General features: G+C 36.0%; 2 protein-coding genes across 5 annotated transcripts; both read right to left on the bottom strand.

Moving 5' to 3' along the window:
• Positions 1–31,071: 31,071 nt before the first annotated feature.
• LOC114406281 (protein DEFECTIVE IN EXINE FORMATION 1-like) lies at positions 31,072–40,405 on the bottom strand. Of its 2 annotated transcripts, XM_028368950.1 has the most exons (14): positions 40,024–40,405; positions 38,539–38,649; positions 38,374–38,456; positions 37,371–37,488; positions 37,106–37,266; positions 36,768–36,901; positions 36,276–36,707; positions 36,084–36,154; positions 34,881–35,137; positions 34,017–34,198; positions 32,284–32,567; positions 32,086–32,203; positions 31,829–32,011; positions 31,072–31,730 (listed from the first exon to the last, which is right to left on the bottom strand). In XM_028368950.1, the coding sequence occupies exons 1-14, from the start codon at positions 40,173–40,175 to the stop codon at positions 31,416–31,418; spliced, it is 2,601 nt and encodes an 866-aa protein (XP_028224751.1). In that variant the 5' UTR covers positions 40,176–40,405; the 3' UTR covers positions 31,072–31,415. The 2 variants fall into 2 exon arrangements, with proteins under 2 accessions (XP_028224751.1, XP_028224750.1); XM_028368949.1 differs by having other exon boundaries at positions 36,276–36,901.
• A 4,450-nt stretch (positions 40,406–44,855) lies between these two features.
• On the bottom strand, positions 44,856–57,986 carry LOC114406279 (mRNA-capping enzyme-like). 3 transcript variants are annotated; one of them, XM_028368948.1, is made up of 19 exons: positions 57,660–57,986; positions 57,518–57,565; positions 57,048–57,231; positions 54,921–55,059; positions 53,386–53,537; positions 52,985–53,068; positions 52,811–52,873; positions 52,343–52,474; positions 52,039–52,245; positions 50,985–51,104; positions 50,603–50,652; positions 49,252–49,414; positions 48,442–48,579; positions 47,256–47,378; positions 47,059–47,157; positions 46,639–46,728; positions 46,439–46,520; positions 45,895–46,025; positions 44,856–45,814 (listed from the first exon to the last, which is right to left on the bottom strand). In XM_028368948.1, the coding sequence occupies exons 3-19, from the start codon at positions 57,180–57,182 to the stop codon at positions 45,671–45,673; spliced, it is 2,052 nt and encodes a 683-aa protein (XP_028224749.1). In that variant the 5' UTR covers positions 57,183–57,231; positions 57,518–57,565; positions 57,660–57,986; the 3' UTR covers positions 44,856–45,670. The 3 variants fall into 3 exon arrangements, with proteins under 3 accessions (XP_028224749.1, XP_028224748.1, XP_028224747.1); XM_028368947.1 differs by lacking the exon at positions 57,518–57,565 and having other exon boundaries at positions 57,048–57,278; XM_028368946.1 differs by lacking the exon at positions 57,518–57,565 and having other exon boundaries at positions 57,660–57,985.
• Between the last annotated feature and the right edge of the window lie 14,103 nt (positions 57,987–72,089).

The following is a 72,089-nucleotide window of genomic DNA, read 5'->3' as shown; positions in this document are numbered from 1 at the left end:
TACTGCCTTCCTAAGGCAATATCACTATAATTCCGATATGGCTCCCGATCGCACTCAGCTGCAGAATATGTTCAAGAAAGAGGGCGAAACCTTTAAAGAATACGCACAGCGGTGGAGAGACCTGGCAGCACAAGTGGCTCCTCCCATGGTCGAGCGAGAGATGATCACTATGATGGTAGACACGTTGCCAGTGTTCTACTATGAGAAGCTAGTAGGTTACATGCCGTCCAGCTTCGCGGACCTAGTGTTCGCCGGGGAAAGAATCGAGGTAGGATTGAAAAGAGGAAAGTTCGATTACGTTTCCTCCACGAGTGCGAATGCCAAAAGAATCGGGACAACGGGGGCAAAAAGGAAGGAAGGAGATACCCATGCTGTCTCTTCAACGCCCGCATGGGTCAAACCCCCGCAGACACCTCATGGTACCCATCAGTATGCGCAACATCACCCAAGCTTCTCGGCTCACACCGGGAACGCCTCTAGTTCAGCACATGTGCAGCCTAAGGCACCCACCCAGAGGGAAGCTCCCCAAGTTCCAACTCCAAACACAACTCGCCCGGCCGGCAATTCCAACACAATGAGGAACTTCCCTCCGAGGCCATTTCAAGAATTCACCCCACTCCCAATGACGTATGAAGACCTCTTGCCGTCCCTCATCGCCAACCAATTGGCCGTGGTAACTCCCGGAAAGGTCTTCCAACCCCCTTTCCCAAAGTGGTATGACCCTAACGCGACTTGCAAGTACCATGGGGGCGCCCCGGGGCATTCCATTGAAAAATGCTTGGCCTTTAAACACAAGGTCCAACATTTGATAGATGCTGGATGGCTGACTTTCCAAGAGGATCGGCCCAATGTGAAAACCAACCCGCTCGCCAATCATGGAGGGGGAGCGGTTAATGCCGTTGAGTCTGGTAGGCCGCGCAGGTCTAAACCTTTAAGGGATGTGGCAACCCCTAGGAGGTTTATCTTTGAGGCCCTACAAAAGGGAGGTGTGATTCCCCATAGTGGGCGTAAGGAGGATTCCTGTTTGCTGCATTCCGGCGAGCTGCATGACATGGAAACATGTTTGGGAGTAGAGGAATTGTTACAGCGGATGATAGATCAAGGTCGACTGGAAGTTGGCAGTGAAGGAAGAGAGGAGCAGCACATATGCATGCAGTCCACGGATGGGAGCACTGTTGTAAAGCCCAAACCCTTGGTGATATACTTCACCAAGGGCACAGCTTCGCAAAAGCCCGGACACCCCTTGGCAGCTAAACCTATCCCTTTCCCGTACCAAAATAGCCACGCAGTCCCATGGAGATATACACCTCCGAGGGGGAAGGAAGAAGAATTCACCGATGTCAGCTCGTTGTCGGCTAATGTAACAAATATCACGGGACCGAGTGGTGTGACCCGTAGCAGTCGTGTGTTTGCACCCCCGGACCTACCAGTCCAACCCGCGAACGTCAAGGGGAAAGCAAAGGTGGTGGAGGAACAAGATGACGAAGCACCCCTCACTTCGAATAAAGATATTCCGGCGAAAGGTCTTCCGGAGAGAAAAGATGGTAAAAAGGAGGTGTCACTAGAGGAAGCCAGCGAGTTCCTCCCTATAATTTAGCAGAGCGAATTCAAGGTTATCGAACAGCTCAACAAAACCCCGGCCAGGGTCTCGCTGTTAGAGTTACTCATGAGCTCCGAGCCTCATCGGGCTCTGCTAGTGAAGGTTTTGAATGAGGCCCATGTGGCCCAAGACATCTCGGTAGAAGGTTTCGGAGGGCTGGTCAATAATATCACTGCCAACAACTATCTCGCCTTTGCCGAAGAAGAAATCCCCGCCGAGGGGAGAGGGCATAACAAAGCTTTGCACGTATCAGTCAAGTGTATGGACCATATCGTAGCCAAGGTGCTCATCGATAATGGTTCCAGTTTAAACGTGATGCCTAAGAGCACTTTGGAGAAATTACCATTCAATGCCTCCCACTTAAAGCCGAGTTCAATGGTGGTTCGTGCCTTCGACGGCACCCGCCGAGAGGTTAGGGGAGAGATCGATCTCTCAGTACAGATAGGCCCTCACACAGGCCAAGTTACCTTCCAAATAATGGACATTAACCCCCCCTACAGTTGTCTGTTGGGGCATTCGTGGATCCACTCAGTGGGAGTTGTTCCCTCTACACTCCACCAAAAGTTGAAGTTCGTAGTGGAAGGGCATCTGGTCATCGTATCAGGCGAGGAAGACATCTTGGTGAGTTGCCCATCCTCTATGCCTTATGTGGAGGCCGCAGAGGAGTCATTAGAAACCGCTTTCCAGTCTTTCGAGGTGGTAAGCATTTCCTCCGTGGATTCCTTCTCTGGGCAAGCTTGCCTATCCGATGCAGCAGTAATGATGGCCCGAGTTATGTTGGGGAACAGTTACGAACCCGGAATGGGTTTAGGCAAAGACAATGGCGGCATAACTAGCCTGATAAATGCCAAAGGAAATCGTGGGAAATATGGGTTAGGCTATAAGCCCACTCAGGCAGATATAAAGAGAAGCATCGCGGGAAGGAAGAGCGGTAGTCAGAGCTCGCGGTTGAGACAAGAAGGTGAAGGAAGCCCACCCTGCCACATAAGCAGGAGCTTTATAAGCGCGGGTCTGGGGGACGAAGGTCAAGTGGTCGCGATATACGAAGATGGTATTCCGAGTACATTGGATTTGGTACGACCATGCCCTCCTGATTTCCAGCTGGGAAATTGGCGAGTGGAAGAACGCCTCGGCATTTACGCGACGAGCATAATGTAAACCTTTACGGTTTTAAAAGCTCTATAGTTGGGCCTAGGCTTTAGAGTTTTTCTTTTGTTAAGGCTTTGTGTCTTTTGTTTTTGAATTTATAATACAAGGATCTTTCTTCATCTGTTCCTACGTCTCTACCCATTCTCATCCATTTGCATGTTTACTTCTTTATTTCTGAAACGGCAGATCCGATGACGAGTCCCCCGAAGGTACTAATACCTGGGACCCGCCTATCAACTTCGAGCAAGAAACGAATCAAACGGAAGATGAAGGGAACGAGGATGTGAGACTTCCCCCAGAATTAGAAAGGATAGTCGCCCATGAGGACCAAGAAATGGGGCCTCATCAAGAAGAAACAGAACTAGTAGACTTGGGAATTGGCAGTGGAAAAAGGGAAGTAAAGATAGGCACAGGTATTACCGCACCTATCCGTGGAGAATTAATAACCCTGCTGAGAGACTACCAAGACATCTTCGCTTGATCGTACCAAGATATGCCCGGTTTGAGTTCTGACATTGTACAACACCGATTACCTCTAAATCCCGAGTGTTCCCCGGTAAAGCAGAAACTGAGAAGGATGAAGCCCAAAACATCTTTGAAGATAAAAGAAGAAGTGAAGAAGCAATTTGACGCTGGTTTTCTGGCCGTCGCTCGGTACCCAGAATGGGTCGCCAACATTGTACCGGTCCCTAAGAAGGATGGGAAAGTACGAATGTGTGTGGATTATCGGGACCTGAATCGGGCCAGTCCCAAGGACAATTTTCCTTTACCCCACATCGACATCCTCATAGATAATACGGCCAATTTCGCTCTATTTTCCTTCATGGATGGTTTCTCCGGTTACAATCAGATAAAGATGGCGCCAGAGGATATGGAAAAGACTACCTTCGTCACCCTGTGGGGAACATTCTGTTACAAGGTGATGTCCTTTGGACTCAAGAATGCTGGGGCAACTTATCAACGGGCCATGGTAGCTTTGTTCCATGATATGATGCACCAAGAGATCGAGGTCTACGTGGACGACATAATTGCCAAGTCTAAATCCAAGGAAGAACACCTTGTCAACCTGCGGAGGTTGTTTGAAAGGCTTAAGAAATATCAATTAAGGTTGAACCCCGCCAAGTGTACCTTTGGGGTCAAATAAGGGAAATTGCTTGGATTCATTGTAAGCCAGAAAGGGATCCTGGAGGCTATCCTTGAGATGCCGGAACCCCGTACAGAGAGGCAAGTCCGAGGTTTCCTGGGACGCTTGAATTATATTGCCAGATTCATATCACAGCTCACCGCCATTTGTGAGCCATTGTTCAAACTCTTACGCAAAAACCAAACTGACCGCTGGAATGAGGGTTGCCAAGAGGCTTTCGGAAGGATCAAGAAGTGCCTCATGAATCCCCATGTGCTTATGCCCCCAGTACCTGGAAGGCCTCTCATCTTGTACATGACAATCTTGGACGAGTCAATGGGGTGTATGCTGGGACAACATGACGAATCTGGAAAGAAAGAACGTGTTGTCTACTACCTGAGTAAGAAGTTCACGGCCTGTGAAATGAATTACTCTTTGCTCGAAAGAACGTGTTGTGCTTTAGTATGGGCATCCCATCGCCTAAGGCAGTACATGTTGAGCCATACTACCTGGTTGATATCCAAGATGGACTCGGTCAAGTATATCTTTGAAAAGCCAGCTCTCACAGGACGAATCGCCCGGTGGCAAGTCCTGCTATCCGAGTTTGATACAGTTTACGTCACCCAAAAGGCGATAAAAGGAAGCGCCTTGGCAGATTATTTGGCTCAGCAGCCTCTTAACGACTATCAGCCCATGCATCCCGAATTCCCGGATGAGGACATCATGGCCTTGTTTGAGGAAAAATTGGACGAAGATCGGGACAAGTGGACCGTATGGTTTGACGAAGCGTCGAATATTCTAGGCCATGGCGTTGGAGCAGTATTGGTCTCTCCGGACAATCAATGCGTACCATTCACAGCTAGGTTAGGATTCGACTGCACCAACAACATGGCTGAATATGAAGCATGTGCCCTGGCCGTCCAGGCAGCGATTGACTCCAATGTCAAACTACTCAAGGTGTACGGCGACTCAGCGTTGGTAATCCATCAGCTGAGAGGGGAATGGGAAACTAGAGATCCCAAGCTGATACCCTACAAAGCCTATATCAAGGAATTGGCTAAGACCTTTGATGAGATCTCCTTCCATCATGTCCCCCGCGAGGAAAATCAAATGGCGGATGCGCTTGCTACTTTGGCGTCCATGTTCCAGCTAACGCCGCACGGGGACCTACCATACATTGAATTTTGGTGTCGTGGCAAACCCGCGCATTGTTGCCAAGTAGAAGAGGAATGGGACGGTAAGCCTTGGTATTTCGACATCAAGCAATATGTCGTAAGCAAAGAATACCCACCAGAGATTGCCGACAATGATAAAAGGACATTGAGAAGATTGGCGGCCGGTTTCTACATGAGCAGAAGCATACTATATAAGAGAAACCACGACATGACACTCCTGCGGTGCGTGGATGGCAAAGAGGCGAACCACATGATCGAGGAAGTCCATGAGGGCTCATTTGGAACGCACGCCAACGGGCATGCTATGGCCAGAAAGATCCTAAGGGCAGGTTATTACTGGCTTACCATGGAAAGTGATTGTTGTGTCCATGTAAGGAAATGCCACAAATGTCAAGCATTCGCGGACAATGTCAACGCCCCACCGCATCCTCTGAATGTCATGTCCGCCCCTTGGCCTTTCTCCATGTGGGGAATAGATGTCATCGGGGCCATTGAGCCCAAGGCCTCGAATGGTCATCGCTTCATCCTCGTAGCAATAGATTATTTCACCAAGTGGGTCGAGGCGGCTTCCTACACCAATGTCACGAGGGGTGTAGTGGTCAGGTTCATTAAGAGGTAGATCATTTGTCGGTATGGTTTGCCAAGGAAGATTACCACGGACAATGGCACCAACCTGAATAACAAGATGATGGGGGAAATGTGTGAGGAGTTTAAAATCCAGCATCACAATTCCACGCCCTACCGACCAAAGATGAATGGAGCCGTGGAAGCGGCCAATAAAAATATCAAAAAGATTATCCAAAAGATGACCGTGTTGTACAAAGATTGGCACGAGATGCTCCCATTCGCGTTACACGGTTACCGAACTTCAGTACGAACGTCAACTGGGGCAACGCCGTTCTCATTGGTATATGGAATGGAGGTTGTGCTACCGTTTGAGGTAGAAGTCCCGTCATTAAGGATCTTGGCGGAATCTGGATTAAAGGAATCAGAGTTGGCTCAAACCCGCTATGACCAGCTCAACCTCATTGAAGGAAAGCGCTTAACGGCCATGAGTCATGGGCGCTTGTACCAGCAAAGAATGAAGAATGCATTCGACAAGAAGGTACGCTTGCGCAAGTTCCATGAGGGAGACCTTGTGTTAAAGAAAATGTCCCATGCTGTCAAGGACAATCGAGGAAAATGGGCCCCAAACTACGAAGGGCCTTTTGTTGTGAAGAGGGCTTTTTCCGGAGGAGCCCTGGTGCTTACCAACATGGATGGCGAAGAGCTACCTTCACCCGTGAACTCTGATGTCGTCAAGCGATATTATGCTTAGAATCTGGGGCAATTAAAGATGTCGCTGCATGTTCTTTATCTTTATGTGTTTTCTGGGTATCCCCCAGGGATTTCCCGTCTACTGTATCTCTCGTTACAATCTTTCAAAGAAGTAAACGTGGGTTCGAGGCTTTAGTCCTCACGTTGGTTTTAAACTTTGCGTTAATTTGTGATCACCTAAGCCCTTCCGCTCAATTCATGGGATGCCCCAAGCGCTTAATTAAATTTGAACCTAAACCAACTTTCACTAAAATTTGTTGCGTTTGAAAACATTCATGCATACGCATACGCATGCATATTGTTGTGGTGAAACAGGGGCAGGATCATCTCGAGCTACCTTTTGGGGTAGAGACAAAGTTAAAGCAGCAAAAAACCAATCAAGGTAAGACAATAACCCGGTCATGATTGGCCGCACATTGTTTGTTTCCTACTTGTAGGTACTTAGGAACGGACGCAAATGGAGGATAGGGTCATGACTGACCGATCGTCGTCTCTTCTCGGCACTGGACAAGCGGAGAACGTCGCTGCAAGGCAGCCCAGTATCCTTTGAATTCATAATGATTACTACTATTTTTTTGTTTTAAAACGATGCCTAATTCTAACTTAAGTAAGTTCGAGTAGGCGAACGTTAACCTGTAAAGAGAGGGGGGCCATGGTCATGTTTCCCCAAAAAAAAAAAAGTGCAGGTTAGCTTGCCTGGGCGAGCAACCCTTGCACCAAAATATAAAAAACGACGAAAGGGGGACGTTTTTGCATTCAAAAACTTCTTTTCCCCCCATTCAAAAGCCATACCCACGGAATTTACGAGTTTGCAGCCCTAGGATCTCTACTTTTCGCATTTTTCGATTCCGTTTTGCGCTTTTATTTATCACCAGCAAGTAAGTACTCCATCTTTAAGCTTTCTAGCTTTTCATTGGGGTATATTGATCTCCTTTTGGTGCTCTAAATTGTGGGGATGTGCTCAAATATGTGGGGCAATTTTGGTTTGTTTTCTTGCTTGGTTGGGTTGAATTGGGGGTTTGTATAAGATGGCCCTAGGCCTATAATGTATTTTGAAGTAATGGGCATGCCACATTGTCCCCGTTCTCTTGCTATTGATGCCTAAACGCGCGCCCACCAAGTGTTTGGTGAAATGCCTTAATGGCATTAGCGCGTGATTTTTGTAGGGAAACAACCCATGGGGCAATTTGGTTTGCATATATTTTCTATTTTTTGGGACATGCATTCAGTTTCGAAAGGGCTAGAGTAATTGCCCCACATATATCTTAGGCCTAGGAACCAAAGTTTTTATGCAAGAGAACACAAGAGTGGGTGCATATTGGGTGAAGCTACCCTTTCTTTTTTTTTGGCCAGCAATCGGCTATGAGCCACGCTACAATAGTTTCCCTACGCCTAGATGTATAGGAATTTTGTTCATCATAAACGTGTAGGTGTGGAATAAGTAGCAAAGTACCTTTGGCAATTTACACTTTGGGTATGATAGCAAAATACTTGGATATATGTACATGTAATTTTTGGTAGTCAAAATGTCTCACAAAAAATATATATATGTTGCATGTTATGTAAAGAAGATACCTTACAAAGATACCCTTTAATTTGAATGCAATTTTAGTCAGCAAAAGAAAAAATACTTGAATTTGCATGCGGCTTTAGGTAGCAAAAACACTTGAATAAAGCATGAAATGTAGCACCTTATTGTGTAGATAGCCAAGATTCATCACAAAGTTTGTATATGTATAGGTATTAGAAATACCAGCATGTGCATGTATGCCATTTTTGGTAGCCAAAATGCTTTGAGTATGCATGTATGTAAATTTAGCAAAGGAAGTGCATGTGATGTAGGTAGCAAATACACCTTGGAAGGACATATAAGTGATCTAGGTAACGAAGGTGCCTTGATTGTGCCTCGGTGCATTTTTCTTAGTTAGAAGAATATCTTGTGCGAGTGAATGTTCGAAAGGAAGTATGTGCATGAGTTCGCTCTAAATTTACATTGATGTTTGTGTATTGGGGGAGGTTGTATGCCATCTTCGTTTTAAGAATAGCATTTCTTGGTAAAACTAACTCTCCAAATGTTTGCCTTCGCAGGAAATGGCCCCGAGGAAGCTTGCCTCAAAGAGGTCCAGGAAGGATAAAGCGGCCGAAGGAACCAGTTCCGCTCCCGAATATGACAGCCACCGCTTTAGGAGTGCTGAACACCAGCAGCGCTTCGAGGCCATCAGGGGTTGGTCATTTCTCCAGGAGCGACGCGTCCAGCTCAGGGACGATGAGTATGCCGATTTCCAGGGGGAGATAGTTCACCGGCGGTGGGCATCACTGGTTACCCCCATGGCTAAATTCGACCCAGACATAGTCCTCGAATTTTATGCCAATGCTTGGCCTACGGAGGAGGGCGTGCGAGATATGAGATCCTGGGTGAGGGGTCAGTGGATCCCGTTCGATGCGGATGCTATCAGCCAGTTCCTAGGATATCCTTTAGTGCTGGAAGAGGGCCAGGAGTGCGAGTATGACCAGAGGAGGAACCGGTCCGATGGTTTTGATGAAGAGGCCATCGCCCAATTGCTGTGTATACCGGGGCAGGATTTTGCCCGGACTGCTGCAGGGAGGCGAGTGCGAATTATGCGCACCAACATGACCACCTTGACCCAGATATGGATGATGTTGCTGCTCAGTAACATCCTGCCCAACGATCATAATTCCGACCTCCCTCTGCCGAAGTGTCAGCTGGTGTACGCCATCCTGACACGGATGAGTATTCACATGGCTCAGTTGATCGCTGATGCCATTTATCTATTTGCATGTATGGCGCCGACCAGGCACCCTATGGACCCAGATAAGTCCAACCGGGCCCTGGGATTTCCCGCACTGATCACAGGACTCTGCCAGTCGTTCGGAGTCCCCGTGGCACCTACCAAGGTGATTCGGCCGCCCATCACCCGGGCTTTTATTGAGAAGTACTGCACCCAGAGACAGGCTCAGGGTGATGCTCCACAGGCCGCAGGCGCACCACCACCACCTCATCGGGCTGGCCCGGCTGGGTCATTTGATATGGAACAGTATTTACGGCATTTAGTTCGCCAGCAGGCGGCCAACCACCGGGCACATGTACAGACCCATGATTGTCTGTACCAGCTGAGCCTCAGCATGCAGAGCCAGGGCTTCGCTTCTTTTTCATGCCCTACTCCAGACCAGTTCAGGGCAGGGGTCGCATGGCCCGGGGATTGGCCCGAGGCCCAAGCAGGAGAGGCATCCCCAGAGGTTCCCGACGATGGAGAAGAGGCCCACGAGGACGAGGAGATGGCCGATTTGCTTGACTTCTTGGGAGGGAGTGGAGCTACATGACCGAGAGATCCCCAGATTCATATTTTCCTTCATATTTCTTTTATCATTTTTTTATGTTATGTTATTTTTTTGACTTGAGAGACTAATGTTTGTTCTTGTTGTTTCGATTGTCTTTTGTACAGCGCATACATTTTTGTTTGGATTGTTGCGTTAATGCTTATATCATTATTATCGATGATGTTTATTTAAAATTCGGGAACCGTGTAGAGTTCTTCGTTTAGGAACGTCGTCCAAAAAATAAAACAAACAAAAATCATGATAAAAATAAAAATAAAAAAATAAAAAAGAGAGCAAGTAAGAAAAAAAGAGAGCAAGTAAGGGAAAAAGAGAGCAAGTAAGAAAAAAAGAGAGGAAAAAGAAAAGAATAATAAGTTGTCTAGCTGAAAAACCAACATGCTTTCGAAAAGAGGTGACTTCCAACTCTTCTTTGAAAAAAAATTCACTGATCATAGCCTGTTGTTGAAAAAATGTGTGTACACCTGAAGGGTGAATGCTGTGAAATTTTCCCGAGTACCCAAAATGGACTCGGATGAATGCACAAATTGATAAAAGAACATATTTTGGAAACATTGGGTTGACTAAAATAGAGGAAATGAATCATGAGCCCTAGCATCACATGACCATAAAAGTTTGACACTTGAGTGTCCGCGTAGGTGCGTGCATGACCAGTTTTGCATAAAATTTCCAAATCATTATTTTTGCATTTGTGTCATGGAAATAATGTGGGGCATCCCTTTTATCCTTGAACCAAACCAAACCCCGCCATGTATTATGTCTAGCCATTCTACAAGCTTTGAGCCAAAATCCTGATTCACCATAAACCTTGACCCAGGGTGAGAATGTCAATCCTTACCCTCGGAAGCAAAAAAGAAAAGAAGGAAAATTTCCAATCAAAGAGAAAGCGAAAAGGAAAGAAAGGAAATTCCCAATCAAAGAGTGGGAGAAAGCAAAAAGAAAAGAAAGGAAATTCCCAATCAAAGAGTGGGAGAAAGCAAAAAGAAAAGAAAGAAAATTCCCAATCAAAGAATGAGAGAAAGTAAAAAAAAAAAAAAAAAGGAAGAAGAAGAAGAAGGAAAGAAAGCTCCTGATCTAGGATCGAAAGAAAACAGAAGAAATGTGCGGAAAGGTCTTTGGATCGGACAATATCTGAACAATACAGAATTGTCACCAAATGAACAAAAGGAAGGAAAGGAAACCATGACCTAAAGTGGTCTTCTCCCTTTGATTACCAACCAAAATCCTGTGCGCCGGTGACTTGTTCGCCTCGTGTCAAACAAGAACAGAAAAGGAAAAAGCAAAAAAAATCAAAAGCCGAAAAACCCACCAAAAGAACCTATTTCCAAGGGAAGTCCTATTGATCCATGATCACGCATGTAATCTTTGATTTGATAGGAAATGATTTGTAAAATCAAGTCATGACATATCTATGGTTCGGAATTAGGATAAAACACTTACCTATGCGAGATTGATACACTTTGAGTGGATTTCTTCTATTTTTGTCGAACCCAGTGTTTCCTCTAAATGGTCATTTAGAAACGAAATGCTAAACATCCAAAATCTCATTTATGGTTATGAGAAAATTTCATCACCATACTCTCCTTCCCCGGTAGACGCATTGTTTTTCACTCAAAAAAGCATATGCTGCTCTAATCAGTTGGAATATTTGTCTCTTTGCTAAAGCATGTTTGCATTTTAGTGGAGAAAACACCGAGACTTTTTCGAGTCTCACAAGTTATCCAGAACTACGTAGGTCTGAGTTCCTCATTTGAGGATACGTAGGAGCAAAAGCCTTGCTTTTGTCAACCACACCGCTTTTTGTTACCATGACCCAAGAGCTGGTAGCCCGCGGAGACACCTTACGGTTATCTGCACCTCGTCATTCAGTGACCCTAAGTGTGATTGATGAGCAGAGGCCAATGTGGTCATCTGCGCCCTTTCCGGAGATGTCAGCATCTTCCGGTGGAGACTTTTTCAAGTCTCATAAGTTATCAAGAACTACGTAGGTCTGAGTTCCTCATTGAAGGATACGTAGGAGCAAGAGCCTCGCTTTTGTCGGCCACCTTCACAAGTTCTGTCATACTGACTTTTGAGTCACGCTGACGGGCGAAAATACCCGAGTGGTTATCCGTATAAACATTCTTTTTTGCTATCTGTAAGACGAAAAGCCTGATAGCACGCAGAGACTAACGTCGTCTTCTGCGCCCTTCTTCAATCGCGGCCGACAAGCCCGTTGACACGCGGAGATTTACGTCATCTTCCGCGCTCACAAGATTTGTCATACTGACTTTTGAGTCACGCTGACAGGCGGAAATACCCGAGTGGTTATCCGTATAAACATTCTTTTTTGCTATCTGTAAGACGAAAAGCCTGATAGCACGCAGAGACTAACGTCGTCTTCTGCACCCTTCGTCAATCGCGGCCGACAAGCCCGTTGACACGCGGAGATTTACGTCATCTTCCACGCTCACAAGATCTGTCATACTGACATTTGAGTCACGCTGACGGGCGGAAATACCCGAGTGGTTATCCGCATAAACATTCTTTTTTGTTATCTGTAAGACGAAAAGCCTGATAGCACGCAGAGACTAACGTCGTCTTCTGTGCCCTTCGTCAATCGCGGCCGACAAGCCCGTTGACACGCGGAGATTTACGTCATCTTCCGCGCTCACAAGATCTGTCATACTGACTTTTGAGTCACGCTGAAAGGCGGAAATACCCGAGTGGTTATCCGTACAAACATTCTTTTTTGCTATCTGTAAGACGAAAAGTCTGATAGCACGCAGAGACTAACGTCGTTTTCTGCGCCCTTCGTCAATCGCGGCCGACAAGCCCGTTGACACGCGGAGATTTACGTCATCTTCCGCGCTCACAAGATCTGTCATACTGACATTTGAGTCACGCTGACGGGCGGAAATACCCGAGTGGTTATCCGTATAAACATTCTTTTTTGCTGTCTGTAAGACGAAAAGCCTGATGGCATGCAGAGACTGACATCGTCTTCTGCACCCTTTGTTCCCCCGGGGACAACAAGTCATTTGCATACGGAGATTTTATGGTCACCCGCGACTCTCGTCAACCGAGAGGAACGAAATTAGTGTCTTATCTTTACTTCCCTTTTATCTCCAATAAAAGACAAGTAAAGAGGGGCAACTGTCATACCCTAATTTCGTCCGGGGACCTTTGCTTGGTGGCATGCAACTTTTGTTTGGTCCTTGTGAGGTGCTTGGCACCCATCATTAGACAATTTGTGAAGTTTCGGGACATGCCGGAAATCAAAAGAAGGTATTGATGCACAATCCGTAAGGTTTCGTGACACACCGGAAATCAAAAGGAAGCATCGTTGCACAATTAATGAGGTTCCGTAACATTCCGTAAGTCAAAAAAGGGGATGATTATGTAATCCACAAGGTTCCGTGACGTTACGGAAAGAAAACAAGTATCGTTGTGAAATCCGTAAGTTTCCGTAACTTTACGAAAAAAGAATCACCAAAAAAGGGCAAGGGGGTGTATTTAGTAAAAATGGGGGTGCAAATAGCAACCAGGCCCACTTGGGCCCTACAGAAGGTTGTTGCTTCTGGAGGAAGCAACCTTGCTCGCCTGGGCGAGCTGGGTGGCAAGCTTCTCCCCCAATTTTCTATAAATAGGGGGAGAAGTGAAGTAGAAAAGGGTTCAGCCCCTTAGGCACTTCTCTCTCTTTCGAATTTGCTTAGGAAAATTGTTTCCGTGAAGAAAATTCAAGCCAAGGCGCTTCCGTAACGTTTCCGTGAGTGATTTCGCAAAGGTTTTCGACCGTTCTTCGACGTTCTTCAGTCTTCAACGGGTAAGTACCTCAAACCAAGCTTTTCAATTCATTCTATGTACCCGTGGTGGTCCACATTTGGTTTCATGTATTTTTATTCTCGTTTTCATTTACTTTTTATACCCCATTTTGACGTGCTTAAGCCATTTAGTTAAGTCATTTCTCGCTTAACCTAAAAATAAAATAAATTTCCACCGATCGTTTGAATTGTACCATCCGTTAACTTTGGTTGAAATGAATTCCGACCGATCGGTCGTGCCGCAACCACGTTGGAAATAAAAAAAAAAGGGTAAATAATAATATAATAATACTAAAAAATACCTTTTAGTAAAATAAAGCGAAAAATCAATCGGACGTTTTCTCTTTGGGATTTCTCATTCTTAATTGAATTGACTAAATAATTAAAGTGAAACTAAGGCTAAAATCGACTCGCCTAGTCAAGCTCGTCCACAAAAATAGGATTTTGAAAGTTTATCATTTTTTGTTTCTTACTAAGTAAAATGGATCATTTTCAAGGTCCAACGCCTTAAAATGATCACCTTTTAAGTAAAAAAGAATCACTTGATTCACGCATAAGCAAGAACTACGTAGGTCTGATTTCCCCATCATAATTGAGGAATACGTAGGAGCAAAGGGAAACACCCTTGTCGACCACAAAAATAGAAAAAATATATAAAGGGTATAAAGGATATAAGGACATAAAAGGGAACATAAAAATCAAAGTCATGTTTGCACATTCGATTAAAGGCTGTCGTCCCTTGTGACGGACATGTGGGGTGCTAATACCTTCCCCGTGCGTAAATACAACTCCCGAGCCTTTCACTTAAAAGTTCGTAGATCACGTCTTTTCCGGTTTTTCCAACGTTTTCCTCAAATAAACGTTGGTGGCGACTCCGCGCGTATTCCTTTCGTGGAACACGCATCCCACGAGTCACGCGTCGCCTTCACGCCGAAGGGTAGGTTGCGACAACATGTCTATCTGTATCCACTATTAGACTTCTTTCTCGCACTTGCACTCCAAGAACACTCGATCAAACTTTATTACTTTAAAAAACTTGGTGCACCTAATGAATTTTCTCTTGTAGTCAATAATCCTAACTTTTGTACAAATATTATTTCAATTTTTTTTATAAATGTAATTTCTTATGCGATTATTTTATGATAAGCGTAGAAGCACATATTGGAATTCTAATTTTGATTCAAATTTATACAAATGCAAATTATTAATAGCCTTAAATTTGACATTTTAGATAAATAAATAAGCTAAAACGATTTGAGATAGAAAAGTATTCAACAATGTTGATGGAAATTACAATGGGAAACAAGCACTAAGAAAACTAATTAGGCAAGAATGATAATGGGTGAATTAGTCAATAATGTTAATGGAAGACAAATGTAAGATTAATAGTGAAAGATCACTACTAGAAATTATAGTTTATTAATTGACAATAATTTTAAAATATTTAAGTTTAATTTAATGTAATAATGTTATGTTTTGCATAAGTATAGATAATGATTTGTCGTTTATTTGTCAATTTTATATTTCTCAAGTCTTTTCTTAATAGTATAATAATTGAAATATCAAATATCACACTAGAAGGGGGTTGAATAGTGTGTTAGACTAAAATGTGAACCTTTTTTGAAATGGATGTTGTTTTGACAAAGATATTTGAATATGAAGTTAAAAACAAAACAGCTGATGGATCGTCTAGTGAATATAAGCTAAATAACAAAGGAGCAAAGTAAAAACACTTCATTTATAAAGGTTCACTCAACCTGAGCTACATCCAACAGTGTATAACAGATTGTTAGATTTTAACTTAAAACCAATTGGCACTGAGTGTATAACAGATTGTTAGATTTCAACTTAAAACCAACTGCATAGGATAACTTTGCAAAGCAAAGGATAACAAATTAAGCTTGTATAGACTTAGTCTAATGAATTATATATAGCAACAACACTTCAGAGAATATGATAGCTTGTAATGTTTCGCCATGCTTTATTCTCGGGATTAAGGGTCTTTATATAGGCTTCAAAATAGTATTTGTTGTGGGATTAGAGTCTTCCACAAAAAAATTTCATTATCACACAAATGTTTTTCCTACTACATGGCAGCTTGTAAGAGAAGAGAGAGGCAACAATAGACCATGCATTTGCAGCTCCTCTGCTCCATTACTTGTACTATTTGATTCTTTGTTTGTTGTGATATTCTTCTATTTTGTATTTGTCTTAGTACACTTGAAATTCAACTGTTACCCATTCAAATTATAAGAGGCAAAATGAAATCATCAAGGTACAAATAAGAATATTTTTCCTCATGTAGGCTAACATGAGTTCAGTATAAAGATGGATGTCATTTTTGCTTTATATAAAACACTTGTAAAAGTAAATATGTCCTTTGGACATGCAAAGCATAACATAGTGTGTTGACACTGGTCTTCACAAAGGGTTTGACATTTGTTTTATAACAACGCTTGGATACTAAATTTAGTTATTAATAAAAACAAGTTCTAGTTACCTTTGGATGGTTATTTGTTAAGGCATAAGAGTAGGAATATATTGCTATGAGCTTTGAACCAAGTATGTCTTGTTTCACTTAACATAACTCATTAGTTCAATCAATAATTTATATCTTTATCATCATCAAAACATTGGGTAATTCTTGGGTCGTCCAAGTATAGCATATTGGATCATCCATATCTAACAATACTCCCTCTGTCCCATAATAATCATTGTTTAAGAAGAAGAAAATTGTTCCTAAATAATTGTCAATTTAGTTTTTTAATATAACTTTAATTACTTTTTTTACTTATATTCCTTATTATATTAGTTATAAGTCCTACAAAAAATAAAAATGAATTAGTGATCATAAGGTTAATTTTGTAAAATGTTTATTCTCTTTCATCCCTTTATTAATTTCTCTTGGTTTGTGTAAAACAACCTATGCCAATGATTATAATGGAATGGAGGGAATAAATCATTGTTTTTTCTATTCGTTAAATTAGTTAAGCTTAGGATTTTTTTTATTAGTATGTAGGTAAGCTTAAGCTTAATGTCCTTGAAGAAAGCTATACATAATTTCTTAATATAAATGTAGTTTTCACAATTAATGTTGCATAAAACAATATGATACAATTTTTTTTGTATGTACAATGGTCACACTAGGGTTTGAACTTATGACTTCATGCATTCTACTCCAACTCCCCACCATAAGGCCAACCCTAGTGGGTTTGATGCGGATATACTTTGTTTATAATAAAATCTCATCAATTATTTTTTTTGGAATATTATTTTTATTTATGTTATATTGTTTTTAATTTTCTAAACAAAATTTCATATTGCACTAAATGGATGAATGATTGGGGAAAAAGGATTTGTAGGAATTTCCAAGACCAAATTGATGCTTGTAGAAGAGACTTGGAAGCTACTCATGTTTCTATTGATGATCAAGATAGTGGATCCTATTTGGAGTTGAAAAATAAATTGGGTAGTCTCATTTCCCAAGAATAATCTTACTGGTACCAGAGATCCAAAATATTATGGCTAAAGGATGGTGATGTCAATTCCAAAAAAAAATCACTTTTATGCTTCTTCCAGGAAGAAAAATAATTTTATTTCTTCTTTCTCGTGATGATGGCACTGTTGTTCATGAGCACAGTCAGAAATGTGATGTAGCCATCTATTATTTAAATAATATTTTTAGTGCTAAATTTAATTGTACTGATTTCATGCCAATGATTAATAATATACTAGATCCCTTTACAATTAAGGAGATTCAAATAGTTATTTTCTAGACAAATTCAGGCAAATCTTCACGACTCGATGGCTTAAAATTTGCTTTCTAAATAAATGTGGAACCTCTATGGCCCTAAAATTTCCATAGTGGCACATCCTAGTTAGAAATAGGAAATCTTCCCCCTTAGGTAAATAACACCACCATTGTCCTTATCCCAAAAAATAATAACCTTTCTACCATGTGGGATTTTTGTCCTATATCTCACTACAATGTTCTTTAAAAAGTTATTTCAAAAGTTATTGCTAACCAGTTAAAGCCTTTTCTCTCTAAATGTATCTTTGTTGAACAATCAATTTTTGTTGAAGATTGTTCTATTTTAGACAATGTTATCCTGACCTCAGAGATTATCCACCATATGAGATGAAAATCAAAAGGAAAACCTGAACAAGTCACTTTGAAGGTTGATGTCAACAAAGCCTTTCATATAGTTGTGTGGAATTATCTCTTTTGCCTTTTTGGAGAAGATATGAACTATGGTAATTTTGTTGGGCTATTACCCCTAAAAGAGGACTAAGGAATGGTGATCCATTGTCACCTTACCTTTTTATCTTATGCACTGAAGGTCATTTATCCCTTTAGAAAATATGATAGCGGAATGAAGATCTGTAACATCCCAAAAATAATCTAATAATTATTTAGATAAAGATATCTAAATATATCTTTTAGTAAAGGAAAAGATAGATTAAATTATTTTAATATATTAGATTGTTATTTTTATTTTGAAAATATGTTAGTATTATAATATATAAGACTAATTAAAGATAATTATGATTAAAGATAATAGATAAAGAAAAATCAGTTAAACAAATTTCAAATTGCGTATAATTCTTATATAAAGGTAGAACAGTTCCTTCTCTTAGAATCCCACACGTAAACAATCTTTCTTGATATTAGCGGATTGCTTAAGGACTAAGAAAAAGAAAGAAAGTGGGAAAATTATTTCAACGAAATTGGTAGAGGAGAAGAAGAATAATGAAGAGCACAAATTTCTTGCTTCAAGAGGTAAGTAAAACAACTTTTTCTAAACCTTCATCGTATGAATTATTGAGAATTTGTTTTCTTTATATATATATATATATATATATATATATATATATATATATATATATATATATATATATATATATATATATATATATATATATATACTAACATTATCTAAAGGGTCTTATCATTGAATTAATGAATATATAATTTAACCTTTAGGATTAGGATCAATCTGTACGTATGTGTGTTATGTTCTAGCCATTGTAAATATTATATGCCTTAGTTATTATATTACGTATATAATTGTTGTTATGTATTTGGTTTCATATTATTAATTAATTATATTATTGTTGTGATGTAATTTTGAGAATTATTATTGGATGCACGAAATTAGGGAATTTGATGGTAGTTTCTTTTTAGAATGATATTCTTGTAATTTTGTGAGTTAATCATCACCTTCTAGGAGGGGATGATGATGTACATTTTATTATGAGATCACAATGTTAAATACCTCCATCTACGATGGGGAAGATAGTGGGACGCCATTGCATGGAATATGAACTCATAGACCTTTTGAAGAATATGAGATCTACATTGGTTTTGAGAACCAAAGAATTGAGTCTTGATTCTGAGAATCACTAAGTTGGGTCTGATATATTTGTTTGGATGCAATGAGGTGTTCTCATTTATTTAAATATTTTATTTATTCAGAATGTTATGAATTGTGATTGTTTTAATATGTTTATATATATATATATATATATATATATATATATATATATATATATATATATATATAATCTTATTTTAAATTCATTGTAGATATCATGGTTGATTTTCCAGATTACCGCACTAGCTGAAAACAACACTATTTGCAAACTCCTTTTATTTTTTTTATTCGTTGGGATTATCATTTCATTACAAGTCTTGTTTTCAGAGCACGAGAAAGAAGTTGTTGAGTTTAAGGAGACTTAGAGACATAGTTTTCTTAGTTACATATATTTCAGCATGGTTAGTACGTTAGAATAAGACACTAGATGCGGCTACTTTCGTTATATTTTAAGCGTTAATTTACTTTAGATGCCCAAGTTTTGAGGATAATGTTTTCTTTTTGTAAAGACTCGTTTATTTGACTTATTTTACTATACATGAGATATTTTCATACTATTATAATTTTGGGATTTCATATTCTTTTTGATATATTTTATTACGGGTTGTTATTGTAACAAAACGCGTTACGAATGGTATCAGAGTAGACCTCTCTCCCAATATGGTGTGGTTCAAGGACGAACCAAGAAGAAGTTGGTAGGCAAGTAACACGCCCATCAAATCACACCAGAATGAGAGGGATCAAGAGGTTGTATAGGTATGGAACTGTGCAGTTGAGATTACTTAAAGGAATTAATTGGTACTACCTATACCAACAAGATGCATCTACTTTTCGGTAGCTCATGACTTAAGAACTCCACGGTTAAGCAGACTTGGCTTGGAGTAGTTACGGGATGGGTGACCTTCTGGGAAGTTCCCTAAAAAGCGAGTGAGTGAGGACAAAGCATGCTGAAATGTCTTGTGTTAGTTTGTGGGGTCAGTCATTGATCCTAGAAGCAAGCAGAGTGTTTGTCGTCTTTTACGACTAATTTTTTTGTATAGAAAAGTTTCCAAAATGTAAATAAATCTCCTAATTTATGGTTATTTTTTGGTAGGATTGTAAATATTTCTAGTTTAGTTTTCATTTGTGCTCAGTAGAAGCCTTCCTATTGAATTTAATGTAAATTTCACTTCAATTTCAGGTAAAAAGGAGAAAATTAAGAAGGTTCAAAAAGTGTTGTCTCGCTAAGCCTGAACCATGCGTTAAGCGAGACAGCAGTGGCTTAGCGCATGAGGATAAGCCTAAAGAGAGTTCTTTCACGCCAGCACACGCTTAGCGCGTATGCAGCTCACTAAGCGAGACGGTTGTCTCTTCTGCGCTAAGCGCAAGATTGGCGCTAAGCCAAATATCACTTACTCGCTCTAAGCGCGAGAATGGCGCTAAGCGCGCCTTCGAGGTCAGAAAGCCTTTTTTAAGCCTGATTTGCATAGAAAAAAAGAGAGAGCATGACAACGTGAAAGAGGTCTGAATTGACTGCGAATTATGTGCAGAGAACAGAGGAAAAGTTGAGCAAGGAAGCAAAGGTTCTAATTTTTAGGTAGATTCTAGGTTTTAGAGTTATTTTCTAGGTTCTTAGAGGTGGAGGAGACATCCCCACTACTTTGTAATCTGGTATTTTCTTTGAAACCCTTCTCCTATTTGTGAAAGATGTTCCTTTATAATGGAGGGCTAAAATCCTTTGTTGGGAATTTCTACTAAGTACTTGATGTAAATATTTTTATTATCTATTTGAGGTTATTTTCATGTGTTCAATGTTTCTATCTAAGCTTATTGTATGCATGTTTGTGGTTTGATCACCCATTAGTGTGTGCTGTTAGGAACTTTAGCATTGACAAATGTATTGTTTCCTTGGAACATGATAGAGAAGGGCTAGATAACTGTAGTGCTAGACATAGTGTGCAGGGTTCTAGTTTTTATTATGTTGTGCTTATAATGTTGTTTAAATTAGGCTAAGTTCAACAAGAGACATATGCGAACGAAGCTTAGTTTAAATTAGTCCAAACTCACGAGACATCAGTGTTGGTATTTTTGTCCTCAGCATAGAACACAGGAATAATTTCAAATAGAGAAAAACCCTAATTGCATCAAGTATCTCGGTGGAAGGACCCAACGCTTTTACTTATTTGTTTTCACACTCAATTGTTCACGTTTACTGTTTCTTTGATTACAATAGAATATACCTTTTAAAAGATCAAATATTGCCACATAGGATTGTTTATTAATGTTTTAAATGGCATGGTATTCTTTTAGATATTGGACTTGATCAACCCAGTGTTTAATTGGTGGTATGTAGATTTATGGAACCTAATAGGCGAAGGGCATACGCGAATGATGCACTTTCAATGACCTTGGCTCAGATGACCGAAGTTATGCAAGCATAGATGGAGGTTATCCATCAAATGAATGGGAATGGAAACAGAGTCGTCACCAACTCAATTACGCCTCTGAACCCTCAATACGCAGGGTTATCTGAATTCCGTAGGAATGATCCCCTATTTTTCCATGGTAGCGCAGATCTTGTAAAAGCAGAAGAATGGCTCCAAAAGCTAGAGAAATTTTTTAGAGTCATGAGATGTGATGATGCATAGAAGGTGGACTTTGCCACCTACATCCTGGAGTCTGATGCAAAGCATTGGTGGAACAAAACTCGAGGGAGTTTGGCAACTTGGGGAACTCCTATCACTTGAGAGAAGTTCAAAGAATTTTTCCTCGAGAAGTACTTTCCTCACAATGTGCATATCCAAAAGGAGACTGAGTTCCTCCAACTTTGGCAGGGAGAGATGACCGTTGCGTACGTGGCTAAGTTTGAGAGCCTAGCGAGGTTTTCTTGTTATTTGAAGGATAATCCTCAAGATGATTGAAAGGCTATCAAGTTTGAAGAGGGTTTGATTCATGGAGATCCACTGTGTCCCACAGCACAGACCACTTGCTACAAATGTGGGAAAGTGGGACACTATCCTAGAAGTTGCAAGGGTCAGAGGAAATCCCAACCAAGGCCACAAAACCAAGGGTGAGTCTTTACACTCCAAGGGGAAAAGGTGAAGGAGTTTGATGGTTTGATTCAAGGTATGAGTTTTATTAAAGAAAGAAAAATAATTATACTGTTTAATTTAGGAGTGACACATTTTTCCATATCTCTTGATTGTGTGAAAGATTTAGCTTTGCCTGCTTCTAAATTTCCTTTTGATTTGAGTGTTGCTACTCCTGCAAAAGAGAAGCTTGTTACTTCCATTGCTTGCTTTAATTTTCCTTTAGTGTATCACAGTGTGACTTATCTTGTTAATCTTATATGCTTGCCTTTTTTGGTTTGGATGTCATACTTGGTATGAATTGGTTGTCTTCAAATTGTGCTATCATAAATTGTTTAGATAAAATTATTTCCATTGCTAAACAACCAATGTCAATTAATTCTTCTATATCCAATTCAATTGTTTTTGTTGTTTCCTATCTTAAGTCTTTAGTCGAGGGAGCTCAAGGATACATTCTTTTGTTCTGTGCTAGAGTAGAGGTTGAAAATGACGCATTAGCTATACATGTAGTGTGCAAATTCCAAGATGTTTTTCATGGGGAAGTCTCTAGTCTACCTCCAAATAGGGATGTTGAGTTTAACATAGACCTTGTACCTGGGAGTGGACCTGTATTAGTAGCACCTTATAGGATGTCACCTCTAGAGTTCAGTGAGCTCAAGAAACAATTAGAGAAGATGTTGGAGAAAGGGTTCATTAAGCCTAGTGTGTCTCCTTGGGGAGCGTCAGTGCTTTTAGTGAAGAAGAAAGATGGAAGCATGAGATTATGTGTGGGTTATAGGCAACTGAACAAAGTGACTATCAAGAATAAGTATCCATTATATGGGATAGATGACCTTTTAGATCAGTTGTGTGGAGCGTTAGTGTTCTCTAAGAAAAACTTAAGGTCAGGATATCACTAAATTAGAGTCAAGAGTGAAGACATTCCTGAGATTGCCTTTAGGACAAGGTATGGGCACTACGAGTATGTTGTAATGCCTTTTGGAGTGACTAATGCTCCAGCCGTGTTTATGGATTACATGAACTGGATCTTGAGACCATTGTTGGAAAATTTTGTGGTGGTGTTCCTAGATGATATCTTTATATACTCTAAAACACTGAACGACCATAGGGAACATTTGAGGGTAATGTTGTAGATTTTGAGGGATGGGCACTTGTATGCCAAGCTAGAAAAGTGTGAATCTTGGCTTGATAAGGTGAAGTTTTTAGGACATACCATCTCTTGTAGGGGTGTGGCAATTGATTCTAGTAAGGTTGACATGGTGTTAGGATGGGGGCAACCTAAGTAAGTGACAAAAGTAGGAGTTTCCTAGGATTGGTGGGTTACTATAGGAAGTTCATATAGGGTTTCTCTTTACTAGCTTTACCCCTTACCAAGTTGACTAGGAAAGGGAAACTTTTTGAGTGGGATAAGGAGTATGAAGCAATTTTTCATGAGCTTAAGAAGTGGTTGGTCTCATCACTAGTGTTGATTATTCCAGATCCTTTGGTAAGCCTTGAGGTTTATTGTGATGCTTCTAACAATGGTTCATGATATGTGTTGATGCAAGAGGGTAAGGTGTTCGCATATGCATCTAGGCAACTTAGGACTCATGAGGGAAATTGTCCCACCCGTGATCTTGAGTTAGCAATTGTGGTGTTTGCCTTAAAGATTTGGAGGCATTACTTGTGTGGTGCAAAATTTGAGGTTTTTAGTGACCATAAAAACCTTAAATATTTGTTTGACCAGAAGGAGTTAAATATGAGACAGAGGAGGTGGATGGAGTTTCTAAAGGATTATGGTTTCAAGTTAAAGTACCACCCAGGAAAAACCAATGTAGTGGTTAATGCTCTTAGTAGGAAGTCATTGCACATGTCTAGCTTGATGGTGAAAGAAGTGAACCTGATAGAGGAGTTTAGGGACTTCAATTTGAATGTGTCTCTGAATGCATTAAGCATGAAGTTGAATAGGTTGGAGATTGGTAGTAACATTAGAGACCTGATTAAGAAAGAACAACTTATAAACCAAGAACTGCGGTCATTGGTGAACCAAGAAGGATATACCTTATATGCTGATGGCATAGTGTTATTTAAGGAAAGAGTTGTAGTCAAGAGGGGAGCCTTAGAGAGAGAATTTTAGAGGAAGCCCATAAAGGTAAGTTCACCATACATCTAGGGATAACCAAGATGTATCAGGATTTAAAGAAGATGTATTGGTGGCTAGGGATGAAGAAAGATGTAGCTAGTTTTGTATCTAGGTGTTTAGTATGCCAGAGGGTTAAGATTGAACATAAAAACCTTCAGGTTTGCTACAACCTTTAGAAGCTCCTGAGTGGAAATGAGAATGAATCTCGATGAATTTTGTGATGGTTTTGCTTAAGACTCATTTAGGTCTAGATGCCATATGGGTAATTGTGGGCAAGCTAACAAGTCTGCTCACTTCTTGCCAATTAAGGAAACCTATAAACTGGACATATTGGAAGACCTATACATTAGGGAGATAGTTAAGCTTCATGGCATACCTACCTCTATAGTGTCAGATAGGGATCCTAGATTTACCTCTAGATTTTAGAGGGCGTTCCAACAAGATTTTGGGTCCAACCTAAGTTTTAGCACTGTTTATCACCCTCAAATGGATGGTCAGTCAAAAAGGACCATACAGACCCTTGAAGACATGCTTAGAATGTGTGTTCTTGATGAAGGTGGACGTTGGGATAAGTTTGTACCCCCTTATAGAGTTTTCTTGTAACAACAGTTACCATGCTAGCATAGGCATGACACCCTACGACGCCTTTTATGGGAGGAAGTATAGATCCCTTTTATGTTGGTGTGAGGTGGGTGAGAAGACCTTGATAGGGCCTTACATAGTTCAAGAAACCACATATAAGATCATGTTGATTAGAGAAAGGATGTGCACTGCTCATAGTAGGAAAAAGAGTTATGCTGGCAAGAGAAGGAAGCCTTTAGAATTTCAAGGAGGAGAACATGTACTCTTGAGAGTTACTCCTAAGATTGGGGTTGGGAGATCCATGAAGGTCAAAAAGCTAAGTCTTTGTTTCATAGGTCCCTTTAAAATCCTAAAAAGAGTCAGGCATGTTGCTTACCAATTGGCTTTTCCACCACATTTGTCAAATCTTCATGACGTCTTCCATGTTTCTCAACTCCAGAAGTACGTACAAGATGTTTCACAAATCATAGTTCTTGAGTAGATATAATTAAAGGGTAATTTAACATATAAACCCATACATGTTCAAATCACTAACAAAAGCACCAGGACTCTAAGGAATAAGACAATTCCTTTGGTGAAAGTAGTTTGGGAAGGATTCACTCCAGAAGAGGCTACGTGGGAGCTTGAGGAAGACGTTAGACGTCAATATTTGAACCTCATTCATTGAGGTGTGTTCACTCTTAAATTTTTAATAACGCTAATTGTTAATTCGGTTAAGAAGTATTATTAATTTCAAGGACAAAATTCTTTAAGGAGGGGAGAAATGTAACATCCCAAAAATAATCCAATAATTATTTAGATAAAGATATCTAAATATATGTTTTAGTAAATGAAAATTTAGATTAAATTGTTTTAATATATTATATTGTTATTTTTATTTAGAAAAGATGTTAGTATAATAATATATTAGATTGGTTAAAGATAATAATAATTTAAGATAATAGAAATAATAGATAAAGAAAGATCGGTTAAACAAATTTCAAATTACGTATAGTTTTTATATAAGGGTAGACAATTCATTCTCATAGAATCATACACATAAATGGTATCTCTTGGTATTAGTGGATTGCTCAAGAACTGAGAAAAAGAAACAAAGCGGGGAAATTATTTTGACGCAATTGGTAGAGAAGAAGAATAACGAAGAACACAAATTTCTTGCTTCAAGAGGTGAGTAAAATAAATTTTTCTAAACCTTCATCGTATGAATTATTGATAATGTGTTTTCTTCATATATATATATATGCCTTATCATTGAATTAATGAATATATAATTTAACCTTTAGGATTAGGACCAATTTGTACGTATATGTGTTATGTTCTAGCCAATGTAAATATTATATGCCTTAGTTATTATATTACGTATATAATTGTTGTTATATATGTGGTTTCATATTACTAATTAATTCTATTATTATTGTGGTGTGATTTTGAGAATTATTATAAGATGCACGAAATTAGGGAATTTGTTGGTAGTTTCTTTTTAGAATGCTATTCTTGTAAGTTTATGAGTTGATCATCACCTTCTAGGAAGGGAGGATGGTGTACATTTTATTATGATATTATAATGTTAGATACCTCCATTGGGGATGAAAATAATATTTATTTATAGATACTACCATCTAGGATGGGGAAGAGATTTTGGATACTTCCATCTATGATGGGAAAGGCAGTGGGACATCATTGCATCGAATATGAGTTCATAGACCCTTTGAAGAATTTGAGATCTACACTAATTCTGAAAACTAAAGAATTGATTCTTGTGATTTTGAGAATCACTAAGTTGCGTCTATTATATTTATTTGGATTCAATAAGGTGTTGTCGTTTATTTAATATTTTATTTAATCAGAATGTCATGAATTCTGATTGTTTTAATATGATTTTTATTGAAGTGTGTGTGTGTGTCTATATATATATAATTCATTATGGGTACCATGATTGATTTTCTAGATTACCGTGCCGATTGAAAATAACATTATTTGCGAACTCCTTTAGTTGTTTTATTTGTTGGGATTATCATCTCATTATAAGTGTTATTTTTAGAGCATGAGAAAGAAGTTGCTGAGTGTGAAGAGACTTTAAGACATAGTTTTCTTAGTTACATTTATTTTAGCTTGGTTAGTACTTAAGAATAAGACGTTGGATGAGGCTATTTTCTTTATATTTTAAGCATTAATTTAGTTTAGATACCCATGTTTTGAGGATAATGTTTTCTTTTTGTAAAGACTCGTTTATTTGACTTATTTTATTATACATGAGGTATTTTCAAACTATTATAATTTTGGGATTTCATATCCTTTTTGATATATTTTATTACGGGTTGTTATTGTAACAAAAGGCGTTACGAATGGTATCAGAGCAGACATCTCTCCCTGCATGGTGCGGTTCGAGGATGAACTAGGCAGAAGCTAGTGGGCATGTAACACGCCCATCAAACCACACCAGAATGAGAGGGCTTTAGAGGTTCTATAGCAGTTAAGATGACTTAAAGGAATTAATTGGTACTACCTATACCAACAAGATGCATCTACTTTTCAGTAGCTCATTACTTAAGAACTCCACGGTTAAGCATGCTTGGCTTGGAGTAGTTATGGGATGGGTGATTTGCTGGGAAGTTTCCTGACAAACGAGTGAGTGAGGATAAAGCAAGCTGAAATGTCTTGTGTTGTGGGATCAATCATTGATCCTAGAAGCAAGCAAAGCTAATTTGCGAGGTCTCAAAAAGGGCTACCTACTAAGGGTTTTGACCGCTAGAGGGTTCTAACCAAAAAGGATTTTGAATTAAGTGTCACCACATGAAGTGTTGTAGTGTGAGAGTTGTTGAGAAGTTGTAAATGTATCTTTGTTGAACAATCAGCTTTTGTCGAAGACCATTTTATTTTGGACAATGTTATCCTGACCTTAGAGATTATCCAACATATGAGATGCAAATCAAAAGGAAAACATGGACAAGTCACTTTGAAGGTTGATATCAACAAATCCTTTGATATAGTTGTCTGGAATGATCTCTTTTGCCTTTTTGGAGAAGATGGGTTTCCATGAAAAGTGGATTGCTTGGATAAAACTCTCTCTTTAGACTGTTCATTATTCTTTGATGAACAATGGTGATTTTGTTGAGTATATTACCCCTAAAAGAGGACTAAGGTAGGGTGACCCACTGTCACCTTATCTTTTTATCTTATGCACTGAGGTCTTTCATCCTTGATTAAAAAACATGATAGTATAAGGGACATACATGATACCAAAGTGTGGGGGATCTTTTATCCTCATGCACCTTTTATTCACTGATGACTTTTTATTTATTTTGTAGGTCTTTTGAAATTGAAGCTTATATCTTGAAGGACATTCTTGACACCTATGGGAAAACATCTGCTCAATTAATAAATTTTCAGAAATTAAAATTTTTTTACAATTCCAACATTCCCTATAGTACTAGACACTCCATTTATGCACTTTTGGGAGTTACAAGACCATTGGCTCGGGCAAATACCCTAGGTTTTCCATCAATCATTGGAAAAATAAGAAAGAAGGTTTTTGGTTTCATCAAGGAAAGACTTAGGAGGCATATCAACCATTGGACCTCCAAGAACTTGTCAAAAGTTGGTAAATAAATCATAATAAAATCTGTTGCTCAATCTATTCCCACCTATTGTATCACTGTTTTACTCCTTCCTTCCACTCTTGAAGATGAGCTACAAAAGATGATGAATTATTTTTTGTGGGGATCAACTTTGCAACCTAGGAAGGGAATAAATTTCCTTTATAGGGACAAGCTTACAATGAAAAAGAAATTTAGAGGTATAGGCTTTAGCACCTTTATGCTTTTAATCTTGCTATGCTAGGGAAGCAATGTTGGAGATTATTGGCCAACCAAGATACTATGGTTTCAAAAGTGCTCAAAACTAAATATTTTCTTCAAGGGAATTTTTTGGAGGCCAACCTAGGTCATATATAATCCGAGTTATGTTTGGCGTATTATCTATGCTTCAAGTAATAGTCTAAGGAATGTATAAAGTGGAATATTGGCTTCTATCAATCTTTGGTTTTAGCCTTGGTTAAAATCATCACAAAATTCCTATGTTACAACTCCTACTCCCCACGGCCTTGAGACACTAACTGTTGGGGATCTTATAGATCATCAAAGACATGAGTGGCAAGCTGGTTTTATTGAAGTAACATTCAATCATTCAGATGCACATGCTATTCAATCTATTCCTCTCATTAATTCATCTGATAATGATAGGTTGATCTGGAAATTTTCCCTAAATGGTTCCTATTCTGTTAAAACCGCCTACCACAACATCATAGAAGCCATGTTAGGCACCGAACTCTTGAAAGCTAATGGGAATTGGTCAGCAGTTTGGAAGTTGCATACTCCTCCCAAAATTAAACACTTCGTGTGTAGATCTCTTAGTGGTTGTCTGCCAAATAGGTAAAGACTCCTTCCAAAAGGAGTTAACTGTAATTCTCAATGCTATTTTTGTTCACAAGTTTATGAAAATGAATGGCACCTCTTTATCACATGTGAAAAATCCAAACAAATTTGGATAACAACAGCAAAGCTTTGGGATGTCATCCAACCTAAGATCAAAACTGCCGAAAGCTACAATGATTTTATCTTCAACCTTCTCGAGCAACTCCATCCTCATAAGTCAAGTCAATCAGCTATGATCCTTTGGTACATACGGAAAACTCGTAATCAAAAAGTCTGGGAAAACGTTGAAACAACTTCCTCCATTGTTGTCTCCTTAGCGCTTCAATCCTATTCAGAGTGGTTATCTGCCGATGCAAGCAACAACATTTATATTTCAGCGTCTCCGCCTTCTACCTCCCAACAGATATGGACTCCTCCAGCAATAGGTCTCCCCAAATGCAACTTTGACGCAATTATTTTCAAGGATCAGAATGTGTTTGGTATAGGGATGTGTCTTCGTGATGACAATGGAACCTTCATCAAAGCCAAAACCAAGCACTATCAAGGCACACCTCAACCGCAGGAAGCTGAAGTTTATGCACTCCATCAAGCTCTCGTGTGGATTCAGCAATTCAAAATGATGAAAGATAATCTGGCAGCAACAAAACCTAGGGCTTCCCTCTCCACTATCCAAAAGTCTTTGTAAATTTAATTTGTATTCTCACATGTACAACCAATCATCCTTAGTGAAATTATATGATCTTGTTTTCTCTAAAAAAAAAAAAAAAAGCTAATTAGGTAACTCCAACCAACATCAGAAAATTAAATTCCATTCACATTCATTTTCAAAGGTTCAACAGTCAAATGAAACACATTTTCTAATAAACTTGTTTAACCTTCTTTTAAAGAAAATAACCAAGTGAATATAATTAAGCAGTATGGATTATTATCCCAAAATAAGTTGTGCATAATCACGTGACATCTAGAGTTTTTTTTTTCATATTTATTTTCAACCAGGTCAATTTTAATACTAGCATAAAAAATCTAATCTAATAAATATTGAATGAGAAAAATGATTTTATACTAAATACATTTGAATTCACTCAAAATGCAATTACAAAGTATAAAAAAAAAAACTAAGTATTTAACATTCCATAAGTCTAGGAATACTCCACGCTATCTAACACACTCCTTCTAGCACACTTTTCTTGAATAAAGTTTATTAAAAACTACAAAATTAGAAAAGGATCATTAGATGAGATGTGAGACTCACTAAATTTTATGATTTTCAACAAATTTCAAACAACAGAAGAGAATGAGAATGTATAAAAAATTATGTTAGAGAATATATTCTCAACATTAGGAGTGTAAGTCACCCAAGTTAAATCGAGTTTTGCTTATTTTTTAACCCAATCCAATTAAACTTAATTGTGTTTACCTTTTTCTTTTTTTATAACCTAATTCAATCCAATACAACTTTAATTGAATTGATTATCAGGTTGAATCATTCAAAAATTATCACCAAACTCAAAAAAAATAATAAGATATTTTATTTGACAAAAAAATAAAAAATAAAAATATTATTCATATGATAAATAATAATCACTAATAAAATTCAATAATCATAAAACATAATATTGTTTTATAAATCAAAATACTTAAGTTAGTAATAATCATAAAACATAATATTATGCTAAATTAAATTCTGTTAGGTTTTGATCGAATCCGAAACTCCAAATTGGTTACCCAATCCAATTATAATCAATTTCATTAAATTAAAATCAATTCAATTCAATAACTCAATCCATCCACAAAAATTTAATTGGATTAGATTGGACGAGTTCGTTGATTGGGTCCTATCCATTTACCCCCGTACTTAGCATTTCTCTTAACATTTTATTCTATCATATCCACATCAGATGATTTCCACATCAGAACTGAGCCTGTAACAAATAGGCATACACAATATACAAAAGCTGGAAAAAGTCAAACTTGGAGAGAACTGTGTATTAATTATAAATATCTATTTTGATTCAATAATGGAAAAAAGTATATGTAACTCGGTTAAACATTTCAGTATCAGATTACACTACACTACAACATTTTAAGGGCAAAATCCCGACATTAAGGTATCATTCACTCTGTTGCAATCTTCGACTATCTCTAAAGTAACTTTAGCTGAACTAATTTTTCAGCTTGTAAAAGATTGCTCCAACTCCGTGATCAAAGTTCACCGCAGCACCCAAGGCATACATCATAACAGATTCTACTCAATTTGACATAAAAATATTCACATTTTCTGAACTGAGTATATGAAATAGAGTAATCATCATTAATCATTGTTCCTTGAAAAAGATGGCAATGGCATTGAGCCTTGTGGGCGAAGGATTACAAGCACACCAAACATCCCAAGCATTGGAAGAACAAGAAGCCACTTCAACAGTTTATAGTAGTGCATATGGAATGTAAGAGAGAAATCATCAGAGAAATACAGTCCATTTCTGTCAACCATCTCAACCAAAACCGTTCCCATGGTCCTTACCGACACAGTTGGCAGCTTAATCCGATATTTACCAGGTTGACCATAGGTATTGTTCAACTTTATCGTTCTCTCTCCTTGGTAATTACCAGGTACGAGCAAGGAAGTCTGGTGAATTTACACGGCATGAAAGAAGAATGAAACATAAATTGAATGCTTCCCAAATAATCAGTGATCTAAAGAAATTAATTTGGTCAAGAACTTACAGTGACTTTGTACGGTCCTTGATGCCCAGATGGGTATCTGTAGTTATCTACAATCTCAATTTCCACCCAAAAGCTTTTGCCTTCCTCATCGCGGAATGCCCTAGAAGGATGAGTAACATAGATACCTTCACGACTGTAACGATTTGCAAGATTATTTCTTCCTTGACTAGGCAATCTCCATGCCTGAAACAATGTATAAAGCCATTCAGTAACAAAACCGAGGTTGTTTCAATGATCAAATTTCAAACATATCCTGCCTTTAGGGGATGATGAGGAGATGGGGTTGAGAAGCAGAAGACATTGCCATTCATTGTTGTGACAATTAGATCAAGATCATCCCCACCATCAACATTGTCTGCCAAGACCATGCTATACCTGTAAAAAAAATGGCACATAACTTCAAGAAAGTAGAACAGAAAGCATATCCGAGAGATAACAGTTAAAGAATCTCTTACGAAGTTTCACCAATGTCAACAGCATCAGCACATCCAGTAGGTCCATCAATGAGGTACAAATAACCATCAAATGATGTGGTAACAATAGTTAATCCCTTCTTTTTCTCCTTGTCTTTACTTAAATCGACTAGAAGAACTTGATTCATTATTCTTCCATGAGTTTGATATGGATACCGCCCAATAGATGACCCATCCCTGCCATCAAGAACATGAATCTTCCCAGATAGTGTTGGCACAACAAGCTCAGTATGGCCATCCCCATCAACATCACCAACAGTAGGACCCTAAGGAAAATGAGCGACATTCTCAATCAAACTTTGGACAAATGAATCGCCTAAATGGTTTCTAATGCAATGCAAATGTGTGGAAGGAGTGAGACTGTTAGGATATAAGGAGAAGGAAGAGTTAGTTAATATAGTTAGACTACTAATGAGTTAGTTAGTTAGAGGGGTTTATTAGAGATAAATAGAGGAAGAAGGATAGGAGAGAGGGGGATCTTATCATTTGTAGATTGAGCATTAGCTCTTTGTGAAAAGAGAAATCCTTTGTGAAGGGGAAACCCTTGGAGGAGAGTTTTCTCTCCTATTTTCTGTTCTTTTCTTACTAGTCAATAAAATCTTTTATTTTCTTTCTCATTTCAATTCTTGGTTCCTAACAGAGACAAATGATCAAATTAAGCAAACCTAAAAAACATTAATAGGTTCATATGAACACATTGTCTAAATTAAATCTAATGTGCAATTACCTAGGTAAAGTGATATTCACTTGAGTATTCTATAATCTATCATCAACAACAGGAAATTGTGTATCTATCATCAAAATGTAAAATTGATAGCTCTTGAGGAATACTGTGAAGACCTTGACTAAAAAAGTTTCATTGACTTGGTTCATTTGTATTCTGATAAGATAAAGGGACTTGGTCTATTGACCCTTCGGAAGTCCAAAGACCCCTTTAAGATCAAGTCTAATGTTGAAGAGAAGAATATATGATGAAATTAGAAGCAGTCAACAGTACCCCTTATTTATAATCATTTCAGATTGATTTACATTAAAGAGCAACAATAATAATAAGAACTGTAACTCCCCATAACACTAATAGCCACTATACATGAATCTGGCTATTCCACTATCCTAGACATTATTTCCTAGGAATATAAACAGTTTCCAACACATTCCCCCTCAAGCTTATAAAGCTTTCAACTTGTTGGGATAGAAGTCTTGAACTTTTGTTTTCAAAATGTTTTATACTTTTACGGACTTCATCATTTGTTTATGTCAGCCAGTGCCTGTATTATTAGTATTTTTTTAACAGTCTTGTTGAAGAACCGTATTTGTCAATAGTTTCATTGGAGGCCAGCACATTGCTGCATGGACTCTTCTATTGTAGCATGCTCAATCTCTTCATCTTTAAGCCTCTTTTCATCTTCCAACACATCCAAGAGAATGCCTAAAGCCAAAGGGAAGTGAACCAAATATAGAACTGGAGTGATACATCCACTTCCCCTTATGTTTTTCTCTACCTTTCATCTTTAAAATTCAATGTTTCATCATTTTGACCAGTATAATAACAGTCTACATTCATTCTGTAATTATCCCATCAATTCAAACCATTTTTAAAATCCTATATCATAGATATTGATTGCTCTGTAAACAAGAATAAATATTGACAACATACAATGCATAAAATCATGCAACATTCATTAATGCTAAGAAAGATTGTGATAGCAAGTTACCTGTGGAATAAGACTCTTTAGATGTTTTTCCCATATTAAATCTCCTTTTGGAGTCCATACAGCAACATTTCCATGTGTATCAGCTGTAACTAGTTCAATTTTCCCGTCATCATTAACATCAGCCGCAACAACAGCTCCTTGAATCTCAGCCATTTCAAGAGGAAACTTTTGTCTAACCTTACCTATTTGAGAAAAACAACTACTAGCATTTAATTTACCAATGTATAGATACATGTAGCCAAAAACCCTTGATTCAAAATCTTGAGTTTTGACAACTAAATAATGACACGGCTAAAAGAATAACTTGCAATCAATGAAATATCGTAAGCTGAAAATTAAATGCATTCAGTCCCCAATCTTACGATTTCAGAGCAAAACATGTCCAAGTCCAACTTTGCAATGCAATACATCATTCAGTAGGGAAACAGCAATAAAGCAAAGCAGAAAAGGGAGGGAAAACAAAGGTTCATAAAAATGATATACATCTTTCAAGTGAGGAAAGATTGGACGTGCTAGAGAAAGATATGGCCTTTATCTTCTTGAAGACTCTTGTGTACCAGTTTTAGAAGAAAGCCAATCTCATTCATTCATGTTAGAGTCTCAACTGTCAAAAAAAGAAAAAATTCTACTTTTTCATTATCGACTAGGACATCCATATTCAAAATAGCTTTGCTTCCCTCACTCTCTTCTTAACAAAAGGCATGACTACCAGAAATATTTAGAGAGGAAAATAAAAAAATAAGGTAACATTAACATCAATAATTATTAACGAAATAAAATCTGAGAAAATCAATGAAGGCAACATAGAAACCTGAACGTTTTTAAAACAAGAGTAATAGTAAGGAAGCAGTCCCTAGACATTACCATGATGATCTAACACATAAAACAGGCCATATGAAGTTCCAACAAGAATGTCAAGATTCCCATCACCATCCAAATCTACAACAGTTGGGGAAGAATATATGTAGGCACGGAAGTTTGAAGTATCTGTACTCAGATCAAGTTCTGCAGTCCATTTAACTTGTTTCGTATCCAGATTAAAAACAACAATACCACCAGCAACATATTTCCCAATGTCAATATCACCCAGTTCTTTCCGATGCTCCTGGTTGTCATAATACCTGACAGCTTAAAAGGTGGATGATTACTGACAGATCACTAAATCAACAAATACTCATCTGTAGATGCAGACATAATATAAGTAAGAACCAGTTATTGGTATAAAATAGTCAAAAAGAATAATGCTCCAAAAACTTTTCAAAAAGTTGTTTAGAAAAAATAACAAGCATTCCCAGTCTGGCGACCAAATAAATGAAGCAGAGATTAGTAAAATAAAATAGTACGATGGCTTGATCTCTCGATAAAATAAGTAAAAAAGAATAAAATAAGTTTCACTGATGTTCTTTTTTGCAGAAAGCCATTATCTGGCAACACATTTCATCTCCAGAGCTTAAATACATGTGACTTTTATTCATATCTGAAGTAATAAGTTTATTAAGGACGCAAAACAAGATAATCTTTGTCATAGTAGCTTTCTTTTGTTTTATAATAACACTATTCCTTTGCCCAGTTGCCCACAACTTCATCTTGTAGCTAATTCTTGATAGACAAAATCAGAAAGACCTTCTTAATAATTATATTAATCTTTCTATCCAGAACACCCTTCACAGAATTGGGTTCCATCCCCATACTGTCTGTTCATACAGATTGAGTTGAAGTCATTTATACTAAATCTATTTTGTCTGCAAGTAACACTGAAGTGTGTAGGGAGCTTTTTTTCATCTCTTTATTTTACAATGATACACATCTGGGTCTCATAGGTGTCAAGAAAAAAAGTAAGTGACAAAGGACTCAAGCAACTAAAGAACTATTAAGATGGTTATTCACCTTCCTCAACAGAAAAAAAAAAAAAAAAAGTTAACCAGGATGCACATATGGAATGACAACAAAAGAGCTGTACAGCTAGCAACTTATTTAACCATGAAATTTGAATGACATAATTGTCACAACAGAAAAACAAAATAAACATATAATTGAAATTTATAAACTATGTACAGATGGACTCACTCGTGATCAAAGAAATAAGAAACGGCAACAATCATTTCTGAAACACCATCATTGTCGATATCAGCAATGACCTGGCAAAGGAAAGAAGATGACTAAATAAACAAGACGTTTTTACACTTTTTTTTCTTACAACTAAGCAGAATGAAGATTTAATAAATTTTATAACAATAAAAAGTTAAAGCAGGAACTCACAGGAGTGCACAAGATGTGTGAGTCAACATTCACATAATCTTCTAATTTTTCATGTTTAACTTCAGTCCATTCTTCATCACCCCACATTGTTTCATCAACATAATCATCATAATCATAACTATACTCATCAGCCAGATCTTCACTATTACGGAATAACTCAAAAGATGAATCAGCATCTGCATCCAGGCCTTCATCATTTTCCACAGTTGCAGCATGAATACCCTCTTTAACTTTGGATTCAGAACTGCCTTGCACTGCTCCTTTGGAATTGTTATCTTCCAGAAGACGTCTCCCAGTGCTGGTTTTATTATCAGCATGAACAGTTTCCAGAGACCCAGCATTCACAGAGGAATTATCCACAACAGTTGGCACCTTAATACTCTCGTCTACTTGACTTCCATTTATTTTCTTTTCTGGCTCAGGATTAGGCACCTTAATAATCTCATCTATTTGACTTCCATTTATTTTCTTTTCTGGCTCAGGATTAGGCACCTTAATACTCTCATCTACTTGACTACCATTTATTTTCTTTTCTGGCTCAGGATTGGACAAATTTTTTGTCTCAAGGTGGTTTTCTGTTGATGTGGCAGCTGAAGATTTGGCTTCATGTCTACTTCCATTCATTTCTACAAGGAGAATCATTAAGATAAAATTAATAATTAATTAATTAAATGTACATTTTACAACACACGAAGCCCAAAATTGTACTCAGTTGTTGAACCCTGTGACTGTGATTAAATCCATTTTACTAGGTTGATAATGAAAATAAGAGAATCTCTTAACCCACTTACACAACAGTGATTTGAGTAGTAAGCACAGCAGAAACTTACGAGACATAGAATTCTTGATAGTAGCATCTTGGACAAGTTGGTCATCATGAACATCTGGATGAGAACGGTCCACTGGGTCAGGATCCAAGCCCACAAACCATTTTTTTAGCACCTTCCTACGCGGAACTTCAAGCTTATCTGACATCATATAGCCCGAAACCCTAAAATTGGTAACTTATTACAACCTTGATAAAAGCACCTCAAGTAATGGGTAATTGTTCATGGAAGCAAAATTTTGAAAATATGGAAAAGAAAAAAAAGTCACCTGAAAAACAGCACTTCACCATTGTAGGTTGCCAAAGCTATTTCTCTCACTCCATCTTTGTCAATGTCATATAGAAGAGGACTAGAATGCACAGTTGATTGGTGGAAAGCAGGCCAGCCTGAGAACCATTCAGAAGATTATGTTTTATAAAACTCAAAATCAAACCTAAGTTAATCAATCAATCACAATAAGGACAAGCTTCGATCCTAAGCATTAACAATCAGTTTATACAAGTCTGAACAGTGCATTAACATTGATCCCTTTCAGTATTCCCTCCCCACCACCACCTTACGTAGCAAGAGTAATTTATTATTGTTCCTTAATCAGGAGTCACACAGAATTCTAGGCCTTATTAACAAGTTACATGTGCTGGGGACATGCAAGGTCAAATCTGCTTTCAGTATAAAGAACAACTAAGCCCATGTGGCTACATTATATTTTATTGCCAAATTTTACACATCTCAAACCCAGACAAAAGTTGAGGGTTGTGTTACGCAACTGGCAACCAAAACAAAACTTTACCAATTATTTCAGATTATGAACAATTCAACATTCTAATGGTAGGTCATTAACCATGTGTAATGCACCATGTAGCTCAAGTAAGATGTTACATAAGCTACAGCTACTACATTAGCTTCCAGAAGTGGTGCAAAATAGGCACAGGCCAATTGCGGTGATTAGAATAAGCTTTTGAATCTTTTACCTCTCTCTGGTTACATAAGATCTGTAAGTACTCACCTTAGCTACTCATTAATTCTCATATAACTTGCAAAATTTATTCTGAGGCTAAACCTCTTTTAATCACAAGCCTACAGGCTACAGCCTACCTCCATATTATAAAATACAATCAACCTTAATTTATCTACAATAAAACCATAGTAAAATAAAATTGATCAAGGGAAGGAGCACATAGTTTATCCTCTATAAATATCCCAAGCTCATCGGCATCATCAACCCAAGCCTACCACAATAAGAAAAATAGTAAAACCCCACATTCTTTTACCTGGCATTTTGTCCCCATCAGCACCTTCTAGAACCTCAAGGTAGTGAACAAAAGACGGAACCACAATCTCAAGCTTCCCATCACTGCAAAACAAAAAGGCAGACATTCAACAAAATGAAAATCACACAAACACAAATCACTCAAAAAGCAAAGCACAAACAATACCTGTTAATATCAGCAATCAAGGGATTTGCATAGATGCTGGAACTAACTTCTGTTTGCCATCTGAGCTCCAAATTCTTGGGGCACTTTGAATTCACAAGTGCATCCTCATCTCTAACCACGCCATAACAGGGAAAAGATATCAAGAGTAATTAAAAGCACAAAATTTATATACAGTTCTACAAACACTTAGGACCTGTTTGGTTCCCTTCTCAGTCTTTGATGATAAAAAAAGTTTTCTAAAACAATTTCACACTACTCAATCAATTTATCATCCAAAATCTATTAAATTTAAAAAATTGTTTCTAAAACAATTTTAAAAACCAAATAGCTAGGAGATTTTTCTCATTTTCTTTTTTCATTTTTCATTTTGTTCAACTTCTCCCTCAATTCCACACTCTAGTTTGTGCCTTGCACTACTCTTCAAAGTTATCTGAGAAACCTTGTTTAGGTGCATTTTGAAAACTAAAAACAGTTTTTGAAAATGGAAATCAAACACACCCTTATAGGATTATTCTCTAATTAGAATTAGAGTTTCAACTAGATAACAACCTTTAACACAAACCATTGCTAAGCAGGTTATCAGAGTCAAACTCCAATTCTATTAGAGAACAACACTAAAACCACCTAAGCAATTGCATTACATCTAAGTTTCATCCTAATCAAAACGTGTGATTGTTCAGCATATTTTAAATAAATAATTATCATTTTCTCTAGCTTGGTAGAAAAAGCAATCAGCTTCCGAATTAAACAGGCTACCAAGCAAGCCTTAAAATCGAAAGCCATTAAGCTAATGTATGAGACAAAACAAATGAATGAACTAGTGTTCCATTCTCTAATCTCTAAGTAGAAATAGAATTTCTACTCAATACCTACGTTAACCTTTAACAAAAACCTTTATTACGCAAATTATCAGAGTCAAACTCCAATTCTATTAGAGAAAAACACTAAAACCACCTAAGCAATTATATCTTAGTTTCATCATAATCAAAACGTGTGATTGGTTCAGCATATTTTTAAGAAATAACAACTATTTTCTCTTGCTTGGTAGAAGAAGCAATCCGTTCCTGAATTAAACAGGTAACCAAACAAGCCATAAAATCGAAAACCATTAAGCTAATGTATGAGTTGGAAGCAATGAATGAATTAGAGTTTCATTCTCTAATTAAAATTAGAGTTTGAACTCGATAACCTATGCGAACCTTTAACACAAACCTTTACTCCTCATATTATCAGAGTCAAACTCCAATTCTGATCGAAGAACAACCACTAAAACAACCTAGGCAATTACATATAAGTTTCACCCTATTCAAAAAGTGTGATTGTTTCAGCACAATTTAAAGAAACAACCATTATTTTCTCTAGCTCGGTAGAAAAACCGATCAGTTCCAAAATTAAACAGGTTACCAAACAAGCCTTAAAATTGAAATTCGAAAGCTATTAAGCTAATTGCATATGATGAAAGCAATAAATGAATGAGAGTGTTACATTTCGGGGTATCCGAGGGAGTCGTCGGAGGCTTCGCGCTCGCGGAAGGTGTTTTTCCTGCTGGAATCATCGGAGAGAACGAATGTGATGTTGTGGAGAAGTAGCAGAGAGAGCAGAAGAAGAAGAGGCTTTGTCCGCAAGCACGGTTTCATGTCATCTACTGTGGAATCGGCTCCACCAGATTGGTCAGTGATGCGATTTGGTAGAGTTGAGTGAAGCGATAATCAGCAATTCTCTTTCAGCATTCTATTGGGAGATTGTTGGGAGTGGGTGGAATGAAACCCTAGCTAGCGCGGTGGCAGTAGCAGGGTTTCTTTGGGTGCGTTCGATCTGCAAGAGTGCGAGTCAGGTACAAATGTATAAACAATAGATACGATTGTTATAAGAGGGTCATGCTCTCCACTTTTATTGCTACATTTTACTCTCTTGTGTATGTTTAAAATAAAAATAACAAAAGTCATATATAAATGAAAAATAAAAAGATGAATAATCTTTTATGTGATTTTCATTTTTATATATTTAATTTTGTTTTTTTCTCTTATTTTTATCCATTCTCTTAATAACAAAAGCTACTCACACTATTTGATTTCTTGCTTCTCTTTTATACCATTCTTCGTCTCTCTCAACCACTTTACATATTTTTCAATTCACTCGGACTTTCTTTTCCTTTAATAACCGCTCTGGCGCTTTCTCCCTCTAATTATTTTCTTCTTCTTCTTTTGTTTCAACTTGGCTGCGAATTTGACTATTTGGTTTGTCGATTAGGTTATTTAATTTGTACAAGGATAACGGATGGAGATTTGTTTTGCTTTCTATGAAATTATTGTTCTTATTACTTCTAGTTTTCTTCTCTCCCGAGTCATACTTGTGTCCCTTTTTCTTCATACTATTTGAGTGTTGTTGCATTTTTTATTCTTTCTACAATTTTGATCAAAGGTGTTTCCCTCAATGACAAGAATTTTGATACATAACACATTTTTTTCTCACGATTTTTCTCCTCTAGCCTTTTAAATTACTTTATGTATTTATCCTCAATCTTTTTTATTCCAACTCATTCTTACACATCTTTCTATATTTTATTTCATTTGTTTGTTACTAATTATTGTTTTAATTAATTTAACATGTCTTTCATGGGATATGTCGTTATTGTCATTGTCAACAAGAAGACACTTTATGGAAAAAAAGGGGAGAGAGAATATTTTTTTCAAAGCCAAGATTATTGTGGTTTTCTTATGACAATTAATTATTTTTATTTTTAGTTGTGCTATCCAGTTTGTTTTTAATTTTTCTATCTAGAATGTGTCATTGAACAAAATTCAAAAGTTATAATTAAAAATTATTGTATTATATAAATTTTTGACGCAATAACACAATAAAAATACTAACACATAGGCGCGACAACTCCCGTGTTTCCACAAGTGTGTGTGTATTTAATCATAATGTTGATATGAAATATTCACGGCAATGTTAGAAATATCTTATTTTGAAAAGTATATAAAATATTTTTTAAAACAAAAAATCGACTATATGAAAGGACACATTTTTCCTCTTGTACTTTAAAAAAAACTCATTTTATTGAAATAATTCAAGTAAAGCATCTACCAGGATTAAAAATGTAATGGAATACATGTGATTTAAAGCAATTCATGATACATACTTTGTGTTGGATACGCACTACAATACACGATAAACAAAACAACACATGATAAATACTTGAGTTATAAGATTTTTTTTTTGCATGTATATTGTTTGATAAAGTTGTTGCAACTAATAGATAATGTGAATTCAATGTAAAGACAAATATTACAAAAATAGGGTTGAATTGTGATTTTAAAATTTTTCTAAACCTTCTTTGAAAATCAAAGTTATCACCTCATATAGCTTTAAAAGCCGATAATGTGATTTTTCTAAAAAGGTACAATCACACGATGTCAACAAATTTTATAAAAATATCTTATTCAAAACAAAATCAAATTCAAATCATTGGTCAATTTAAAACAAGAGTTACAAGACACAAAGAGTTCACCAAGTTCCACAAACTTTAAGCATAGTTACAAATATTGTTCACTGTCACTTCTGGCTCTTATAAACTAAGCTTATTCTAAAGCTTAAACTGCACCTATACAAAGTATTTTGAGAGCTTTTACAACTTCAAAATTTACAAAGAAAGAGCTTGAAGAAGAGAGAACACAGATTTGAATTTTTAGCGTGTTGGTTCGTAACTTGAATTCTTCAAAACTTCTAGTATTTATATGCTATCTTCAGCAAGTGTTTATTATTTCTAAGCGACTTCGTTTACTTCGTTGAAGGCTTTTGTTTGAACAACTATCCATTTGGGCAATCAATGCACATCCTCTTCATGTTGAAACATCATTCTCTTTAGCTTTCTTGAAGCACACTTTAGCATAAGTCAATGTGCTTTTGCTCTAAGCAGGTCTGTCACAACAGTAGTAGCAAACATGTCTTTTGAGATGTTGAAATCTAAAACTTAAATTGTTCTCTTACTTCTTTGGACTTAGACAAATCCTCAGACCAATGTTTCTAAGACGTTTTCTGCAAAATGAATCTCAACACAAAGTATTAAATGAAGTCTTAAATGCTTCATCAGAACTTAACATTTATTCATCTTTGTCTAATCTATCAAACATAGACAATGTGTTTGTCATATTGCATATTAGACACAACTTTTAACTTTTGTAATTATTTATATCTAATCAAAATTATTGAGGATCCTGATATGTCTTATGATTCAATATTCAAAATATGTGACATGATAAGACTATTGCAACTAGTAGGTAATGGAAATTCAAATGCAATGATTCAAATTTATATTTGTGTTTCTACAGAGAAAACATGAGTGGAAAATAAGCGAGAGATGTGGATACGTGTGTCTTTTAAATACTTTGTATTTTTGGTAAAAAGTTATCTCATGATTTTTCGAATAACGAAAAGTTGAGTTTTTGTTTTATCCTTGTATGTTTAATTCATGTTGTCCCATAATCGTTGAAGGAGATGCTCCCTAATAACGTTCAAGAAGTTTAGTTTTTGTTATTCTTATATATCTTTTTGATGTTTTAGCTTTTTATTTTTATTTTTCAAATCATTTGATGTTTTAGAATTTTAAAGTCTAATTAATGCATCTTTGTCAAATATATCATTATTTAATGCTCCCTACTAGTGATACAAGAGTGCAAGTGTCAAAGGTCAAGGTATTAAATAAGAACATTTTAAATTTCAGCTCAATTAAATATTGTTGGCCTAAATATGTTGGAGACTCCTAAAATATATCCGAATTTCGCAACTGATCCTTGAAAATTTTTTGTTTCTCGTTGGGTCCCTGAAACTTCAAAAGTTTTGTGGGAGATCCTTGTCGTTTGTCTTAGTCCAAAACGTGATGATGTGTCAATTAGTTGGACACATTAGTGTTATGCATATGATGCCATGTCAAACATCCAAACATGTGATATGCATCGTCGACATCGAAACGTGTGAACTCCACTAGCACTGTCCTCCCTCCCCACCTCCCCCCCCCCCCCCTCCTCAGTTGGTTCTCTGCCCGCCGCTACTCCCCCTTCTGCCCTCCATTTCTTTTTACTTTTTTCTTTCTCCCTTTGTTGTTGCCCCCTTCACCTCACCAACTCCTACAACTTCATTGTCGATGTGTTCTAAGATCTTTAAAATATTTGTTTGGGTGAAAATAACATTTTTAACTAGAGGTATGAAGAGAGTCATTGCCTCTTCACATTTGCGATTTGCCACGTCATTCTCTGGAAGGTGCTTCGATTGGGGGTAGAGGCTTCAAAGTATGCATGGTGACGACGAAACAACTTTGTGCTCACATGATCTAGTTGTTCTAACCCCACGATTCTCCTACTCTACCTCCCTATTGTCAATCTGGTTGTTTCGCAAAAGCCAAACCCTCAAGCAAAAACCCCTTTTCAAAAAACTCCAATGTCCAATAACATCTCACACTGGGAAGAATCGATGCCAATGCAATTGTGATGTTCAATCTTTTCCATTGATGAGAATACGAAACACAGAGCAAGAGACAAAAGGAGACAATCTACGTCGATGCGTTCACATTTGTTGTCGTAAAGAGAAAAAACCTTGCGGGATGTCGCACCTGACCATGAATGGTGTCATGTCACCAACAATGGAGAAGATGAAGAGAGGGGGTCAAGGGGAGAAAGAAAAATATAAATAAATAAAAAAAACAAAAATGGGGGGGGGGGAGCGAAGGGGGGAGCAACGACAGGCGAAGACCAACCGAAGAGGGGGAGGAGGGGAGGACGATGTCGATGGAGTTGTGAAAGGAATGGGAGGTGAGGAAGCCAGGGACGATGGTAAGGAGAGTGACAGAGGAGGAGGAGGAGGAGGACGGTGTAATTCAAGCGTTTGGACGCCTGACATGACTTCATATGTGTATCGCTGATGTGTTCAACTAACAAACACATCATCACATTTTAGACTGATACTAACGACAAAAATCTCCTACAAAACTTTTGAAGTTTTAGGAATTCAACGAGAAACAAAATTTTCAAGGATTAGTTACAAAATTCATATATATTACAGGAATCTCCAACAATATTTTTTAATTCATGTACAGTAACCTTAAACATAAAGATACGGAAATGAGGTAACAATTGGTAATGCATCTCCTTCAACGATAATATTATATTTCTAGTAATTATTAGTTCAAGTGAACACCAGGTGTACATAACCCAGTGGTGCGTTTCTCCTTTTTCTTTCCTTTTAGAAACACTAAGTGATCAATTTCTTCCGTTTGCGTAAACAGACAATTTTCAGAAATGAAAATACGAAAGTAATGGAACTGTAAAGCAAAGTTCAGGTGTATAAAGAATCGTTGGAAAAAAAGTGAAATTTCACTGTTACATGGGGTTTTGTGTTGCAAATATTTTTAATATAGTCATTCATCATGAAAATGAGGCTAGCAAATTAACACTGTTTCTTTCCACATCCATTTATCTGAACCTTACACATTTTCACCACTGCCAAACAGTTCACACAGTTGCCACCTTCCTCATCCTTCCATGGTAGATTTCCAGAGCTACTAGTAGAATGAGTAGCAGTGACTGGGCTACCGTCAAACATGCTAAGTAACAATCTGATTCGGGCACTGATGACAGCCTAAACGCATGATATCTTCCACATCCACAGAACATTAGAGAGAATGGAAGGCTTGTTACTACTACTCAAATTAATATTCACATACAGGGGAAATTCTACCCAATTGGAACTTGACTCTAAGAACCGGCTACCCTTTGAATAACTTAGAATCACTAAAAGAAAATTGATAATATACATTGAGATTTGAGATTCTAAACCTAACTCTCTTGATCTGGACAACCATAGACAACGGATTCAGGCCGGAATTTGAGCCATACTAACTGCACCATACAGCTCAGCAGCACAGCAATACTTACCGCAAGGATTAACTAATTACATAAATAAGCAACTTTTGGTTGATGGCCAAAATACATAGCCAAAACCAATACAATTTCATTGAAATCCCAGAGACAAATATCAACGGATACACTACATTTTGTTTTAACTTGATGTCACCCACTACCACCAATGAAAAGATTGAAGGCATAAAAGTCCCAGATCTGATCTAACCATCACCAAATCACCTTCGCCTTGCGACATTAGCATGCTGATTCGCTTTACTATCAATTCTGATCCGGTCAGCATACATGGGAAGGCGAATTATCTCACTTATTTCATTCAACAAATCTTCCTCGGTGATGTTGTCTCTTATGCTTCGCAGCACCTACAATGAAACGAGTAAATGGCTGAAGTCAAGCACATATTAAGAGAGGGGAAATTAGAAAATAGGAGTTGGGATTAGACCTTCCTGTAAGTATTAAACTCATTCGGAGTTGATTTATCTGTTCTGATTCGCATATACTTCCATTCCAGTTTGTCAAAATCCCAAGAACATTCAATTATCTTTCCAGAATAAAGTGAGGGATCTGAACCATCTGCAGAGTTCGAGTTTTCAGCAAGCAATTGCAACAAGTGAAACAAACAAGATAAAGACTAGAAAATACAGAATCTACAAAACAAGACAACAAAAAATTTATCACAAAAGAGGACAAAATATTCACTAAATAGTGTTTTACTAAAGCACTATCCCAAAAACAATTGATAAGGAACTTTCTGCAACCCACTTTTTTGCTTTTGGAGGGGTACATATTGGTTATTGTTACGAAAATTGCCAAACATGTGTGACACTCAATAACAAATGATAGTATCACTCAGACTATATAGATTTCCTATTTTACAAAGAAGCACGCCATTTTTAAAAATAAAAAAAAAAATGAAAAATGAAAAAAAAATTGTATCTATCAAATATAGAATGAGTTGAACAGAATAAGAAAAAATTTTGTCTGACCTGTGAATTCAACCCTATTCCCTTCCAAAAGTTTCTTCTTTCCCCGCTCATTGAGAAAAAGTAGCTCACGATCACCATCAACCTGTCAACTTAAGCAACTACAAATTAGTTGGCTGTATCAAACAACTATAACTGACCAAGAGACATCACAAGTGATATCCCAACACCATAAGAAATAAGGTGATGAATGGCAATACTACCTCGAAAAGAAAATCAACTGAATTCAGATAAGCATATTTCCACTTCAAGAGTCCTTCATGGGTACGTGGTATATAAGGATCATCCCAACCCTGGTAATCAATATTGTCAGCAACAATCTCCATTGAGTCCAATAGCAAAAGAAAGCAGAAAAAAACAAGGATTTGGAAGAAGGAATGGACCATGTGCCTGACCTATGAGATAGTCTAGGTACACTGGTCCCCTTCTTTCTCAAATCATTTATCAAACCTCACATTTCAGCCAAAAAGGCATTCATTATCATAAACAGCAAAAAAAAAAAAAAAGGGGAACAGAAAAACAGAAAAGCAAATAAAAAAAGGTGACTTGCCAGCTAGGTGCAGAACAGAAAAATCCCTTTCCCATGTTCAGTACATTGAAAGGGATCATTAATCACAACCCACCTGAAATATGAGACCATCTGCCTCATGTGAGAGTCTTTTAATGAATTCCTTTAAAAGCTTTGTGACAGTAGAGAGCAACCAAAAGTCTTTCCTCCTCACCTAAACAACAATGCAAGCATATTAATAGTGAAGCCCCAAGGGGAAAATGAAGTGAAGCTTAAAGTATTTTATGACCAATTAAGGTTAGAGATCCATGCCCTGAACGGTTCCAGGTCATATCTATAGTAAGGATTTCTGCTCTGATATATATTATGTCGCTCGTGATTCCTAGGTTCAATCACTTCTTTCTCAAGCATCTTCCACCGTTCATAGAAGGGACGCTGCACCAAGTTTGAGCTATATATCAACAATAATCATTCACAGCTACAAAAACTTCATATCAAAGACTCAAAGGATGACAAGAAATAAAACAGAAAATAGCATATACAAGTAAAAAAAAATGAAACACTATACAAACATTTCAAATTATAATTCATCAAACCAAGGTTATCCACAAAAGCCTCGCTCAAAATTTCACCATAGCATTTCTTAGATAAAGTCATTTGACAAATGAAAATGTGCATTAAATACTACAACAATACATATTGACCATTCAACCTTTATTGATCTTATTTAGAGGTTTCAAATGAGTCCACTCATAAGTGATGCCTTGATGAACCTAAAAGGAACTAGACACAAATAAAACAATAACAACAATAGCCTTATCCCATCCCACTAGGGGAAGTCAACTACATGGATCACACGCCATTAAGCTTGGTTAAAATCCAAATTCTCAGAGATATTACTCACCATGAGAATGAGATCACTTTTAATAACTTCATCTTGGTTAATTTCACCATCAATTTGTAATATTGATCCCATAATATACTTAAAAACTGGTGGTATGATATCCACCCAACAGTCACACAATGTTTTTTTACTAGTAATTCTGTCAATGATATGAGCAATTTTTCTTATTAGAATAGACCTTGACTCTACTATTATAGCGAAATTTCTGTAATTTCTTTTCAAAATATGAACCTAAATTAAAAGAGAAAGAAAAAATAAATATATTTATAATACAAAAAAAGGTGTAGTTCCACTACAATAAGTAAAGTCAGACAATCTGGTGGGACATTAGTTTAAATTCATCTGCTAGTTCTCAAAAGATAGTGAGAAATTATATAGATGGGCACAAGATCTTGACATTAAGAAAAGAATTGGGAGGCATTACAATTTTTACTTTTTTAGTATTTTTCAACAGTGTGATACAAGTTAAAGATAATTGCAACTGCAGACAAGTGATTTTCCCATCCCCAATGCATGAATCAATATTAGTCTAAAACAGAAAAGAGACCATCCAGTATTAATTTGTGCAATTAGCCAATTACATATAAACCAAACCTCTATTATTGATACTTGGTTGATTGCCATCATATCATATATAAGGTATCTTCTCTCCTGCTTCTGTGAATCTGGCAATGTATCAATAACCATCTCACCATCAAGTAATGTGAAGTGGTGGGTCTTCTCGCCCAAACCCTTAGAACCCAAAGAAAACATTATTAGGTTGTGCATCATTAATGTAAAAAGAGATCTTGAGATTGAGAAAAATTGTATATCTCTACTCTCTAGGTTAATCACTGATCCCTTCTTCATAGTATAATTACACTTAATCAAGGAGCTCATTAAGAGCCAATAGGTAGCTATGTTACAGCCTAATCCCATGCTAATTTAAATCATTCATCATAACTATGGTTGGTGAAGGTATTTGCCTATGTGCTACATATAACACTCCCTCTTTATGACCAGTATAAATCATAAGCATGAAGCTTGTTACAAATGAAGAACTTCTAAAGTCATTGGAAACTGCTCCTCAGCCCAAATGAAGGAGAACACCAATGGTAAATAGAAATAATGCTAGGGCAGCAAAGTTCACAAAATTGGGTGGGGTGTGGACTTTTCAAATGATGGTGGCATTGTTGGTTATGACCAGTAATACTATTTTAAGTTCTTAGGTGGTTGCATTATTGGAGTAATAAGTATTTGAAGTTGTTAAATCTGATATGGCATAATAGGACCCACCAACTGGAGTTAAGAACCAAAGGGTCCAGCTTTGGAGATGCTCTAGCACATGTTGTAAAATCTATGAATTAATTAAATCAGCTCTAACTAATATCATTAGAAATTTCAAATATGAAGTAGTACACGCACATCATTTGTACTTCTGCAAGGAAATCTCATTTGGACCCTTCGAAAATTAAAACTTCTATCAATCAAGTAACATCCATCCATTGTTATTAGCATCATATATCTTGTACCATCTGCTTTCCATGTTGCATAATAATAGCGTTGTCGTAACAATTGCAAATTATCCCTGCATGCCAACATAACCAAAATTTATCAAATTATGGAAACAATTGTCAGATTAATAAGGAACAGTGTTGTGAAATCAATACAACTAGTAATTCGCAAATCTTCAATAGTGCTTAAATAAATTACAATTTTAGCAAGATTTAATTGTTGATACAACAACAAAAACAAGAGATTTAGTTTTAGGGTTTTCCCTTTGGCCAAATATTAAGGAATAAAAATAATTAAATATAATGTAAAACCAATTAAGGTCTTGAAACTCATAAATTATTAAATTAACAGGGTGATAGAGAGTAAGTAATTAATACATATTAATAAGCATTATTTTTATGGCATTTACAGGGTGTATTTTATGGTCATGGGTTCAAATCTAGAAACAGCCTCTTTGCATACACAAGGAGAAGGTTGTGAACAATGACCCTCCCACATAGGCCTATACATTCACGCAACAAGGAGCCTTTTGGCACTAGGGTACGTTAGTTTTTATAGGGTATATTTAATGCCTTTTTAAATTATTAGAAGCATTTATTGGGGGTATTTAATGCTCTTTAACCAATTCCCTTAGGGCACTTGTTAGCAAAACCCTATTTTTATTTGTTTACTCATGTTAACAAAACACTTGGCAAAAAAATAAGCAACAAAAATTTGGAGATAAATTCATGTCTGTCAACTGTCCAAACCTCCTATGCCGAATCTGATTTATTTGAAGAGATTACAAATGATGGATTGCCTCTTACCGTCACCCTCCTCCCACAAACGATGACACAAAAAAGTTATATAAAGATGATGGCTTTAATTTTCTGGTAGATTATGGAGGCATATAAGAAATAATTCCCTTACCTATTTTATATGCAACTGATCGATAGGGTATAAACTAGTTAGTTATATTAAATCTTTAAACAAGAGAAATGCCAGGATATAATTAAAGGTCCTATGAAAATTAACCACTGGACAAAACTATGGAAAGAAATATTTATATTATCCTCAATGTCATGCATTAATTATTTTTCTAGACATAAAGTAAAAATAATGCACATTAGCAATATAATGCAAAGCACTATGCACAAGCATATAATGGGTCAAAGCAACAAATACAAGTACAGTAGCAAAAGAAAAAGCAGCCTACAAGTTTAATGTATAATCAAATTAACATATCAAATCACAATAAGTTAATGGTTCAGATAAAGAGAACCTGTTGAGAGAAACTGGGTGTGAACCTGGAAATTGTGTGTGTCCCCTGGCCTGCATAACAATAATTAGTGAAATAGCTATGCCAAGCATAGGAGATACATGAAGTAGGAAATCAATAAAAATAAAAGGAGAAAATAAAGTGACATAAACAGCTTTTGAAAGAATAATACTAATAAAGCCAGTGTGGCAAACAATAAGACATAGGATCAAATGATAACATAACTAGCAGCAGAATACTTACCATCAATTCCTTTATTATAATGTAATTTAACAAAAAATGGAAAGACACAATTAAGTCATAAAACTGAATCGTTTTAATTTAAACAGTCCTCAAATATAAGTAATAAACTCGTGCATGAAAGACAACCATTTAAATGGCTTACCCCAACACCCAATTTAAGCGTTTGATAACAGAACTGACGCAATGCATCTTGCTGATCAGTAGGTATCTCATCTCCTAAAACATCATCATTTGTCATTCGTGTGTCTGTCTCATGGTTCTCCTGAGAGAACAAGAAATATGTCAAGTTTAAAACAAGTTAAATGCCAAGTCCAATATTTCTACATGAATATTGTTGACATTGGAAAGAAATGAGAGACATAAAATGAAACAATCTGTTGGAAAAACATAGTACATATATACAAATGCATACACACACACACACTAATTACATAATAACGTATAAATCAGCCCATAATTATTCTATTTACATTCATTCTACAATACAATAAGAACTATATATTTTATTACAGACAAATAGCGATAAATCTCAATTACAGAGATCATAATCACTCACAAAACAAGGAAAAAAAAGATAGCATACTGCGGAACTTTGAGGGTCAGGACCTCCTAACCCTATGTCCTCAAATTAATCAATAACTGGATGTGCTCTCCCCATTCTTTCCCTCCCCCTTCTTATCTTTGCTTCCTACTCTCTTTGCCATGTAGGTAAGGTTGTTATAACACAAATACCTCTTCCACCCCCATATTCATATTTCCAACAAGATATAGCAAATTAGCAATAGCAAAGGAGTGAACAGAATATTGTATATTACCAGCAGGGGAAAATTAATGTATCAAACTACTTAACAAGTGGGTTGTTAAGGAATGTAATCAGATAATCTGGACAGACCCAAATTTAGGACAGATTTCACAGCCACAAGCATAACCCTCTGCCAAAATAAATCTAGGGCAAGGGGGTTCTTAAAACACACAGGTATTCAACTCCAACCATATCAACCAAACAACAAACAGCATCCAGACACAATTTTTAGTCTCCTTTTTCTACTTAAACCTTCAAAACAAACCAGCACATCAAACAGCATATCGGTTACTCTGAAACAGTGTCAAAGTAAAGGAGCACGTCCAAGATTCATCCAGCAAGAGAAAATAGAAAAAACCAAAATATCAAAATTCCTCATGTGAATGATCCATACCTGCAAATCAGGGTCTGGTACTCCATCATCATCATCATCTGGAACTGCTTCACCATTGAGATCAAATTCAGAAGATCTCTTCCACTCCGGAGTAGGAGGACAAACTACCATTTCAGGTTTTTTCTCATGATAAAATGTGTACAATGCATCAATGTAATCAGGTTTGTAGATTCCTGGAGTGCGAGCTTCAGAAAATATTTTTATTGCCTACAAAACGGGCCAATCAAGTAACACCTTAAACAGACAAACAGAGACATGGGGGGGGGGCGGAGAACCACAGTGACAAGGTAACTCCCTAACTGACCTGAGTAACAGACATTGACATAGCACGCATTAGATAGTGGATGATCATGTATCCTGTACGATTATGCCCATGTGTACAATGAACAAGTATATACTTTTTTGAGTGCTTTTGACGTGACAAAAATTGTGTAACCTGGAAATGTAAATAATTGCATGGTTAAAAACTAATAATTACTTGGTATGATCTTATGGATAACTTCCACTGATGTAAAGCATATGTTCTATACAATGAATCTACAGAAAAAATTATTACCAAACTTTATTTAAAGGATAGATGATATTAGAATACAACATGTCAAATAGTTTTGAAAGTATCAAGTACCCCATTTCTGAGGTAATAAAGAAGTTCCTACAGCTACAAGTAAACCACGTATTCTTTTTCAATCCAAGGAACATAAATAAAATAAGCTAAATTCTTCTTACTAAATAATCATGAAATAGTACAAAATATAATAAAGAAAGAACAAACCTCATAGACAAACTGGTTCACAGATAAATTATCAGGTACAGAATTGCGCCCCCTGCATTGAATCTAAACCACAACAATGATCTTCAAATGTAAGGACAAGAAAGAGGTGTCACAGTTTTAAAGACAAAAATAGCAAAATGTTGAGTTCGTGAGTAAAATTTAGCAACTGCAAACCTTAACATGTTTGATGCACTCTTTTTTTAAATCTGACACAGGATAGTATCGAGTGGTATTTGTCAAATCAATCACCAGACCAAGCTGCAAACAAAGAGAACAAAATGTAAAAAGCAGTAAATTTTAAGCAAAAAGCCTTTTTGTATGAAACAGAACATTTAAATTCTCTAAATTGTTCTGCTAAGGACAAGCAGCAGAAATTGTAACAGATAAACAACAAGAAATAGGGATCCTTTTTATTTTTTTTCCTTTTTGCTAAAAATCTAGAAATTCCTTTCATTTAGATTAGTCCTGCTCTTAAAAAATAAAAATTGAAGAAAATTCAATGACAAATAAGAACAAAAAGCAGAGATACAAAAATCTAAATGAAGTATTACATTTTCTGAATATATTCTACTTACTTTTCTCCCTAAAACTCTTTGTTGATGTATCACTTGTTTAAATGAGTATCTTTTACCAGGAGGAATGCAGTCATTGAATGATTCACCAAGTGGAACCTTAGAAGGTATCATGCAACAAATTTCCTGGCCAGATGAAGGGCAATCCAACCACCCTACATGTGCATGTGCAACCATTGTAATTTGTGACATAAAATGTACTCCAATAATCTTAAATATGACTGAAGCAAATAAAAAAAAAAAAATTGGCATCCATCTGCATTTTATAAATAAAAAACATTCATTTGGACCATTCAATCCAAAGCCTGCCCGCCCGCCCTGGGCCAAAAAAAAACTCAAACTGCATAAAACACATAAACTAATATTTAGCCAAATTTTCTCCCCAAAAACAAAGGTTATATAGCCAAATACTATGTGTTATAGAGTGCAGATTATGGACAACCGAAAATACACCATAAAATATAGCAGATGGTGTCGTAGGATATGGCAGAAGCATGGCGGGGAGAATAAAAATATAATATATACCTACATATAAAGAATAATTCTAAATCTTCCTACTACATCCACCTACTAATTCTCCTACTTCCTTTGCAAGGTAAGTATTGAATGTGTTTTATGATTTCCACACATTAAATGCATTAATTTTTCATTTAATACTTTCTTTATAAGGTAGTAGGAGGATTAAAAGGAGGAAATAGCATTACTGATATATAAACAAAAAATTGCAGAAATAAAATTGCAATGTAGAAAAAATAGGCATAAAGCTAACAATAACAAGATTCAGACTTCAAATAACAATAATATGATATCAAAACACCAATTTCAAGAGTTCAAATAATTACAAAATCAGCGGCCATGGTGATTGGGTGGAACAGTCACAGACATCGAAGTAAAAGTTAAATAGCCAGAAAGGTCAACAGATGGTCATCGCAGTTGTTGGGTGCTGGGTTCAGTCACAAACTCAGTCACTATTTGCTCTGTCTCGCAAAAATCAAACACTCATGTTTTTTTTGGGGGTTTCTTACTTAATGGACTCTTTTATAAAACATTTTGACAGGGGTTTCGGTCAGGCAACAGCCCCAACCCCTTCTTTTCTTTTTCATAGTTTTAAAGGTTTGGGGCCTGGGTTCAGGTTGGGCAACACGATAAAACCCATTTCTATTCTTTTTTTGGGGGGGTTTTAACCATTTTTTGGACAGGGTATGGATCAGGTCACATGACCCAACCCCTTTGCCTCTTTCTTCTCAAGAGACATTCCACCATGGTCATTGCAGATGCCATGAAATCCCTGTGTCTCACAGCTGCCATAGCCTGCATTGAAGAACCCGCCATGCTACTGAATGGCAATCTGTGGGATTTAAGGCACCACCTTCTGCCATAGTGGTGTCATAGCCACTTTTTGACAACACTTACCATCCACGATACAAAATAAATCCACAAAAATAATTTGTCACAAGTCGTATTAAGAAATATCTGAATTTAGCATCACTGGTTACCAGAGGCAAGGCAGCAAGCGGATCATGGAAAGAAACTCTTACCTGGAGGAAGCCTGCTTTTATCATATGATCTTTGGTTCTTGGTATGAAATAACTGATCGTATGCATGTGACTGTGACACATGTACAGGTCTATCATCCGGTCGTTCTCTCTTCAACCTTCTCTTTCTTTCTTCACGCTCCTAAAAATAAGCAGTAACTCAGGAATTGTGTTAATGAAAAGACAGGTAAAAATAAAATAAAAAATAACTTGAAAAAACCCTTATTATTTGTGAACCCCAAAGAAGAAGAGCAGAACATATGCCAGATGTATGATGTAGTCTCAAAAAGAATTATTATTCAGGAATCCAACAAGCTCTAATTAAAAATTAACATACCACAAACAATTTTTGGGGTTGTGGTTTTTTTTCAGTTTTAAAAATATCTATCAAACTCTATCTGCCCATTAAGCATCATTTTGGATGCTCTGTATTATCTAACATTTGGCAAATAAAATTTGAATTACCCTAAATTCATCTTTAATCATAAACCATAGTTTCTTTATTGCAACAAGCAAGATGGCAAAATGAAGTATTTAAAGCAATTACCACCATCACTCATTAAAATAACAAGCCAGAAACAGGCTCAACTACTAACAAACTTATGCTATCAAATCTCAAGTAACAAAAATGCAAAATGTATTCCTGCTCCTGCATATGTGCAACTGCATGGATTTACATGAGTATATGAATATTTCAAAAAATGGCATAGTATTGGACGCAATCGCTGATGCTTCTGTAGTATCGATGTAGTTCCATAGAAAGTGTTTGGCCTGACTTTTTTGGAACTTAAAAGTTACTTTAAATTTTTAAAATTTGAAGTTAAAAAGGGAGCTTTAAATTTAAAGTTAAAGATATTTGGTAATTGCAGAACATTTTATTTTAAGTTAAAACTTGGGTAACGTGTTAGTGGATTTTAGGATTTGAAAACAAAGAAAAAGGAGAAATAAAAGCCGCAAGCCCCAGAAACTAACCTATTTAAAAGCTTCTTTTGTTAAAGTTTTCCTCATAAAAAAAGAAAAAGGAAAACTTTTTTAAAAGCTCATTTTCTTAAAACTCTATTTCGCTCAATTTCTCCTTTTAAGGAGAAGGGAAGCCCAATCTGAGCTGGGACAAATACTACCTTGACATGACAGGATATGTGGATTTTAGCCTTTTCCAACAGCTCTTAAAAATATAATATAATTTGATATTGCGCCATGTCAGATTGTAATAGAGGAACCTACATAACAATTTGTATCCAGTGTTTACGATATCAGGGTTTGCATCCGTCTTTGCAAGAACTATATGTTTCAAGCTATATTCAAAAACAGACATGTTAAGCACTAACTTAGCCAGGGGAGATTTCAGAACTTTCAGTTTTGGAACTTTTTGGAAAGGACACATTTCAAGATTACCACACCCTAGAAATTCACAATAGCACCCGGTACTTAATCCTCTACAGTGTTAGTTTAATGAAGAATCTTGTGTTCAGAATGGTAATTATTCAAAACTAAAAATAAAAAACCAGACAATTAAATGAAATTTTCTCACTAAACCAGGAGAGTGTACGTAGGCATTACACAAACAGCAGCACAGAAAGTCACAACAGAAAGATATTTCCAAATTAACCAGGACCTAATTACATTAGATGTGATGGTAGCTGTTCTGTTCAGCATTAATATCAAATGTTCAAATCATTATACAAGAAAAAACTAGAGAGATCATGAGATTGTGCAAATAATAGAGTATGGATAGTCTATGATATATCCATCTATCAGCCATTCAAGCATTTAATGTTCATATCGGGATGCACCAATTTATTATACTCCAAAACAAAGAAAGTATAGGGAGTATGTTATACTGACTGGTCATAGAAGATTTTTTTGAAGCATCACTTTATCCCTAGTAAAATTAAAATTATAAAAAACAAAATGGGATCCCATCATCATTCTGGTTGCAAGCTGACAAAGTCACAATCTGACCTAATGAAACTACATCATGAAAAGAATTTCACCAGTTTATCCGATAATTTGGGAAACAACAGTTACAGTAGTCCTAGCCCAAGGCACCAAGCACATAGCCAACAAACACTATCACTGTCATGATGCTAAAGAGGGATAAAAAGACAAAAAATTATATATGAAGGGTACCCGGCGTGCTATATCAGCTCCAGTTTCTATGCGTTCTTCAGGTTCATGAAACTCTTCAACATGTATCTTCTCCTCAAAAATATCTTCATCTTCCTCCGGAACCGGCGAGGCATTCAAGTCCATAGCAACTATCATCAAGCATCAAGCAACAACATTCGCCCGCCACGGTATAAACCTCAACACCCTACAGCAACATTTGGTTTGTGTCAGTGATTACAACAATCCTTTAGCCTGCACCATTCAAAACAACAATCCTATCAAGCCAGCAAGGTACAATTTCCACCATTCAAAACTCTACCAGTTTATAGTCCTCGACAAAAATACAAAATGGCTTCCACTAAGAAATGCTCAAGTAATCATGAAAATCAACAAAATTAATAAAATAACTCAAAATTCAAACTTCATGGAATAGGCCCTAATTATCCAAACACCAATTTTCACAATTTAAAAAAAAAACACGAAATTCCCACCTCGCTTCGCTTTGTCTCACATTCTCCAAGCTCCTAGGAGCAACAACTCTAAAGCAGAATCAAAACTCTCACACACATCAAAATTATCGGAAGCGTCAAATTTAACAAAAGCAAGGGCGGGGAAGAGTCGAAATTCACTAACCCGAGGAAGGGGAAGAATCAAAACTCGGTCGATCACAGACTGTGATGCAATTCGCGCGAGGATTGGAACCCTACAATCGTGACAAGCAGAGCGAAAGCGAGAGTGAGAGTTCGCGACGAAACCCTAGAGAGAGAAAGTAGAGGTGGTAGAGAGAGAAGGGGTTTGTTTGTTGGGGTTAGAGAGAGAGAGAGTGAGGTTTGTTTGTTTGTTGCTTTGTGCTATTAATTGACGAATGAGATGAACGGAGACATGGAGAGAGAGAGAAAGAAAAAGCGTTTAGCGTTTAGCACTTAGCAGGAAGAGGCCGCAGACGAAGAAATACGCGATTCCTACCTAGCTAGCAAATATAAATAACTAATCATTTGTAAAATAATTAACGAATTAGGGCTAAAAATGTGGTTTGAATTTTTTTTCTTAAAGTTCTATGACCAATGGATAATGTTAATTTATTTAAGAGAAAAGATATTATACACTTCCGGTGCATCCAATCATAATTTAGACAAATTTATTAATTTTTTAAATAATTATATTAAAATAATTTAAACAATAATATATGATAAAATAATAATGTAAAAACTTTTTATTTAATATTTTAATTAATAATTAACACATGTACTTTCATTCACGTAAAATGAATCTATGCATGCACAAGGATAATAGTTAATGAAATGTCATGTTGTATAATTAAAGTATATTAAATATAGATTGGCTAATCCGGCTGCAACGTACATTTCCCTGTTGTGGATGGTTCCAATATTAATCTCATGTATTCTTATTCAGCACGCTTCCATAGCAAAATTTTATTGCTCCAATTTGAGTCAATCACTTTTATTCTCATGTATACTTATAATCTTTTATTTTTAAAGCTAATAAGTTCTGCTCAGGTTTTTCCCTTCCATTCAGCAAGCATTCTCCCACCCAAATTGTGACTTTCATTCACGTAAAATGAATCTATGCATGCACAAGGATAATAATTAATGAAATGTCATGTTGTATAATTAAAGTATATTAAATATACATTGGTTAATCCGGCTGCAACGTACATTTCCTGTTGTGGACGCTTCCATAGCAAAATTTTATTGCTCCAATTTGAATCAATCACTTTTTATTCTCTCCATCCTCTTCTAATTAATGTAACGTTTATTATTATATATAGTATCAGAAATGTATAAAGCTTCGGTATAATGAAAAGCATTCATGGCAGGCAGTATTATATTATATACCCAACGTCTGTTCATTTTAGTTTCTATTCCATGCGTTAATATCCCATGCAATTATTAAGACAAAACAATGAAGAAAACGAGTATTTACTTAGACAGTCCTCACTAAGTGTTTCTACATCAAGTACGCATGACAGTTATTGAATCCTATTAATTATATTGATGCATGGACTCTTCAACTCCACACTCATAAACTCATTTCTCGGTAATTAATTGATACAGGCATTGAAGACATTGAAGACGTCATTAAGATATAGTTGGAAATGCATATGGGTAGATTTCAACACATTTTATATATTCACTACTGATCATCTCTTTCTCTCCACATTCAGATTACCCTTTACGTCATCTCTCCATGTTTCTTCTTTAAATTTCAGATTCACACTCCATCAACAAGCTTTACTGGGTTAATTTCACCAAGAAGACGCAAAGAACTGTGTTCCACCAGACACCAAAGAGCATACTTATCTTCCGAAGTGGGTAACAACATTTGAAGAAGAAACATAGAAGTGGGAAGACTCTTTAAATTGAACTTGGTATTCCTTCTGTGATCTTCTTTCTTCTTCCTCTTCCCTAGTCCCTTATCTCTCTTGCTCATTATTTTCCTTCCTTCTTTCCCGCCCCACTCACTTATTTTCTTGATTATTCCATTTTTTTTATGATTTCATCTTATGTGATGTGCGATTTAAATGAAGACATGACTCTACAATTTGTCTAAAATAATGAAACCTGTTATCCTCTTATCATTGTATTTATTTCTTTATAATTTTGTTGCAAATTAAATATTTGTCTTTCTTAACATTAGTGTTACACATCCTAGGGAAACAATATGCAAGTATTTCATATGTTTGTTGTAACAGAGTTGGCTTTTGGGAATTTCATTATGCAAACTCACCTTGATGAAACTAAAGTCCATTTTTTGGATCTTATCCAAACTAATGGAGTGTTTTGGGGAATAAAAAGTAGAACACCATTTCCTCAATCGAAATGTTTTGAACTCACTACAAGTTTATAAGTTTTAAATCTATAGAATCTGGCTGGTAGCTAGAAACCTTGGACAAGCTTAATTGTTACAGCTGGTGTGGCTAAACCAAATAATACTCTATTTTCCTTAACTTGATTAATTTTGAAGTATAAAGTGAAGGCAGTAAAAGTTAATTAATTTCAAACTTTAACAATTTTATTTCATCGGTTGTACCATCTAGATAATATTTATTTACTAAGTTATTGACCAAGTCATTGGCAAACATGAAGTATATTCTTTATTGTCATGTAACTATCTTTAGTAAAGGATCAAATAAATTTTGCTAGCTAAAATTCTATGTTGAGGACAGCAACAGGGCATTGGCAAGGAAGATTGGAGTTGCGATTTTAGGCATGGGTTAGCAATGAAAAGTGTTGCAGAGGCAAGATAGGGTGTGATTCAAGGAAAAAAAGGATGAAAAATTTGTTCTGGTTCGTGACAGGTTGGTGCTTATGGTTAGCAAGAAACAATTGTATGTTTAGAGGGAAGGAGGTAAGTTTTGAGAACGTTGTTGATAGGATTAAGGTTGTTTCCTGTCAATGGTTTTTGTATAGGAATGGCACCAACTCGGCTTTATTCTTCTCCTCATGGTGCACGAATCCATTCTTGTGCCCATGATGAATGGCTAAAGCCCTATGATCTGGTGCAGAGAGGTGTGGGTTGGAATTTTTTTGGAGTAGTATAGTGGCTCACTATACTTTTGTATACATGTAACTCTTTAATATATATAATATTATTTTTTCCTTTCCAAAAAAAAGAAGATTGGGGTTATTCAAATATATTCAATGATCTTCCCTTGAGACGGGTTGAATATTTATTCATTCATTTTCTCGAGCAGCAGCTAAGTAGTTGGAGTTTTAGGAGATGTAACTAGATAACTACTCAGGTGTCATGATCTCATTTTTTATTAACAGCCAGCCAGTGCAAAAATATGAGTCATACTAATTCTTTTGTCTGAGTTTTTTTATTATCGGCAATTCTTTTGTCCAAGTATATGCGGTAGAAGCATTTTGCGAGATTTGGTTTAATTTTCCAAATGTCTTTACAGGAAATTGGTAATCTAAGTGTAGGGAATGAAGGTAAAAAAAATACGCTTCATAGGATAAATTGTGAATATTAGGGAGTTTTTGGTCTTTGGTAGGCATCATTTGATATAATAGGTTGGCAGTGGAGCCTTGATGCATGTATCTTTCTTGTGTTTTTGTTTGGGAGCGGTTATGTAACTTTCACACTAAATTTAGAGTCTTGGACACAGGTTTTGTCAAGTATGTTTTCAGGTTTCAGCAATCTCATATCCTTTGCGAACCAATTTTGTTTAGCCAGATGTCATCCAATTAGAAATACTTGGTTAAAATTATAGTGAGAATGAATTGATAACATTTTGAATATTATTTATTTTTAATTCTTTAACAAAATAATTTAAAATATAGGTTAGCATTTCTCATCAAATTTAATATATTCTTTACACATTTTTCAACTTCTTATTATTCAAATATACATTGATATTGATATTTCATTTACTACTACATAAATAGTATACTACTACGGTTTTTAACCATCGTCGTGTTAAATGTTGTGTAAAATGTCTCTATTTATAATTATGGTTTCACGATCGTCATAGAATGTAATGTCATATAAATCAGTTGGACCTCGAAACCGTCTTTAGATTTGGGCATTTTCAAAAATGATTATTAGGGCAAAATCGTCTTAGATTCTTTGTTTTAATAACCGTCTTTGAAGGTATCCAAATCTAAGACGGTTTTTTCTATTAACAGATGTTTTATTGTTTTTTTATTTTATTGCACTTTAAATCCTACAATTGAAAAATTAACCCAAAAAAAGCCAATTGAAAAAATAAAAAGTAAATATATTAATTTCATTTGCTATAAAAAATATCCTAATACAAAAATAACAGACTAATTACCATATATGGCAAATTAGAAATAGGTAACAAGGTAAATAATCTTTATAGTAGCAATCTAAAATGGGAGTTGATCCACAATTTCAATAAGCTTTGGTTTATTGAAAAGGAACTAGAACAATACCCATTCTCTTGTAGCGGGTACCCATGCCAATGGGAAAACAACTCCATCCTCCCTGCAAATGTCAACTCCATCCTCTCTGCATCACAGGAGTCACACAGATCTTGACCTCTCCTCATTAATTTGTACATGCCTTGACCTCTCCTCCAATCTTGACAATGTTGCATCAATGTCTACGGCACGAGATAAATTATGCACAATCTAAAAGAATTTGTTACTAAGATTACAAGCCCATAATACTTGGTTGACAACAAAAAGAAGCAATCAACTTGAGAGCGCAAAGAAAAAATAATCTTGTGAAGATAGAATATAGGAATCTTAGTTTGATTTTAGAAATAAGTATGAATATGGTGGTCAAACATCCATATAAACTGGTGATACTATAAGGACTATATCCAAAGGATCGTATTAAAATAAGCCACTACAGTGTGGAGATTTATTCTTTTGTGGCTTTTCTTACTAAAAAGGATATTTTAAAGCGTAATTTTTTAACTGGGGTGAGTTTTAAAACATTACTCAAAAGGATTCTGAGTTAGAAGTTGTAAAATTATTTATGACTTTAGTTTAAAAAAAAATCTTTTTTATAACTTTGAAGTCGTAAGTAATTATTTTTTTTGGTTTTACGACTTTAAAGTCGTAAACCTTTTTTTTTAATGTTTAAGTTTTTTGTTTTTTTTTCAAAGTTTATAACTTTCTTATGGTTTATTTTTTTCTAATTTTTTAAAATTTTTAAAAAATTATTTAAATGTTAAATAAATAATTTTAATTTTACTTATTAATAGTTTTTATTTATTATGGTGTATATTTTTTATGGTTTTATTTTATGTTATTAATTTATTTTAATGTTTTATTATTTAAAATATGATATATTTTTTAATATTGTTTTATTTAAATGTTTTTATTTATTTAAAATTCAGATAATCTATTAATAAAAATACATAATAAAATTTAAAACAACATAATTAATACATTAATATAAAATGCACAATACAAATGAAAGAAAAACATAAAAAGTAGAAACTATATTAGTCATGTATTTGTTTGTATGAATAGTTAGTACGATTATGTCATTCGCTTCTACACAATGAGCATTTCTTAGGCCTATTTGGAATTGGTTTGTCCATATCATTATGTATTTGAGTAGTGACCGGCCTGCCTGATGTCTGTCGTTGTTTCGAAGGATCAGGCATAAAACGTGGACCTAAATATTAAGGCCATGTGTCTTTACTTCTAAGGAAATGAAAGTGATGCTGATAAACTTGTATTGGATTAAGATTTCAAAGGATTTTAAAAGACTTTTTTATGATTAAAAAGTCTTGTGGTATTCAATCAAGACTTTTATAAAATATAAACAAATCTTGTGGTATTCAATTAAGACAATAAAGATTTTTTTTTCAGGGCAACAAAATCTGTTGGTATTCAATTGAGATTTCTTACCACTTTTAAAATGTCTTTTGGTATTCAAAAGTAAATAGATTTTGATGGATTCTTTTGTGGAATGGATTTTGAGAGACTTTTTAGTTAGAAATACACATAAAATACTCCTCCAACAATCTCACCCAAACCCTTGAGACTTTTCATAATCTTCCAAAGACTTTTTCTTCTCCTGCCGAACAAGACACAAACCACTACCAGGTTCATTCTCTTACAACTTTTCAATCAATTTTACCTATTTTTTTAATGGCAATCGATAGTCAATATTGTTCATACTATATGTATATTACGCAAATCAAAAGAAAAGGGTGCTGTATATGCTTCAAGATTTCGTATTCATATTGTTTTCAACGTCCAGACAATGAATATGCATCAAAAGAATGACAATTGATATGCATCAAGATTTCATATTGCTTTTTTTTTAGTACTGTATATGCAAATCAAAATAAAAAACTCTTTTTTTTTTTTCTGTTTCTTCAACTTGTTTTTTTACAACGTCCATTATTATTATTATTATTTTCTTGTGTTATTATTAAAATGTTAATTATTAATGTGTTATTATTATTTTTTTGACAGCATGTTATTATTATTATTATTGTGTTAATAATTTTTTAATTGTTATTGTGTTATTATTATTGTTATTTTGTTAATAGTTTTTTTTTAAATGATTTTATGATATATGAGTATTATTTTTATGGAAAATGCTAACATGTGCCCTTAAGACACTTGTTAGTGTATTATGTATAGAAATTTTGTGTTGGCATGTGCAGCACTTCATAATTTTCTTCGCAAAGAATGTCGTTCTGATGAATTTCTAGTGGAACCTACTGACGAGTCTTCATCTTCATCTTCAGTGTTACCAAATTACGAAGACAATGATCATGAACCCATTGTTCAAACACAAGAGCAGGAACGAGAAGATGCTAATATATGGAGGACTAATATAGGTTCAGATATGTGGAGAAATGCTAATAATTTATTTATCATCTTTTTCATTCACTTTTGTAACTTCCGTTATTTTTTTGTTTAAAATGTATTAATCTTTCAAAATCTTAAAAATCCATAAAGTACTTTGAAATCTTAAAAATCTGTGTTAGAAATCCATTAAAATCTTGGGTTAAGAATCCTGATTGTAAAAAGTCTTTTAAAAAAAATCTTTTAAAATCCCACAAAATCAATACAATCCCACATAATCTTTTAAAATCTTCAAGATTGTTTTTGTCAAAATATTCTCTCAAAATCCCAATCCAATACACCCCCCTTAGAAAATGTTTTCCAACTTGTATATATGGTCAATAAAGTCATCATAATTTAAATTACAAAAATCACACACTGCAATTGCATGCGAGCAAGGTAGTCGAAGTGCTTAAAATTGTCCACAATCACATGACCATTCATTCAATTTGACAGTGCATGTCATTGTTCGTCGACCAAGTCGCGTATTTGCAATTTCTTGAACCTCAAACTCCCATGTTTCTCGAACATACACGCGAACATAATGTGAGGTAGCAATGTGTTGATTTTCTTGCATTATGACATATACGTCTTCAGAGTACCTATGTTCTGCCTTTGTCATATTCATGATTTTCATGCCATTAGTAACAAATGAATCATTTGTTTTATTAAATATTTCACTGACTAAGGCAGTACTAGGTAATGCTCAGGCTTCTTTCAAAACAAAATTCATACATTCGGCAAGATTGGTAGTCATATGGTCATACATTTTCCTTCATCATAGGCTTGAGTTCATTTACGCTTGGAAATTTGATCCAACCAATCTACTGCTTGTGGAAACTTTACTCGCATTACGAGCAACTTTGCCTCAAATCTTGGTTTCCTCATCTCATATCCTATGCCAAAAGATAAAACAATGAGTAATAAATATAGTGAAGATGTAATAAAGCAAGAATATGATGCATGAAATAGGAAGAAGCATACCCATATTGATGACTTCTTTTTTTAAATCAACATTTTTAAACTATTTGTTGAAATTTGATGCAATGTGGCGAATGCAATACACAGACGAAACATCTAGTTCATTCCACCCAATGCATTCCGATTGTAAAGCTACTAGCAACTGATTCCCCTGTTTGATATAATACACAAATTTGGTTGCGGTGCAACATATCTCTGCAAATAATGCAAGAATCACATTCAAGCTTCTTTAGTCTCACTCTCAACAATTGTAAAAGCAAGTGGAAAATTATTCCTATTACCATCTTTCTCGATGGCAGTCAACAAAGTACCATGATATTTTCCAGTTAAAAATGTCTCATCTACTTGTACAAGTGGCTTACAATATTTGAAGCCTTTAATGCATGGGTTAAACGCCCAAAATACACGATTAAGAATCACCCTAGGAGACGCATCCCCACCTTTCTCCATTGAAGATGGAGTTTTGTAGTTTACTATGGTATCTAGTACAAAATGTTGAGCAGCTGTCAATCATACAAGCAGGTAGCTGTATGATTGTTCCCAACTTCCAAATGTCATTTCAAGGGCTTTTTGTTTGATTGTCCATGCTTTTTTGTATGAACAGTGTAACCAAACCGTTGTTGCATGTCTGCAATCAAGGTTTTGATTTCGATACCAGGATTTGTTTTCACTAAATGAACAACATTATGAGCAATTACAGAAGAGTCTAACCTAGCATGATCTTGTGATATGAAAGAATTTGTGCAAGTGTGAATATCGTTTAATTTCTTCAACTCCTACCTCTTGCGTATTTTGTTAAATGATATTATCGCCTTCCAATAACATCCATTATCATATTGACTACACATGACAATGTACTTGTCACTCTTGTTCTCGACCACATCAAAATTAAATGAATGCATAAAATGAAATTGTTTAATGGCATTTACAACTACTTGTTTTGATTCAAATGTCAACCCTTCTAATGTAGCTCCCTTTGGAGCTTGTAGGCCTTGGATCTTCTTCATCAATGGAGTCCCTTGCTTCTTGAAAATGAATGGCTGTGGAATGGAGAAGGAAGAGAGAGATGATTGGAGACGCCACTTCAAGGAGAAGATGAGTTAAGAAGAAGCTCACCACCATAGGAAGCCATGGATAAGAGCTTGAAGGAAGGAGAAGAGGAGGGAGAGGGAGAGAGAGAGAAGGAGCACGGAATTTTGTACCCCAAATGAGGTTTAAACTTTGAATTATAATTGCCAAATGATCAAAGTTGAAAAAATGCACACACATGGCCTCTATTTATAGCCTAAGTGTCACATAAAATTGGAGGGAAATTTGAATTTCTATTCAAATTTCACTTGAATTTGAAATTGAATTTGTGGAGCCAAATTTTGGAGTAAAATTTCACTAATTATGATTAGTGAATTTTAGCTATGGTTCAGCCCACTAATTCAATATCGAGTCCAAGATTCTCCACTAACTGTGCTTAGGTGTCATGAGGCATGTAAAGCATGAAGGACATGCACAAAGTGTGACTATAGGATGTGGCAATAGGGTGTAACAAGCAAATGTTCACCTCCCCCTCTAAAATTTAATTGGATTGGGCTTCTCCCAATTCAATTAAATTTATTTCCAACCACACACATCAAATATTCACTTAATGCATGTGAAATTATAAAACTACCCCTAATACAAAAATTAGTCTAGGTGCCCTAAAATACAAGAGCTGAAAAACCCTACATTTCTAAGGTACCTTACCTATATTATGGAGCCCTAAATACAAGGCCAAAAAATAATGAAACCTTAATCTAATATGTACAAAGATAAGCGAGCTCATACTTAGCCTATGGGCCCGAAATCTACTATAAGGCTTTTGAGAACCCTAGGGCCTTCTCACGCATCTCTAACTCAATCTTCTGTCTTTTATCCAATGTCCTTGCGGGGTGAGATTGCATCAATCCCTCTCCCTTGAAAAGGATTTGACTTCAAATCTCGAGGTTGTTGAAACTCTGGGCTTTTTTCCTCAACACCTGCAAAAAGAACAAAAACATATGTATTAGTGGTGTTTGGTATGTTGAAGTAAGGTAAGGTCTGAAAACCCATTTCCTGGGCATCTTCCCATGAAGGAACATGGTTCCTCACCAACTCAATGAGTGGTGCTACAAGTATAGAAAAATATGGGACAAACCTTTTGTAAAAGTTTGTTAAGTCATGGAAGCCCCAAATTTTTCTTATACTTGGTGGAGTGGGCCACTCAGGAATGACTTTTATTCTCTTAGGGTTCATGGGAACCCCTTGATCACTATTTAAAAAATTAAGAAAAGTAATGCAATAAAACATACATTTTTTTCTGTATTTTCATGTTGATTATTCCTACCAAAAAGTATGACAAACCTAAGGTGTCCCATATGAGTACCTAAGTTTGTATCGAAACTAAAAATAAGAACAAACCTACCTAATAAGTCCCTATGTACACAAATCATGAAGATGTTGGGTGCACGAGTGATTTTACAAAAGAGGATTGCACCACTCAAAACATTCATCGTACCACCTATTTTAGGGATTTGGTGCCTAATAATACCTATTTTGGGCACCAACAAAGCACAAAGATTTAAACTCTTGTGAACCAAACCCTCATCCAACAACTCCTTTACTTGAGAAATGAACTCATGCCTAAGAGGTGTGGCAATGCTAACAAGTGTCTTTTTACAAAGGAGAAAATATGGAGGTTGTCTAAGAGGGGAAATTTCTTTAATATTTGTATTTATTTCAAAATGTCTTTCCTTCTTAGCTAACCTCTTGGAGGAGACACTTACCTCCTTACACTCCTCCTTAACCATTAAAGGTTGTCCTTCTTCTTGGGGGTAGATCTCTTCACTAGATTCTTCCCCTTTTGCTTCTTCACTTTCACTAGAGGAAGGTGAAGTAGTAGCCTCATCTTGGCTATTATAAATGTCTTGGCCCCTCATAATCATGGTTTTCTATGTGGGGCATTGAGAAGTAATGTGTCCTCTTCCAAGACATTTAAAGTACTTCATGGAGCTAGTCTTCTCTTGCATACTAGCCATAAGGGGTTGCTTTTCTATTGTCTTCCCCTTATCATCTTTGGGCTTAGAAGGTGTCACCCCTAAGATGCCTTGACCTTGGTCTTTCTTTGGATAAGAGTGAGAGCCATAAGATTTTGAAGTAGACTTCCTTTTAAGTTGTTGCTCTACCCTTATTTTCCAATCAAAGTTAGCCTCTACATTGTCCTTCCCATGGAAGTATGGGAGGTTAATGTTAGCCTTTTGAGGCTTTCTTTCCTTTTCTCTCCTATGGGAGTGAGGTCTAAGATGTGACCTATGCCTTCCTTCATAATAGTCATGAAGTTCTTCACTTAGTCTCTTGCAAAAGTTTATGACTACTATAGGAGGCATGTTTTTATTTTCTTAACTCTTTTAGTATTTTCCTTCTTTCTTCTTCCCTTATTTGTTCCCTCTCATCTTGATGTATTTTTACCCTCTCTTTTCCTTTTTCTTTTCTTTCTAGTTTTTCTTTCCATAACTTGAGGGAACTCAACTCATCTAAGATTCTAGATAGAGGGTCCTTATGACTAGTACCCTCGCCATTAACACTAGATGAATGATGAGTCATGTTGGTTCCTAAGTTGTGGTTCTTTCTTGTTTGGGGTTTGTAAAAAAGGTAAAAGCTAAGGTTCCAAAAGAACTCAAGATAAGCATGATAAGAAAGAAGAAAGTACTATGCAATAACAAGATAAACTAGGTGTGGCTAGTAAAGAAAATAAACTATGAAAGTAAGCAAGAAATTAAAGTGAAAGAAATGTAAACTAGGCAGATCCTAAGAGTGTTTGGATGACCTCATTTAAAGTTCCCAACAAAACACTCACTATCCTAAGGAAAAATTGCCAAAAATTATTACACACAAATGCAAGTAGGGTGACCTATTGGAGGCTCCCAACTTACTCCCAATGAAAGGCTTTTTTGTTACAAAATTTGAAAGCAATGAAGGTAAGTAAATTCTCAATTAAAAAAATTACAAAAAGGTCCTCAATTTGGGTGGTTGTTCTCTCTTTGGTGATTCACTCAATTTGGAGTGCTTCTTAGTCCAATAGCTCTTAAGGTGGTTGGCCCCTTGCTTCTTGACTCAAATTCTTCAAGGGATGTCACCAATCTTCCTTTCCAATTCCTTATATGATAACTCACAAACGAGGACACAAAGAGACAAGCAATAACCAAAGATTAAAAAAATGAAATGAAAGCTAAACCAATAGAGTTTTAACAAGACAAATTTTTAAGGATTATTCAACAATTAAAGAAATGAAAAGCACACAAAAGCAAGCTAGGACTCAAAGAGAAACCTAGAATGGCTCTAGAGTAGAGTAGAAAAACTATAAAAAAAAAAAACTCAAGAAACCTCTAGTTTTGGCACTTGTTTTGACAATAATTTTTAATTGAAATTTCAGAACTAAGATTGGTATAAAATAGGCACCAATTATAGAACAAATTTCGAGCCAAAACAACAAGCACACTTCCCTTTCACTTTTTTTTCTTAGACAGTGATTTTTCTGCCAACTTGTGTGATTTTTATTATTTTTTACTTTTATCCAAATCACTTGGTTCTTTTTTTTATAATTTTGGTACAGATGTCCAGAAAATTCAATAAAAACTTCAGCTCAAACTTCGTAGTGACCAATTCCCAGTAATTTATACAAGTTCGTATGTTCAAACTGCAAGCACCAGCAATTTCAACCTAGAAATCAAAAGTAGTGTTTATGTTGCTTAAGGCTTGGATAGTTACAATTTGTGTTTGCTTATGCTCAATTATCTTGAATAACACAATTTAAGAGAGCTTAAGACTTATTTTGATTCACAAATCCAGCCACAACTCAGCACCACAACTCAACTAAATTTATTTCCAACCACACACATCAAATATTCACTTAATGCATGTGAAATTATAAAACTGCCCCTAATACAAAAACTAGTCTAGGTGCCCTAAAATACAAGGGCTGAAAAATCCTACATTTCTAGGGTACCTTACCTAATTATGGAGTCCTAAATACAAGGCCCAAAAATAATGAAACTTCAATTTAATATTTACAAAGATAAGTGGACTCATACTTAGCCCATGGCCCAAAATCTACCCTAACACTCATGAGAACCCAGGGCCTTCTCACGCATCTTTGGCCCAATCTTCTTAGAGTCTTTTATCCAATGCCCTTGTGGGATAGGATTGCATCATTTTCTTTAAGGTCATTTGTACTGGCACTCCCTTTCCTTTGATAAGGATGTGAGTACTCTTGATTTTTTGAAAGTTGGCTACTAATAGTTTCAAAATATGAAGATGATTCACTTTGATTGCTTGGTTCACTATGTTCATGAAAATTGCATTGTTGCTCGTCATCATTGAAGTCGCTAACATTATCTGTTATTATGGGTTCTTCGCTAGTCATCTGTCAAAAAATAAAAAAGTAATTTATTAGTGAAATGACATCAATTTTGTGTATCTTTTGTAAAAAAAAAAAAAACTTTTAAAAACCGTTAAACAAATACGAAAGTGCAGTAAAAGTTCCTAATTTTGTGTAGGTAACACGAAAAAAAATATATACCGATAACACTCTAAGTAACACGTGAAAATGATAGAACCAACTGCTTGTTTAGATGCAATACATGCAAGATTGTGTAAACATGAATGATAAGTGTGAACGACACCTCCTTTTATAAATTACATCGAAGTGAACAGTATTGTAAATAGTGAATACCAACTACTGCACCACCATCAATAAAAATAATAATAGCTACAATAAAACAATGTGTTGTTTAACTAATTTAATATTCTAAAAACCTAAATTAATAATAACTAAACACTATTATACTAAAACATAAAATAATAACTAAACAAAATTAATTTAACATGTATAATAATTTATCTAACTAAACCCTAAATTAATAATAACTAAACACTATTATACTAAAACATAAAATAATAACTAAACAAAATTAATTTAACATGTATAATAATTTATCTAACTAAACCATAAATTAATAATAACTAAACACTAATATACTAAAACATAAAATAATAACATAACAAGTGGAAAATTAATTTAACATGTATTATAATTTCTCTAACTAAACCCTAAATTAATAATAACTAAACATTATTATACTAAAACATAATTAATTTAACAGGTACAAACTAAACTAATCATGCAATCAACATAAAATATATTAATATATATAATATATTAAAAACATGAATAGTGAAGTCATGTGATGTTCAACAACTTTGGCAAACAAGATCCACCCTTCATTTCCTCCATGGTTGAATCTACACCATTCATCCATGAATAGTGAAGTCATAGGCAGTTCAACGACTTTAAAGTCGTTTGAATCTTCTTGACTTCAACATGCACTTCAAGCTGCATTTGTTTTTCCATTTTGCTTCGCATTTTCATTGCAAATTGCAAAAATCTTGTTTAATGCAACAACATTAGGTGCAGAGAATGCAGTTAAAGTGCTAGAAAATGCTGAATAAAACTGCACCATTTTGGCATTTTACATGAAGCTGAAATAATGCAGTGTGTTGTTCAATCAATGTGCAACAATGAAAGTGCAAAAAACAACAATATTTAGCACTCGTGAAGCTTGCACATGACTTCCATTTATGATTCTCGTGCAGTGTGTTAATGTTTGCACATGGTAGCTTCAAAAGAGGCTACTTAATTGGCTAAAATTAAAGCTTTGTATGCTTCAATAGCTTGCACCCGTGAAGCTTGCACATGCATGAATAGTAT

Source organism: Glycine soja, chromosome 3 (assembly GCF_004193775.1).
Source record: "Glycine soja cultivar W05 chromosome 3, ASM419377v2, whole genome shotgun sequence".
Classification (NCBI taxonomy): domain Eukaryota; kingdom Viridiplantae; phylum Streptophyta; class Magnoliopsida; order Fabales; family Fabaceae; genus Glycine; species Glycine soja.
Note: the sequence above shows the minus strand (reverse complement) of the source record. Positions and strands in the feature narration are given on the sequence as shown.

Bases quoted from the DNA above. Each gene is read 5' to 3' on its own strand.
- LOC114406281 (XM_028368949.1), bottom strand. From the start codon at position 40,175: ATGAAACCGTGCTTGCGGACAAAGCCTCTTCTTCTTCTGCTCTCTCTG. The intron at 36,155-36,275 runs GTGAGTTCCTGC...TTCCTTTGCCAG, and splicing joins CACACATCTTGTGCACTCCT to GTCATTGCTGATATCGACAA. The intron at 32,204-32,283 runs GTAAGAGATTCT...TTTTTTTTACAG, and splicing joins GTTGACATTGGTGAAACTTC to GTATAGCATGGTCTTGGCAG.
- LOC114406279 (XM_028368948.1), bottom strand. From the start codon at position 57,182: ATGATAGTTGCTATGGACTTGAATGCCTCGCCGGTTCCGGAGGAAGAT. The intron at 49,415-50,602 runs GTTCTCTTTATC...GTTGGCATGCAG, and splicing joins CACCCAGTTTCTCTCAACAG to GGATAATTTGCAATTGTTAC. The intron at 46,026-46,438 runs GTCAGACAAAAT...CGAACTCTGCAG, and splicing joins GAATAGGGTTGAATTCACAG to ATGGTTCAGATCCCTCACTT.